The sequence below is a fragment of the Embiotoca jacksoni genome, unplaced genomic scaffold (assembly GCF_022577435.1).
Source record: "Embiotoca jacksoni isolate LCO1_2020_lvr unplaced genomic scaffold, fEmbJac1.0.p SCAF_14, whole genome shotgun sequence".
NCBI classification, from domain to species: Eukaryota; Metazoa; Chordata; class Actinopteri; family Embiotocidae; genus Embiotoca; species Embiotoca jacksoni.
This window is the reverse complement of record NW_027185274.1, coordinates 6,168,380-6,225,551: the sequence shown is the minus strand read 5'-3', so window position 1 is coordinate 6,225,551 and position 57,172 is coordinate 6,168,380. Positions and strand designations below refer to the sequence as shown.

At 40.5% G+C, this 57,172-nt stretch overlaps 1 protein-coding gene across 1 annotated transcript; it reads left to right on the top strand.

Moving 5' to 3' along the window:
* The first annotated feature begins 9,447 nt into the window (after positions 1 to 9,447).
* On the top strand, positions 9,448 to 48,361 carry pcp4b (Purkinje cell protein 4b). Its single transcript, XM_069147612.1, has 3 exons — positions 9,448 to 9,647; positions 34,625 to 34,676; positions 47,630 to 48,361. Exons 1-3 carry the CDS (start codon positions 9,639 to 9,641, stop codon positions 47,758 to 47,760), a joined length of 192 nt encoding a protein of 63 aa, XP_069003713.1. The 5' UTR covers positions 9,448 to 9,638; the 3' UTR covers positions 47,761 to 48,361.
* The last annotated feature ends 8,811 nt before the right edge of the window (positions 48,362 to 57,172 follow it).

The window sequence follows — 57,172 nt, the reverse complement described above, 5'->3', positions numbered from 1 at the left end:
TGATTTAATACATTTTGACTTGTTTATTTAATTCTGACAAAACTGACGTCATTGAGCCAACAAAATCACTTATGCTAAGCTAAGATAAGCCCCCCCTGCCTGTAGCTTCGTCTTTGACGGACAGATCTGTTTTTGATCTTCTCATCGATCCCTCTGAAAGAAAATAAATAGATGTAGTTCTCAAAAGAGAGTTTCTGCATTTTCTTGCTTTATTTTACATATTTCTTCACTCCCAGCACGTCTAGACTCTCCCTGCAATGTTGTCATGAGCCACAAAGCTCCCTGGGATCCTGATATCGACTTTGCGATCAAATGACTTCCTGAATTTTCTATTGATATACATAATGAGAGGGATTGGTTTAAGATGGATTCAGTGTCAAATGAGGTACTCCCTGATATGAATAAACAGCAGTATTGCCAATATTCCCACATCAATTCATCTGAGTGCAGGTGCTGACTGTGCACATTGGTCTGGCTCTGCTCCACTTGTAATACAATTGGTATCGATCCGCTGCACAGACAAGGCAAGACAAATTAGGTTCAGACCTCACCGGCAGGCAAAGAATGCTCAGGACGTCAAGCCGGTGGGTCCCACTTTATTCATCGCTGTCTCTCTCTGTCAGGCAGACGTTCAACTGGCGCCTGACATGTAGACAGACTATCATAACTTCCCTTTGACTGGCAACACTCCTCGTAATTAGCAGCTAATAACTGCAGTGAGCAGAGATGAGACATGAAATGAACTGTTGGTACTCTGCTGAAGATCCCCATTGGGCATGGCAGCTAGAGAGAACTGTTAGAAAGTAAGTGTGTGTGTGTGTATGTGTGTGTGTGTGTGTGTGTGTGTGTGTGTGTGTCTGTGTGTGTGTGTGTGTGTGTGTGTGTGTGTGTGTGTGTGTGTGTGTGTGTGTGTGTAAAGCAAGGAGATGGGAGGGAGACAGCGAGTGAGAGTGTGTGTGCATGTGCTGTATGAATGAATATTTATTGTTTCAGAGTCATGGCTCAGAATCAACATTGTACGGTCAAATAAGGCTTTTAAAATGAAGTGTTGGCCTTTTTCAAGAAGTAGTAAAGTGGCCAACCTTTAACTAAATAGCAACATATCAGGAACTCCTCGTCTTAAAATCTGGTACAAACGTTCACTTTGACTCAAGGATGAACTGAATAGATTTTGGTGATGAAAGGTCAAAGATCAAGGTCCTAATTAACAGCCATATACAGTAGAGTTGTTGCAGTTGCAGTTCTTAACACAGAAGTCTAGGAGGACATTTTTGCTCTCCAAGTGCCCCTCTAATTTTATACTGAACTCATGAAAATGACCGTATTATTGGAGTCCACCACCAGTACATCAATAGGTCACACTTGGCTCCTAACTTGAAACAAAATTAAACTGGTTGTGACATGCTGCATATCAGGACGTCCTTTGCTTCCTGTCATCTTCCAGCACTGAGCGAGCCTCGCTGTGTTTTCCTTCCCCTTTCACAAACAAACAGAATACAATAGGACCACATCTCATTAGCTATACCCTACTTTGTCTTCAGCGATCTGTGTGCTAATGAAAGCTGATTGTCTCTGTGGCTTTCAGTGCCCAGCAGCTTGCACTTATTATAAAAATGGCTCTGCACACTCCGATGAGGAGGAGCGTTTCCCCACTCGGGGACCTGGTCACAGCAGACGACAGCGACAGAGACATGGAGCACCCACGAGTGACGATGCATATGACGGCCGCCTCGCAGAGGAGGGGATTTTAAGAAAGGAACCTAAAGAAGAAGACAAAAGAAAAGTGTGGAAGGAGCGAGGGACAATAGCTGTAGATCATGAAGAAGAGGATTCCAGGCAGGCAGAGCTGTCAGGTTTTCCCTCTGTGAGATTTCATTATGCAGCTGTCTCTGGAAGCCATGGTAGCTGTGCTCGCAGGATTAGATTAAGTTGCCAACTGCAGTCATGAAAACAAGGGGGATGTCTACAGGCTCTTTTGACACAGTGTTTGTTTAGAGAGTGTGAAGAAGTGCACGCACACGCACACGCACACACACACACACACACACACACACACACACACACACACACACACACACACACACACACACACACACACACACACACACACACACACATCAGCGACGGTGGGCAACACATACGAGCTGCAGAATGTAGCAAAGGTTGCACGTAGAGAAGAGGCAGAAAAGGCTAAAGGGCTAAAGGTTAGCTCTACTTTATGCTGGCTTTATTCATTATAAAATACCAGCTTCTGTCACAAATTAGACTGCAACACAGAACAGTACCTTCTTCCCTCAATTACTGGAAAAAAAAACCTGCAGATTTTCCCAGAAGAAATGCCAATGTTGCATGCAGTTTCTGACCTTTCTTATAAATTAAAAAAGAATGAATGTTGGACGGGTTCCTTAGTGAAAGCAAAAACAACAAATTCTGTCTTGACTGCAGTGCACTTAAATTATATGCATGTCAGTTATGAGCCACAACAATTATGAGCTTGTTGCAAATCACTCTGTGGTATTCCAGCAGAAACAGCACAATTTAAACATTACATTGCACTCACTCACCCCTGTATGCCTGACCAGAATTATAAGAGCTGCAGCTTGTACTCTGCCAGTGTCGAGCGGCGTGTCGTTGTACTTTAATCAAACGTATGGAGACAAAAGATGTAGTGTTGGTACAATGTCCTGAGGCTTGGAAACAGAAAAACCTTATACGAGAGAAAAGAGGCCGCCTCTCTATACCTTCTAGCTTTGTAGTGGGAATTGGCCTGAATACAAACTAACACAAACTCTTGTTATATCAGTCCAGTCCAAAATTCACCAGCTCTGAATTACAATACTGATCAAAATGACTATACTGTGGAAACACCTGTAAAATCAAAGTTACCTGTTCCATTGTTACAGAATTTGATTAAATAAACTTTGTATGAAAAAAACAAAAACATTGTGAAACAAAGGTCAATGGACAGAACCTGGAAGTTGGATGGGATTATTACTCACATTTAGCCAGAATCTGAGAAGCAAGAGTCTTAAAGAAGGTGAAGTCTATCAGACCTGCCTATTAGCATGGCAGACAATAGCATTGATGTTGGAAGATTCTGGAAAACGCTAATTCAATAAAAATATCTGTTACATCTGGCATGACAGATAATGGTGAGAAATGAAGGCAAATAAAATATGGTCAAAATAAAAAATAACTAACACACTCAGGCAAGGTTAGGGACAGATTGCGGCTACAGTAAATACAAATGTGAACAATTATTTCAGATCTGTGACAGGAAGCACACCACGATCCACCTCCTGACCTAAAAAAACATTTCTATCAGCCTCAGGAAACGCTATCCCGAGACTGGCAATGAATGTTGGAACCGCACATCAATAGGGAAGCAGAGGATTGTCCGATATTTTCAAAAGGATACTAGGCTGGTGTTTGTGGGAAAGCATCAAGCAGGGGGTTTCTAAAATATGTATATTCTTAAAAAAAGACAAACATCTTCATTTGACTTTCTAATGCTTGTTCTGAAGTGATTGAATGTTTCCGTCTGAGTTATGAGCTGAGGCGGCATATCTGAAAGATCTGGAGTAGGATTTCCTCCATTTAACTCAGCCGTGCTTGCCTTTTCATCTTCCTTTTAGAGCTAGACCATGTCCAGTTTGTGCTTCTCTTTCCCCTCCTCCTCCGCAGGTCCTCATCCTCAGTCAGCTCTTTTCTGAAGCTCTTCTCCAGAGCATCACATTCATTTTTCCACTCCTACTTTCTCTAAATCAGCCCAGTCTTCCTGCTCAGTTTAAACAGGATCTGTGCATTCAGATGTTGTTAACGGCTCTCATTTATTTTGTTCAAGGCTCCTATTTTTCACAGCTTGGCTTTTCTGGTTCTTGCGTTCACTTTCTTCAGTCTCTTATTGTAGCTCAGTATCTTCATATTTCCCTCACCAGCTGTCCCAATTTACCTTTGCTTCTTTTCAACCCTCCTCAAAAGGCACCTTTGATCCTTTCGCTCCTCTCCTTCTAGGCAGGTCTGATCAGGTTTTTCTTCTTCTGAGCTCAGAGAGAAACCTGACGGGAGGTGATTTCCTTTACTTTTATTTTTCAGCCCATCTTCCACCTTCTACTGCATTCAGTGTCAACCTGTATGCATCATATGCTCTTTACTCTTTTCTTTCCTGCTCCCTATGGTTTCATACACAGGTGAGCTCATTCTCATTTCACAGTACTGATCCAAAACTCAGCTGGTTTTGGACATCTTTTGCAGATTTGTTTTTATTTTTTATTATTTTGATTAAACTCTTGTTACAAGATGAAAATGGACTGGTCTCTCACCCCTCAAGCTCTAATCCCAGCAGCAACGTTTATTGGAAAAAGAACTGGATAGAGCATCCATTTTGAATGAACTGATGGCTAGTGTGGAAAGAAATTGTTGCAGGTCAAAAGCAGTCTTATCTGTGTGTACAGTCATGTTCTTCTTCATGGTGCGAGTGATACACATCGGGGATCAGGTTAACCGCAGGCAGCAGTCCACTGAAAGTATATTTCAGCTTCCCTCTTCGGAGTGTGAAATCACATAATGATAAAGATAAATCACTTCCCTCTGCAGATACAATCACATTGTATGGCACATTGCGTGAGAGCACATGGTGCTATATACTGCAGCAGGACTGATTTGTACTGTCTGCTCAACTGTGTATCATATATCTGGCAATGTCCCCCGCAGTGCAGAGTGACTGTGAATTATACTTTACACTTAGCTCCTGTAGTTTGCACTGTGTGTGCTGTGAAACTCTGAGTTGTCACTGAGCCGACACCAGTGTCACCAACACTAATCTATGCACATCTATTCTGCGATTCAAGCGACCGTAAATCCTACTCAATGAGAATAATACAGAACGGGTTTTAAAAGATCCATGCATTTTTTGGAAATGTAGTTTTTGAATTGCTACTATTAATTTTTAAATTGCTATTAAGTATTACAATATAAAAAAACCTCTACTTATCCACAAATTGATGGCTCTTTAGGGTTTATTTCTTCACAAAAGTGTTTTTTTTCCTCATTACCTTGCAGCACGCCTTCTTAACTCAGCATTTTACATGTACTGTAGTTTCACCTTACTTGACTGTGCTTTAAATTGCAGATAGCCTATGGGACTGAATCCTATTGGAGTTGGAAAAGGCGTTCACTGTACTTCACTGATGGTGCACAATAAGTGCCAAAGCAATGATCTGCAGCTCTCTGTACATTCTTTACATAGACAAACCTACAGTACATTATGAGATAAATTACAGTCTAAATATGTCCTTGTTAACTGAACATCTCTCTCAGTCTGACTTCTATATTTTTTGTCAGCAAATCCAAGATTGGTGTCACCATTCCAGCACTGTGACATCAGTAAGTGCAAATGAACAGTTAGTGTTAAATTTGAAGAAATTCTTGAGACATTGTGTTAAAAAGCCTGGGAAAGAGTTACAACCCAAAAACACAATACTGAAGCTGGTACAGAGGCATACAAATCATTGAACACCTGGGCACTGCAGTTGTACCATACATTAATCAAATAGGCATAACTTTTGCATTTGTGCATTAATTAGGGACTATTTTCAGCTGTGGATTAATACATATTTGGTATTCTCTGGAGTATTTATCCATGCTCATTGTAATGACAGATATTGCATGCCAAACACAATTTTCACCTTTTAAGAAAAGACACTGTCCATGTGAGAAACTGCATGTGTTGTTACAGTGAGTACTGAACAAGGCTACTGAGCAGATTTGACAACTAAATGACACACTCACCGACAGTACACTTAACAAAGACATTGCCAACTTTATAAACTGTAAAACTATAATCAATTAGCTTGTTCATTTATGGTAACGATAAAAGCTAAATTATTTCACTGTAATTTTTGCTATTTATATCACATACAGTTTCTGGCAGGTCTGTGAAGGTGTTTATTTTTATCTACAGCATCACCCTGCAGCAAGAAGGGTACTGAGGTCACTTCCTTTGTTCCCGAACCAACCTGGTGGGCCGAGATTGGCTTCTTCAGACAGAGACAGATGAAAGAGAAAAACAGTCTGTGGTCGAAATGCTTCTCTGTGTCTCCATTAATAAAGATGAGATTGATTCTGTGTGCGAGTGAAAGCCGGTACATGCTTTATGGAGGAGATATGGAAGAGGAGCATGGTCGAACACACAGAAGTTTGGTTAACTGTCATGTGTTTGGTCGAAGATAAAAGGCTCTCTGGATCTGCCTTATTGATACACCAAACTGGAAAGCAGGACAGTTGAAACCCTGATTTAATAGCAGCTCAAATATGGCTGGTTTTTATTTAAAGAAATAAGATCACATCCTAAATATAGATCATAGAAAGACTAAAACCAGAATTTTAATGATCAAGCAGCTCTTTTGTTCACAAAGTCTCGGACCCCTCTTTTGAAATGGAGATGGTAGATTAAATAAAAATAAAAAAAGAAACAGTTTTTGACTTCAGGCCAGATGACAGACAGCGTGGGCTTACTGGGTGTATTTAGGTCTTCCAAACAAAACAGGCAAAATCATTTTAATCTTGCACAAATCTATGCAAAGGTCTACAAAAGGCTTAGTTAACATATATTTACATATATGTGCACACTGCATTATCCACAACACATACACAATGGACAGCATAAAAATAGGTTCTGTGCAACTCTCTGAGGGAAGAGAATCTGCAACAAAACAAAGCAGAATAAAGGTGTTTCATCAGTCAAAACCCTGATGGAAAGGCAGCAAAAACACTTTATAATGTGATTAAAAGAGGAAAAGACTTCATATAAAGTTTTAAGGATCAGTGGATGGTAATGGAAAACAACAACTTCTGTGTTAGAAACTATGTGTGTTTTAAAAGCAGTTTGGTTGTAGTTTGCTGGACATTTATTTTACAAACTTTCTGAAAACTGTAACAGCAGAAAGTAAAGAGTATTTTTCATATTTGCTTGAGTTAAAGCGAGACTGCTTGTACGGACGGAAGGATCCAGATTAGATCCTCCATGTTAACCCTGATCCACCCTGCAGTGTTCTGTAATACATCCCTGAACTGCTTCCACCTCTACCGTCCCGTAGATGATGTCTGACCTCAGACTGCTCGCGTTGGTGCTTCAAAGAATAAATCCACTGAAACTATGTCCATAAAAGTAAATCTTGCCAGAATTTTCACAATATTGTCAGTTTTATCTGCACAAACGGGCTCAACATTTTCGACTGATGGCGGTGTAACAATCCCACGTGCCCTTACAACTCAACTCAGGTCTCACCTAACTATCATACTGCAGAGATATGGTTACCAATCCTGGGTGGAGAGCACTGCTGGTTTACATTACAGACAATTAATAAGGGACTGTTTAATTCAGGCAGCTTAATCAGGTGGAAAGACTAAACACACACACACACACACACACACACACACACACACACACACACACACACACACACACACACACACACACACACTGTCTGAACAGATTTCCTTTGTAGTACACATTGTACATAATATGCTGTATGTTGTTTCTCTGACTTAAACATCTTTTCCTGCCTCAAGGTGATGTTCTCGCTCTCCTCTGGGAGTACCAGCTGTTTCCCAAAATATTCCTCCAATGTCTCTTCGCCACCAGCCGACCGACAATATGTCCCTGCTCGTAAAGGTTTCTCCGCTGTCTTCCCTGTGGACAAAATCTGTCATGCTCTTCCTTTTCCTTTTGTCTTCCCTGCCTCAACTCTGATCATTTGCCTTTTAATTGCTGCAGTTAGATACTTCGGCATTTGTTTATGTTGTTAGACGTACTCAAGACAGGCTGGATTTACATCCTGAATATATACGTGAATGTGAAGGAGTTGAAATGCACAGAAGAATGAGTCTAATTACTTCATTGAGTCGAATTACTTTCCTCAGGCAGTGTACACGCCACCTTCCAAATCTCACAACATGTGACACAAACCTGCGAATGAAGAAAGCTGCTTGTAAACAGAGAATCAACGCAACTAAAAGATATCATGCAAATGTCTCGTCTACCCCCCCCATGCATGTTTGTTTACTGCAGCTCAGTCATAAGTCAAGTCATCGGCTCACACGTGTGTCGGTCAGCTTCCCTTTCTGCAGGTGACTGTACTGCATGTGTCCTGTGTGTACACTGAAGAGGACGACATTAGTTCTGCTGCAATGCTACAATGCAGACATCACAGATTGTGCTGTGTCTTGCTAACTTCATAAGCTTCCACAAAACCCTCAACACCATCTGCTGCACTTGGCAAAGGAAAACGACTTCTTAAGGAGAGGAATGTGAGGACTGTTTTGAGAACAAAAAAAAACCCAGAGCCATTTTCAGCGCAAATCTGCTCTAGCCTCCCGTGTGCTTTGACAGTTTCCCAGAGACTTGCGGGTCAGGGCAGAGCACAGAGACGTTAGGCTTCATTTGAGATTGGTTTCCTCCTCCATCCATCAATAGTGCGCTGGGATTTCATGGCTTTCCAGTGATAGTCCAGGAAAAAGCAGAACAACCTACAAATTGCATCCGCATCAGAGCCTTGTGAATACTCTTCCTGGTTGTTGCCGTCGGACAGAATTTCCGTTTAGATGTGCAGATCAAGGCCATCTTCTGGTTTCTGGACTGAAGTTGCTGCTCAAGGCGTTAATGCTCGATTTGACAAACATAGCCCGTATTGAATTTTACAAATGGATCTATGGATTGAGGACAAATGATAATTAGCTAGCACAATTTGATGAAAGGAGTGGAAAGGATAGGGTTGCATGCAGTTAGACTGAGGCAAAAGGATTACACAAAACCTACTAGAAATAGTCATTCTGAAAAAAATCACCAGCGCTTTTAACAAAAAAAAAAAATGTATAAACTTAAAACACAAAGCTCAGTCTCTCTGATGCAATAAATTCAACATGCTGCTGTTTTGCAATTCACCAGAGAAAATCTAATTCGCTTATTATGGCGCAGTAAACCTTTACTAGACATACTTATTCCTATAATAAGTGTGAAAAGCCTGTCAGGCAAACATCACAGCAAACTTCATGAAATCAAATAACCATGTCATGTAAAGAAATCCTATAAACATTATAGTGGAGCCACCATGAATTAAACAAAGTCCATTAAATTAAATAAAGTAAAACAAACTGTGAAACATTTTTTTTTAAAGGGAAGATTAAAATAATTTGACTTTAGCACTTTTGTTATGAAGCTCACACCGACTCACTAGTGCACACACTCAGGTGGAGATGACAATGGTGCACGTTGTTGTAAAATAATTTCTATCCATGGCATGAGGACTGGTGCATGAAATGCCTCCCAACACTCACATTTGTGAGTGGGTGTTCATCAACAGGAGAGAACTGCTCCGTTTGGCTGATCATGTTGAAAAAGGCTTACACAGCGTATGCATGCTTGAAGAAGTTGGGTGGTGACTTGGGAGACACATTTGCCCACGGCATTCCTATTGGTTTATTAGTGACGTGATGACACGGAGGAGTTGGGCTCAACACTTTATAAAGCTTCCCAGTCCGCGGCGAACCACTCTTTAAAAGACCACTGTGGCTGAAACTTCTCATTCCGCATCTCACGTACTGGAAGCAGGAGAGACACCTCTACATTACTGTCCATCATGAGCGAGGTAGGACAATTTTAATGTTTTTAAACAAAAGAAGTGCCGGTATTAACCCGATTACGCACGTTCCTCGCGCTACCGCGCAGAGGGAAACAACATTAATGAGGGATTTAACAGCCAGGCGAGCTGCTGTTGCGACGGATTTCTCTTAACTGATGAGATTTCTTCACATTTACTGTTGCAGCGCGGATATGATTCACTACTGAGTGTCAGGTGCTCCACAGACAGCTGCGCTGTCAAAGCGCGCCGGGCGGCAGCAGTGGAGGGAACACCAGGGCGCATCGATGTGCTGTGGGCTACTCCCCCTGAAGTGACAGCGGTTGAACGATTCACAACTGTATTTATTTTATACTGCAGCGGTTCAGACGTATAGTTTAAGTGAGTGAAGTTAAAACAATTACAAGGAACAAAACGTGGCGCAAGTGGAGCGCTGGTTCAAAAGCATGATGGAAGTGAACAGATTTTACTCTTTGATTGTGAGTGAAATCTCTTAGAGGGATATAGTGAGGGGGCTGAAATATTTTGCAGATGATTTATTTTAGTGTGTGTGGTTGGTAGTGCAGGTGGACACACACTTGGGTGACTAACTGTGGTGTAGGTTTGTCTCCAGCAGTAGTCAGCAGTCCTCGGTATAGAAAGCTCTATCACAGGGGGTTCAGCTTGCAATGGAAAACTGCTGTTAGGTTTTCCCACAGCACGAGCGCTTTCTCCTCATCCCCTACAGTCACAGATGTTTCAGCTCAATTCATTTGAAAGTGGAAGGAGGAGGATATATATAGCTCTTCTTAATGGAGAGCTTTTAATTTGGATTTATTATTTCCCAAAATGATCATAACAGTACTGACAGCTGACAATGCCTTAAAAAGAGCTGATGAATTGACAACTATCCTTTTGTTTTTGCTTGTCAGCTGAGTGACACTGTTGTAAGACTACTGTGACACCTTCGGTTGTTGTCAGAGTTTGAAATGTCCTTACCCGGTCATCAGCAGATTGTGGGACATCAACAAAAATTTCAGCTAACACCTCAGTTCTGTGCAGCAGTGACGGAGACAGCTCCAGTTCAGTCACTCAGTAAAAGTCCTGCAGTTATTTTAAACAATAAATAAAAATAATACATTTTTAAATTAAAAACAAATTAATATGTATTTTAATAGAAATCTTGTTGACTTGCTTTTTGTTGTGAGGGGAGCGAGTTACTGTAATGTTTCTGTTCTTAATTTCTGGAGCAGTGTGATTTTTGATTCTGCTACAAATTATAGGACCATGAGACTAACTGAATTTAACTGAATCACTTAAAAGGAATATTTAGGTGCACTTGGGCATGTGGGGATATTCTTGTTTGTGCTGCTTTATGTATATTTTCTTTCCAGAAGCCTATATATCAATTTGTGTTTGTTTTTCACTGTGCATATATTAAAGTTGGGAAAAGACAAATGCTTGCACAAAGGGTAAGTCTGAGATGTTAAGAGTGTGTAACTTCATGAAGACAGTAGCTCTATCAGAGTTCAATCCTGCAGTCTAATGGGGATGTAGTTTGTCAGTCCCTGAAATGGCTCGGCGGCAGACTTCACCTTTACTTCCCTGCAAGCGGTTTATAACAAGTCTCTCACTGGCTGCTTCAGTAAAGGATGAAATCAGGCTGCACACACAATACAAGCTATCACAGCTTTTGAATAATTGAATCCCTTGCTGGCAGTGAAATCACCCGAGCCTTTTGTTTGGTAATAATGTGCAAAGTAAAGAGACGCTGCCCTGTTGATTAAAGGAGGTGCAAGTTTTAGAGGAACACGGTGAGGAAGAGGAGGAGGAGAAGGAGTAGGAGGAGGAGAGGGCAGTGGTGGACAGATGTGAAATGATTTTAGTCTACGTATTTTGTCAGGTTCTCTGCCGAGTGAAATTATTTTCAATCAAAGTCATGAAGATATTCAGTCTCCAAAGTTGACTTGGAGCCAGTACCCGAAGCAGAGCAGCTCAGCATGTTCTGGATGGATGAGTCTCGCAGTGGTCAGCACTGCAGTGCTCCCTCCCCGCCCTTGTTCCTCCCCACCTCCCTCTTCCTCCCTTCATCCACACCCATTCAGAAGTATAATACTTAAATATTACTCCAGTTTTCTAACTACATCTGCCCCTTCTCTTTTTGTCTCTTGGTGAATGAAACAAATCAACAACCTAAAAAACAACACCTTTTTAAACCCAGAGGAACAAGCTCCTGAAAAGTCCCCAAAGCTTCTTCTGTCAGTGTGTTCATGTCAAGGAGGAGAGAACGAGCTGACGAGAGAGACTGAAAACTGTCAGGTGCCCCAGATGGAGGAAAATGGCTGACTCAGAGGCTTTAATACTTTTCTGTTAGATACAGAGTTGGATTTAAGCTACTGACACAGCTGCTAACCATCATGACAGTTTGTCTTCCGGCTTCTGATGTCTTAAGCTGCAGTTTGTTGTGTGTTCTCGCTCCCTGTCTGAGTGGTTTTGTGTTTCCCGGTTTGACGTGGTTTCGACTCTCCTTGATTACACAGCAGCCGCGTTCTGATTAAAATGAGAAATGTGAAGCGGACTCAGTGAGATGAAGCTAAACTTCGCAAACCCTCTCAGAATAGGCCGTATCCATACAGTTCATTTGTCCTAACAGTAGAGGCACACTCGTTACTAATACCCCTAATGACTGCACTGTCTGAGTAATGCTGCCATGAATTTCCTACGTATACTCCTTTTAAATTTGCTAAATCAACTTGATGATAACTGCCAGCTACGGTGGAATCACAACTATTTTATCCATCATTTGTTGTCACTTCCTGTAGTTTATATTACCAAGATGGCGATATTGTCGTTGATTTTTTAGGTATTTCTGACTTGGAACTTAAAGACTAACGTGAAACATTTTTCTAAATCAGTTGCTCAAAGCTACGACTTTCAATTATATGACATTAATGCTGCATAAGTCTGAGCGGTGAGTCAGCCCTACTAATGTCACACCTGAATGTGTGGTAATGCAGTCATAATTAAGCCTTAAATGCACAGGCCGTTTTTCAACCATTATTACATACCCCTTAATGTATATAAAGTAGATTAAGGCATTAAAAATTAAACATTAAAATCATGTGCTTATAATCTTTTTAGGGCACAGTATTAACAATAACATTAAAATTAGTTTTTGCCATTTATGAAATATTTACATTTACTTATATACCTCAGGTTTTTAAAACAAATGACTAGTATTTTTCAGTGTAGATATTTCATGTGTACTGTCTTAAGCAAACAGTAATCGCTAATCACAATAACATGCTCGTGGTTATTACAGTGCAGTTACATGAATACACAGATGAGGCATCTCGGATGTCTTTGTAGGCCTTTTTCTCTGTAATCGGTTCTTCAGAGCATTAATCACTTTTTAGAAATAGTGGGACCTGTTTTCCATTTCTGCAGCTGTGGCCACAGCAGCTGAAGGCAAACATTTTCTTATTTTTTTGATAGCTCTCTGAATGGTGTTTTCATTTTCAGGAACATCGTCCTTTGCAAAGCGCTTGTTATCAAAATCCAACAACATTAAAAAAAAAAGGTAAATATAATTACCACCTTGTATGTATATGAATAACCTAGTTTTCATAGGTAACATAGTCTCCTCCTGACTATCTCCAACCAGTGCCATCCCAGTAGAGACCGAGTCATCCTGAACTGTTCCCATGGGGACAGCTTCTGAACACTTGTTCCACCAGCTCATCGCTGAGGGGTGAATCAGACTTTATTTGTGTAGCACTTTTCATACAAAGGCCTTGCAGCACAAAATGCTTTACAAAACAAAGAAGGTCAGTGTGGTGTCTTCTGCAATAATGCTGAGCTTCTGTCCAGAGCATTGGGTGTTGGGATATAGACAGGTTTTGCATACAAACAGCATGCGCTTGTAATAATGATCAGTGTGAAGACGATCGTCTCCATCCTGGTTCAGGTTTGTCATGGGAGGACTGGGACTGGGATTTTGTTTTCTTCAGCTGGGACTGAGCTGGTGACAGAGGCAACGTTTGCATACATATAAACAAGACTTAAGATGACTTCAACAAAGTCAAATAATGTCCTTACAATACATTTTTATCAAGTTAGATAATCAAATGTATTCTCGAGACCATGCTATTTTGGAAGACAAACCAAATATGAACCCAAAAACAGTGGATGATTTAATTACACTGTAACCTATTTTGTGTTCATTCCTAACTGACAGCATGTTTTATACTTGTTTATTCTCTGAAAAGTTGTTAATTCATGTTTTACTTTAACATTCAGGAAGATAAATCAAAAGGAATAACATTAATTGCGTGTAATACAAATTTGTGATCTTGTTCCGAAGGTTAGAAATGATAGATAATGTCTAAATTATATATACTATTTATTTCTACATACAATGAAACATAGATACAGTAGCTATAAGTAGATTGCACTGCAGTCTTAACATATTGAAAAAGAAAAGGAAAAATGATTGATTATACTTCGTCACTCAGAAAAGTAGAATTACCGCCTCGGTTGCATGTCTCCGCTAACCACTCAAGTTGTAGTTTACATGCATACCTGTCCAAACACATACATGTTGCTCCAAAGAAGCTTCCAGGTCTTAAACCTGGATGATTCACACTCAACTTCAATCCTGACAGCACAGAAGATCGATACAATCACCTCAATTTCTAGATGGATACCCAAGAGTAATGTCACCAATTTAGTATGTCATAAATATGGAATATAATCTCCTTCCGCCCCTCAGTTCTTGTTTTGAGTAATATAAAGAAAAGCATAATAATTTGTGTCAAGTTTTTCACAATTAACATTGATTATTGAGTTGTGGCCGTTTGTGGTCCCTCAAGGCATTCCTGTTTTGTGTTCACAAGAATGGGAAAGACACGAGGTCACAGTGCTACGAATGTGCTGTCTGATCCTTGACCACCAAAATCTAATGAGTTCATTGCTGAGGCAAAGTGAACATTTGTGACAAATTTGAAAAATTGCCTTAAAATTGTACTCTAGATATTGCGTTCCTAGAAAGGGACGGACAGATGAGGGCCGTTACGTCACAGTGACCTTTAAGTCTGACCATTAAACTCGAATCAACTCATCCTTGAGGCCAAGTGAAAGATTGTGCCACTTTTGAAGAAATTCCATCCAGGTGTTGCTGAGATCATATTCATGAGAACTGGTTGAATTGGGGTCACAGTTACCTTCATCTGTGACCTTTGACACGCAAAAACTAATCAGTTCATTCCTGGTACCAAAATGAATCTTTCTACAAAGTTTGAAGTTCCCTCGAGGCGTTCTTGAGATGTCGCATTCAAAAGAACAGGACGGATGGATGGCTGGACAGACAGGCTGAAAACACAAGTTCGCGGCTATCACTGCGGGACGAATAGAGGATTATCTTATCGCCAGTGGGGACGCATAAAAACCACGTTGTGCCAACGGTGCAAGGAGCGCTCATTAGTATTTGAACAGTGTGTATACATAATCTAAAACAACAAAGTCTCAAACTGACAAGTATTTCAGCTATTCTACTGTCATCAGACATAGACGACACCTCAGATGATATTTCTAGTTTCCTCTCCTCATGTCTTGAGTGTGAGGAACTAAGATGCAAGGAAAAGATGCAAATAAGGAAAATGTGGATGCATTTAACTAAAAAAGGATGTACCCTTTGATTACACATCTCTCTACTATGTCCTAATGTTCTGCTGCTAAAAAAGACATAATTGCACTAAATGCAAAATTTAAAGGAAGCCCATAAAGCAAACAATACAAAAATCGTTTACAATGAAGCAATGCCGTCTGTTGTTAAAAACACTAAAGATGAACGTGGGATTATAAATTCCAGTGAACATGGAAACACCGACAAATCACTGAATGTTTTCACAGATTTCTCTGGAATGGTCCCAGTTCATTTCTGCAGGTTTGCACAGTAAAAAGCAACTGTAAAGAGTTCAGCACATTTCCAAGAGTGCTTGAACTCACGTTGACTCATAGGTATTTTCGAACTACAATTTGGCACTCTGCTGTTGTATTTCTGCAGTCACTGACTCATAACTCAGCCATCTTCAAGCCGAAGCAACTCATACAGCAGCAAACAATCTCTAGTTTCTACAGCTGCCTAGTTCAATGTATTTTACTGTCACTGTCACACACAGCTCCATCAGTGCTGGTGAGGGCAGATGGAGCAGCGCTTTGAAGATGGTGTCTAAATTTATCTCAAAATATATTCTTAGATGTTATTGATCTAACTTTGGCCCCTCCCATCCATGTTCTGCTGTGCTAATTAACATCAAAGACATGTTGTTACACACTGCTTTAACTTTAAGCAGCAACACCGATGTGGTGGGTGTGTTCAGAAGAAAGAATGAGGAAAGTTGTATGTATGTGTGTGCGCATTTGAGGGTAGATATGAGTTTTTTTTTTTTTTTTCACCTTCAATTTTTGCGACGGCCAGCATTTTTGAACAAGTTGGCTCAGCAGGGAATGGACAGACATGCTAATTAGCTTGATTAGAAATGGCCTTAAACGTACCCTTGATTGGCTGTCAGATCATTACCACAAGTACCAGCTTCTTTGGAGATTTTGAGTTTTTAATGATAAGAAAAGTCCTCACTTAAGTGGATGACTGTAGTGAGAAATCGTAGGCAGTATTCAGGCCGCTCATAGTTAACCCTGCCTTACTTTGCACTTGGCTGAATTCAACAGCCCACAAACAGGAAGCATAAATATGACAGAAAAAGCTGTTTAATCCACTTTAAGCAGAGATTGCAATTTCTCTAAGTACTTAGACCAAAATAACCCCAACCAGGGACCAGTGATGGTGTCATCACTAATAGCTGGCACAAATCAGGCATCTCTCCATAGCTTCACAGACTTAAGGCTTGCTTACTGAACCACTCATCAACACTAGATTTCCCTTTAGTTTTGCTGCTTTTGATCAAATTATTTCCAAACACTTAGTAAAGTTTTCTCCATGGATGGCCTCTGCAGCTATATCCAACAACCAGACAATATGGGTTTTGAGGCGGCAACTCTGCATCCTCTCTATTTGTCTTCTGTAATGCCGGACTGACACTCTCACACATCACCACCCTCTCACTCCTCAGATTGGATTGTTTTATGTCACTCAAGAGGCCCAACACCGAGCTTTGGGTCTGAACTATAACAAGACTTGCAATAAATCTACTGTCTTAAGGTCTCCAGACAAAATTAAATGCATTATCCGCTACAGCTTGATGCATCATGTTTATTAAAGTAGTGGCAGTAATGGCATCCACTTTCATTTTTGTCATTATCCCGGGTCGATGTGAGGAATTACTCCCCCCCCCTCTCTTTTGTCACTCTCTACATTTTTCCTCTTTGGGTTTAAGCATTGGTTCTCCCTCCCCTTTGAGGGCACTTGAGATGTCAAAACCTTGAAATTCACACTGTATCTGAGGGTAGAAATCTGCTTTCATGCTAAGAAAAACGGAAAATAAGTCTGTCCTGGTCTCTCCAGATTGGTAAACCAACAGGAATGGGTCTGCCCCTGTGTACAGATATTAAGCAGCTTTAGAGCATGTACTGCTGGATTAGGGGACTTTTGGGGATTGTGTAGATCTGCTGTGCGGCGGCCTGCATGGCCAAATTTTCAAACGCCGTCCAACAAGGCAGATGGACACTTGGAAAGATTGTTTTTCATTCTAATGGTACAGATGGTTAAATTGGCTCGGCTTTGTAAATGGAGTAAAATGCTAACTTTGGAAAATAAATACTAACTGCTGTCAGTCTGCTACTGTTTTAATGGACTATCAACACCAAAAATGAAAACATTTTAACTGTATGTCTACAGATGTTTGTTCAGTAGATGTGGTTTTAATGCCGTAGACCGTTACAGCTGTTCTGTCTGGCTGCCGGTCAGTCGATCCATTCAGAACGAAAGCTGTCAGCTGCTGTCGGATGGATTGCCGTGACATTTTGCACAGACATTCATGTTGCCCAAAGGATGAATCTGTCTGATTTTGGTAATCCCTGAATTTTCTTCAGGCATCTTCATTAGGTTGTCGTTTGTGGTTTTGAGTGAAATGTCTTGTGTTGTTTGTGTGTATTTGTATGTGATTACAGTTAGACTCATTGTTCAAGTTAAAATCATTTATATAAAGATAAGAGAATGTACTAAAAATGTCTTCATTAATGTCAGTCCCTTCTCTTTTTCTTGTATTTATTGAAACACAGTTTAAACATACAATCATAAGGTTCTTTAATAATTTTGCTGAAGTAAGTGCCTTGAGATAACTTGTGATGTGATTTGGTGTTATATTAATTAAATTTAACTGAACTAACTTATTATTATTTGTCCCAATTGAAAAGAAAATCATTTAACCTAACCAGAGCTTGTAAATTGTTAAATTTATTTATAAATTAAAAGCTTGAAAATAATCTTTAGTCAATTTAATTCTATTATTTCTATTGTAAAACAGTCACACCACCGAGTTAAGCCTATTTATTATCTGTATGTTGATTCCTATCCGGTTTAGTTTCCCTCGTGAGTCTAATCAACAAACACTCCATCAACCAGCACGATCTTTATCAACAGCAGAGAAGATTTGAACGGCAATTTACTCAACCACAACATCATAAATCACTTGGATTGGTGCCGAATGCACAGTAAAACTGTTACACACTGGGTGGTTAAGAGAGAGGGATGAAAACAGTTTTTGTAATGCATGTGTGGCTGTTGTCTGATTAGTATGCAGCCATAAATTTACCAGCTGTGTACTCAAGGTTGACGGGCTGCGGCTCCTCAGTTTGTGCATCTTACACAGCCAATACACAATGTAAAGTGAATCAATAAAATGAATTGACATCTTTATTAACCCTGTTGGTTTGGAAGGTGTTTACAGAGGTTGTTTCATCCTGTGGCTGATGGATGAGTTGCTGTCAGATTAAACTGTGCATGCAAAAAACAACAACATCCTCTTACACGTTTGCTTTGACATGACATGACAGAAAATTTATGGTAAATTTAAAATAGTAAAAACCTTAAAAATGTTCAGACCTATATGTTGTTGGAGGACATTAACATACTAGCTGTCAATAGTCAAATTGTAACACAACAGATGGGAATGTGAAAGGACAGTTTGATAGCCATAAAATGTGTCAGGGTTCGATAATAGGTGCCGTTGCTGTGGAGTAAAAGCCACCATCTTCTTTGCTCCCTTCATGCACCACAGTCATGTAAAGCACACATTTCAGCAGAATCAGCAACAGCAGTGCTTGCATGCTGGTGTCTATATTTCAGTCATTCACCTTACGAGTTGAGTGGGTGGGGAACAGCTGAATTAGCAGAGCGACATTACTGCTGCAAGCTGCAAATTTTCCTCCCACAAAATCATTATGGCTTCACACTCCACAGATCCCAGACCGAGAGAAACTGCAGGGGTCGGCAGGCCAATCTATTAAGTACAGAAGTAACAGAAATAGGTTTGTGACTGCGGGGCCCTCAGTTTAGATATCCGGACAAATGCTGGCTAGAGGATCATAAATACGAGAGCTGTTTTATTCCCTCAGTCATCACCACTCGCAATGTGCTCTTGAGCAAAGCAGTGAAACTTCAAATGCTGGATTTCCTTTTCTCTCCACTGCCTCAGGCTTAAGTGTGTTCCAACTCCACTCCAACTCAAAGCTTAAACTTTCACTTCGTGGTCCCCAAGGAGAAACCTGTCATGCAGGTAAAAGACAAAGAGAAGTACCTAAATCATGCAGTAAGCACTAAAAAACCTCTAATTTCTTATTTGAATGGATGATTTTTACAGTGGTATACATGGTATTAGATGTTGCCACAGCAGTTCTCAGCTGTGTCTCGTAAAATGGAAATACCAGAGGTACACTCTGGTATTTCCATTTTACGCTCTTCAATTTTGGGATGCACTGACAACCGCAACCAGACACCTGTGTTGGGGAGCAGATGGTGAGATTTCTGAACCAGGCTGGTGAGCATTGGAGCAGTTTGATTTCCAGATTGAACCTGTCATTCAGGACATTCATTGCCTAAAGTAAGGTCATGTCTACTTTGTTGTGATGGCATGTTTTTTTTTTTTTTTTTTTTTTTCCCATGAGGGGTAAAGCGTGTCTACCAGAGGTTATACTAGGTCTTGAGGTGTAAAATCAGCAAACTTTGACTCCACGGACCATTTTGAACTTTCCTCTCAGCAGCTTTAGTTGTTTGATGGCCCGTGTTTTTATTCTTGCTGATTATTATGAGCTGCGGAGCAAAGAAGTGCAAATAGCTACAACAGAAAGAAGATATGTTTTGATTCTGTGTGGAATCACATTTGCCTTTTCATTAAATCTTTTTTTTTTTTTTTTTTACCAGCATGTCTTATCGTCCTTTAAGATGGATGACAGAGAGTGGGTGTCTGTCGGGATGTGACAACTCTGATTCTATAATTAAAACACATATAAATGGTTCATTAAAGTTGTTTAAGTGACATTTGTGCTCATTATAACCTGACTGCAAATACTTAAATCTACTGAACTGCAGAAGTGATTTTAATCTAAGTTTCCTTCAGGCTGTATCTCTAATGACCTCACAGAGAGGGCAGAGGCAGCTGCTGGTCTGAAGCTTATTGATGGGATTCTCTTTTTTTCCCCCATTATGGACTAAATGGAGCCTAACGTGTGCTTATTTCTAAAGGAGCTCAAGGAAAGAGAAAACCTGCTGCTCTAAGTTTACATTGTGTCTCTTTAGATTCAGTCCAAAGATGAGACGAACTGGTAGTGCGAGAGGAGATTTGTAGCAGTTGGCGCGGAGATGAAACATGGATTTGCTTGACAAGCAGAGATAAATCACGAGCTGACAGTGAAAGTCTGTCATCCAGCATCTCGACACTTAATTAATTTGGGATTGACCTGCGCCCTGAATGCTCAGAAGATCCATATGCTACTGTTTATGCTCCTGGATATCGATGCCAAAATATGAAAACAGGTTCTGGGTCTATTCCTGATAAACATAAGACATAAACTGAAATAAACAACACACTGGACAGATTGCCAGTGCTTAATAAACTTTAGCTCGTGGGCCAAATTTAAAGACATTATCATTGTGGGTAGGTTTCAGATGGAGGCAGTGAAATCCTGTTTATCCCGTGTCCCACGAGTCTTTTCTATCAGCGTCTCTGCTCAAAGCAATTCTGTCCAAAACCTCCCTTGTCCGAGCAGACACAAGCCAACACATTCCCTTTGCAGCTTTAGAGAAACTGTTTTATTAGTCCAAAAAATTAAGAAATTTGGACGCATCCTTCAGCTTTTAGTTGCTTCTGTTGTTCCCTCTTCAGAGAAATCTCTTGGACTGAACCCTTTTTAAAATGCTCATGATCCTGGGCTGGTGGTTTCTACAGACCGACGAGTCATCTGTCTCTGCCCTAAAGTTGAAGAAGTGAAAGAAGAAGAGGCGGTTTGGCCTCATGTTCTTTCTGCTCGAACTGTCTGTGGCCTACTTTTGCCATTTTAAATTCTTAATAGCCAGTGAGTGTGGCAGGGAAGTCTTGGACAGAACAAGCTGCCAAGTCTTAAAATAACCTCAGAAGCAAATGAACAGTGTCATTTCATTATTCTCCCTATTCCTCACCCTTCGTTTATATGCACTACTCTGCCGTCATTGTAATTATCAAGCACTACACTTCAAAATGTTTGGTGTTTTGGAGTTCACTGAGCGTCTCTTCATATTGTCTAAACTATGAATGTATTCCTCACATTATTATCACTTCAAACACCGTCACTTCCCCGGGAAGTTGTTCTGCTGGATGTTTCTATCCGACAGCGTCTGTTGGGATGGCACAAACAGAGGACAGATTCATCATTCCACATAATTAGAGTCTTAATTTGAACACCTTGCTCCTCTCAGTTCATTTGCAAAGCTACTCTCCTGCTGCCTGGCCCACAAAGGCAGGCTGGAGCGCTATCTGGGTCGCCTGGTTACATAGCGAGTGGTCCTATGTCACGTGGATACCCCCCTCCCCCCACCTTCAAACCCACCCACAGCTGATGGACCCTTGCCTCAGATCGGAACAACAAGAGTAGTCGCCAGCCAACAGGTTGGCCCGCCTCGAAGTGAGCCCGTTTGAGCTCTTCAGCCCAAAATGGTCAGTGTTGCTGAGCCAGTAGCCGAAGCCAAAGCATCAATCATCGCATTATGCCTGCCACGCTTATGAATCAGCTATTAGAGATTAACAAACTAAGAAGCTTCCATGCACAATATCATCTCAGAGATGCTTCAATGTTCCACACAAAAGAGTTAATCTGATAAACTACAGGAGACTGCCATGTGACAACAACATCAGCTTGTTAAAATATAATTTGGCACGAGTGACAACGTGCAACAAAGGTCAGATTCGGGCAACATTTAAATTGAGAAAACCAAAATGTGATGCATCACTCAATTGTCATATAGAAGTTATTCTCAGCACCTTAAGGACTCCTCTACGACACTCCACTCTTGACATTGGAAGTTACCGTTGACCAAGCTGCTTCAAGTTAGATGTTGGTTGAAAGCTTGAACACAAATAACCTTGAGGTCAGATTGTTGTGTCAACTTCTGTTTCTGTGGTCAAGAACGAACTGCGAAGCTCAAAATGATTACCATTATTATCTTGTTTTCCTCTATGATCAAGATCCATAGACTGATATGGGACGGGCAACGCAGCTCTTTCATCATTTTTGAAATGGACTTTTACTCAGTTAGCAGCAGAAGCCATGAAGGAGCAGATTGTTCCCTTAAAGTAAAATTCTACGTTAGTAAAGCTAAAAGGATGTTTGCCTTCTAATCAAGGAACAGTTCAATACACTTTTACACTTATGTGTTCGTCTAATCCAAACACTGTATATAAAAGTGGATGTGGCTTTCGGGTCTGAAAATTGAGGCCGATGCAGAAGAGACTCAAGCTGCAACACCACCGAGTGCTGTTAGAGGCTGGCTCCAAAAAGCCTCCAGCGCCATAGACTCCCATTCAACTTCTCTATTGAAATTTGCAGCCAATAAATTTTTTCCACTAGTTATTTTGGTTTTGCGAGCTGAAGTCCTTCTTATTAGTTTTCTGGCAGTTCATCTGAAAATAATTCAGCCTTTAATTAGAAAATAAGCCACAAAAAGCTGTGTTTTTGGGGGTGTGTCTGTTTGATTGACAGGCCTGTGGTGCAGTCAGGTTAAGGATATCGGTGGGCGGGGCGTAGTATTGTCAGGGTTTCATCAGATCAAGTCAGATCCACCACTAGCCCTTTAACCAGCTCGTCCCAATACAGTCACTTTTAACTAGCAAGATGGCGACGGCCAAAATCCAAAGTCAAGGCTTCATAACGCTCATTCACAAACCACCATCCACTGTTGGCTTCTGCTTGGTGTAAACAGTGTCAGCTATACATATAACATGGTCATTTGGTTGCGCTTTAGAGGTGTTGATAAGAAGATCATTTTTTTTAAACTTTTGGACAGCTGCTTCCTTTTTATGTCGAGCGAACCAGCTGCTGGCAGCAGTTTAATATTCAGTGTACAGTCTTCAGCATAATTGCCAAAATGTCAAACTGCCTCTTTAAATGAAGTAAAATCTTCTGAAATCTGCCTCCTTTAAGTCCTTCAACCAAGCAACATTGGTGGGAAAACAATCACTGGCAGACAGCTTTTCTTGTGATTTAAATAGAAAACAGATTTTCATTCTCTCGCTGCACAGCTTTGGTAAATCAGCTGGCTGATTGAACCAAACCTCCAGCTGATCACAGGGAACTCCCTCATTTATTTACTGGCCTGCTGGTTAGTTTGTTGCTCCTTTCATCACTGCAATGTGCTCTGTGGCAGCGGGCTGTACAATCCCAAAGTGAGGAAACCAATTCCGTGAGACTGGCGACACCCACACTAATAAAAGAAACACAGAAAAATCTAATCTTGCCAATTTCAAGCCTCATTAAGTTGTGTAACAGACGGGAGTTTGAAAAAATAATTTGAAGCGGAGTTGTAATGTATTTTCCCCTCTTTTCCTTCATCTCTTCTCAGTGGAAACTGCTGTGAATCAAAAGTATTTTTCACCACAGCACCAGCTGTATTAGGAAGAAAACAAATTATTATTTTTTTTATTCTAAAAGTTATTTGTAGTTTTGTGGTTTCAGAATTTGTATCTGGGCCACAAAGGCATTAGCACTTCTGGGCTTGGTGTCGACTGCATTATGTGAGAGCTGAGAGTTTCACTGCTGCAAAGCAAAAATCCCCCAAAATAATGTAGGATTTAAAAAAATAAGTTTGTGAGTCAGTGTGAGAGGTTTGATCAGAGCTTTTCCGGGAACGGCTCCTTGGTTTCATGACAGCTGGCCTGCTTTTTGCATCGACTCCTAATTTTACCTAAAGCCCCCCCCCCCCCCCCCCCCCCCCCTCTGCCTGAACCTCAGATGAATACAATGGAAGGAAAACAACCGCATGCGTGTCTCACACACCGACGGGCATGTGCACCATGCTGAGGTGGCTCGGCAACGGCAGCAGTTGTGAGCACGATAGGAGAGCAGTTCATTTGTTAGTTAATAGACTAGGGGGGGGGGGGGGGGGGGTCATCTTAACATCATCACCTCCACTAATGAAATGGGACGCGTGCAGCTGAGATTCTCTGCCGTGTGGTGCGCCAGGCTGACCGCGCAAATGTCTGAGCATTGCCAGTCAGCGTAAAACAGCTAATGTCTATGACAAGCAAATCAGCACAGCCTCAGTACACTTTCACACCTGTAAGTCCAGACTGACGTCCAAATCAAAGTGCATGTTTTTTGTTCCATTGTAAATATTTGACCTGGTTCAGTTTGGTTTTACGTTGCAATTTTGCAAGCACACTAAAGAACTTTGCATGACATACCTACGTTCATATACTTGATATTGCGTCTGACGTTCAGCCTTTCTCTTTTGAATGAAGAAAAAAGAAAGAACAGATCCATTTTGTTGGCACTATATTATTATCATATTCATGGTGTTATGACTGGCACTTATTTTCCTTATAAATTTCAGCATTTTATGTATTTTTTTAAGCCGAGGTTTGATTTCGTGTTCGGACCAAATTACAGTTGAATAGTTTTCTCTTGTCCTCATGTGCTACCACGGCTCATTTTTACATCTTTTACGGTTCTTTTACTTCTTCCATTACTTAATGAGTGATGATGCAATGCCTCAATTTCCTGTTATGGGGCCAAAAATAAAACCACCAAACTGTAGTTTAGTTTCATCAAGACCACCTCTTTTGGTCAGAACACGTTTCGGTCCCCCGGTCCGCGCCGTGGTCCGAGGCACCTTTCACACCTCGTAGTTTGACTCAGACCAAACTGGGAAGTCCAAAGGTTTGGACCAAACAAGACAGGTGTGAGAGCTCCCTCGGTCGACCTGTCTGCGCTGAGGAACTTCATTGAAAGTAAAAGATACTAACCTGCTCATTACCACACCCAGGATCAGCATGAGGACTAACAGAAACCACTTTCCTAAAAACCCACTGGAGGTATATTCCCTGAATCAATTGTGGAAAAAGCACGAGAGCATTTCAGCATAACAAATGTTATTAAACAGTTTACTGAGAAAAACTTAAAAACTTAATGAGGGGTGTCATCATTAAATAGTGTGCTGCCATTTTGTTGGTGCCAGAGGTGCAGAGGATGCCATGCAGGTACATATCTGGACTGGCAGCTTATATACATATCAACCTTATACATGCTTCTTTGTGGCTATCAAATGCCTCTATTTATGTTCTAACTACTGTAGTCGACCTACGGTCTGTCTTTTCAGAGAAATAAGGTCCCAGGGAAACTCAGTCATTATGTTTCATGGTAATTACTGACCTACGTGCTGCAGTGCAAGAGTAGAAATCCACCCACTTCCTCCTTACCGTCAACCAGACGTGTACTGGCTGCCCAGCAAAGGAAAGAAAATCCAAAAAAATCTGCAGTGGGGAGTTATTGACCCAGCACTGATTTGGCAATGCTTCAGTATGCCCTGTAGCCCTTATGACAGTATGGTTTATGTAACTGCCAATGGAGCTCATACAGATGAGTGGTCTGTAACGCACAACCCTGCATGTGCGCGCGCACACACACACACACACACACACACACACACACACACACACACACACACACACACACACACACCACCAGTTGTAAAGAGTGCACACAGTCACCCACTGCCTGCACAGTGAAGATGAGCAGGCTGATTTGTGAAGAGCTGAAGAGGCAGGAGGAGAGTGAGGTTAGAGTATCAAGAGGGAAACAGCGTTCTGCCGTGCTTTCAGCAGAGAAGCAGCATCCACACACCGAACGTCGCCTTAAAGGGAGCAGAAGCAGAGTTCTGTGCCTTCGAGGAGGACATGAACATGTCATTGTCATGGAAACAAGGCATCTCCACATGCATCTCTCCGGGAGAGTGTTGATATGTTTCTATGCACCAGTGAATTTGTAATGTTATAAAGCAACACTGAACCAACGTGTCAGACGGGACTACGTCCTCTCTCACAGAGAGTCGGATTAACGCGAGAGTTGAAGATTGACACCATTATAATGTTTGGAAGTTAAAGCTATGACACGTGTAAATGAACCTCTGTCACATTAAGGCCTCAGTGACACAATGCTGACGAAACCTCGCCATGTAAATCTTTCTGTATTTCACAGAATACAGAGGTTTGAAATTTATGTCTGGTGAGACATTTCCACTTTGGCTGGATGAATGCAAACTGCGTATGCTCCGCGGGCAGAGCGTTCGCACCAGAAACCTCAACCAGCTATTTTCTAGATTAGCCCTATGTTCAATTTAAGGAGGATCAAATTTAAACGTGCGGCTCTGTTAGATTCTCTAAAAGTCATTGGACTGAAAGGATCACATCTTGATAGAGTCATCTCACTGACGCTGGGAATAATTTATCCACCGTTTTACAGCAGCACGTGTCGACAGTGCAGACGTGGAGACAAACGCTTCACACTGAAGGTTTAAATTTGAAGCTACGGGCACTTTACAGTTGGCTAGCATAAAGACAGTAGCAGCGTTTCTAAAGCTAACAGTTATATATTGTTTACGTAATTTGAATGTTATGCAAACTAGGTGTAAAAGTGACTTTTCACAGTTAGCCAGTAGAACTACATGAAGTCACTGTGACTACCCAACTTCTCATTTTTGATCCTGTAAAACATCAACCTTTTACACTTGAAGATGCCACCAGGAAGCAATGAGCTTAGCATGGCATCGGGGCTCTCTGGAGTCTCGGCTCAACAAGGCTGCAAGGCTTTTGTCGTCAGGCAGATTTTTTTTTTACATTTGAACTAAGCCAGGCTTGCTTCTTCTCGCTGTTCCGAGTCTGCAAGGCCAAGCTAATTATATCATAAGCTAGAGTTTATATATATATATATATATATATATTATATATTATATATATATATATATATACGTGTGTGTGTACGTGTGATATCAGTCTGCTGTTGTAACTCTCCCCCAAAAAAACACAAGCGTATTCTCCAAAATGTTGAACTATTCATGTTCTTTGTAGAAACACAAGTATAAACTGTGGAAACTGTGTAAATGCACTACTTTCAGGCTCCATGTCGACGTGGATCTGTTTTATTAAGATGTAACCGCAGGAGGATTAAATCAGACTGCAGGCTTGATTTTTGGACATAAATTAATATTAATTTGGACATCCCCTGAAAAAGAAATGGTTTGAAAACTGAACTGAACTGCTTTCATTTTCACTCACATTCAGCACACATGGACTAAAAACGAGATCGCACAAAAGTCGGGTTCAAAGTAGCAGCTCGTCTCTGCATCCTATTCTGCAGGGCAGATAACAGAGTGAGGAAAATAAAGGTTCGCTCTCAGCAGAATGAAAGGAGGAGGATGTTTTTAAAATAAAACCTCCTCGCTCTCTTCCCTCTCCGTTCCCCCGATGAATGCCCAATCAGAGATAAAACATATTTACATTTCTCTGATGTGCAATGTGCTTACACTATATGCTTCTGGATCTTCTGTTATTCTGCTTGACTCACCCCATGTTTAGGAATGTGTGCGTGCATGTATTATTGTCTGTACTGTATGTGTGTGTGTGTGTGTGTGTGTTTATGTTTTCTCCTTATAGTGTCCTAATTGAAAGCCTTGAGGCACAAATTCTGATGCAGCCACTGTGGAGTTTGCAGAGTGTACGCCACAGATTGTGTGTGTATTTCACTTAATGGCACACAAAAACACACACACACACACACACACACACACACACACACACACACACACACGCACACACACACACACACATACACACACACACACACACACACACACACACACACATCAAAACATTGTTTGCTGACCTTGTGTTCCTCAGAGTCCGTTAATGATTAATGAGACGCACAATATGTATCTCTCTTCTTTCCATCTCCCTCGTCAGCATCATGTAATTACTATTTTTTTCTGCTTGATTGGTTTCTCATCTACTTGTTTCCATTTCTCACAGTGCTGGAAGCTGTGTGTCTGTGTGTACGCATGTGTCCCGGTGTGTCTACAGGTGTACTGTTATGTACACCGGTGTGAGCGTGTGCAGGTTTATGTGCACAGTGAGGATAGCCCAGTTCCCCCGTAGTAATCTCACTCATCGGGCTGCTGTTATTGCAATTTACACTTGGCTCGGCTCCAGAGCTGCTCAGCTGTAATGGATCCGCCTCTCTCTGCTGCCTGTGGGACTGTTATAGTTTCTCATCACCTCTGTGCTGAGCTGAGCACTCTCGCCATAAGCACAATGACCCCACGTCGCGTCTTGAATTTGAGCCAAGTCGTAACCTGTTCAACCTTGCAGAGCCTGTTGTGAGTATAACATGATTATCGTGACTGAGCAGCACTTACATCTACAGTGATTTTGTCTCACAGGAGAGATTCATAAAGCATCAACTTCACTGTAATTTCGTAGGTCAGTGACTTTACTATGGGTGACTCAAACAAGCAAAAGTTTGAACAGTTTTATGAAAACATATAAAATATGCTTTAGAGCCATTAAGTGCATGAAGAATTGATTCCACCACTCACTCGTCCCCAGCTGGTCCAAATATGGTCACTTCTGGCTCCACAATACAAGGTGGCGACGGCTAAAATCCAAACTTAAGGTTTCACAATGGCAGTTCAGAAATTAATGGGTGACGCCATTTTTGATTGCCGCTTTGTTGGCAGTCACTATTTTATAGTGAAAATAATGATGGAAATATGACATTTCAATTAGTTTCTAGCTGTTTTTATAGAGATAAATGGAAACGATTCTAAAATAATTGAGGTGAGCTCAAATAATCGTAATTAGACGATTATGTAATAATTGTGGCCGGCCTCATATTGAAATATTAGTGTTAATGACTGAATAAATGACTTTGTGCATGTGACCCTTTCTCACTGATGACTGAAAGTGCAATCGAGTTGAAGCATTCTAACAGATTGCAAAACCCACAGAAAAACAAGGTGATGTGATGGATTTCTTGCAGACTGCTGGTTCCTGCTTTATTAAATTTATAAACCGTTTGAAGCTGAAAAACACTCCTCAAAAGATATGAAAATAATTTGCTACTATTTTGATAATCAAGTATTTGCCATCCTTCAAGTAAAACTGAATGAAGCTACACCCTCTAAATTGCGAAGATTTGCTGCGTTTTCTTTGTCTTGTATAAAATACACTGATTATCATTTGGGCAAACAAAACACACATTTTCTGCCATTTTAATTTCATAGACTAAAGAATTAATTGATTTAATGAAAACAAATGTAAAAACTGAACAGGAAAACAGGAGGAAGGAGCTCCACCTATGATTGCCAACTCATCAGTTTGAAATGTGATGCTACTGGTTTGCTTTACAAAACAAAAACAACAACAACACTGTCAATAACAGTGTTGATGAATCTTCCACTGAACTGATAAGAAGGTGATGAATAAACCATGATTATTTTTAAATTGCAGTATTTGCAATTGGTCTTGTCATAACTATGCTGCAATGTTGCATCAACTTCAAAGCTCCAAAAGAAAACATGGAGAATTCGACCGAATGAGCTTGAGGGCAGTTTTGTTTGTAGAGGGTGCTGATGCAGTGCAGTGCGATCGGACCGGCCTCCTGTCTTTCAGTAAGCTGGTGCTACAGCAGTTTTTGGGAGACATACATTGTATTGTGATAGAGCAGTTACAGTAGCTCCAACGCAGGAAGCAGCTAATTTCATGGCCATTACAAAAACGCTGCTGGAGAGACTGGGTTACTCTCTTTGAACTCGGATTAGTAACAGGGAAGAACAAATCTAAGCTCTTATCTGGTTCTGATATTTGTTTGGAGCTGCAGGGGGGCTGGAGGACAGCTCAGCTGTGTACTACTGTAACGTGAAACACAACGAAGCAATTTGACAGGTCGTTTCACGTCAGGTTTTTCCTGACAGACGAATGAAAAGCGAGAACAGGTATCACTGATATGCATGACAGGTAAGCACGCAGTGTTATGCGCACGTACAGTATCTCCCACTTCAAGTAATGAGTTTTTAAAATTCAGAATTGCATCAAAGAACAGCCTCAAATTAGACGTTTCTCCCCAAAAGGCGCGAATGTGTTGTTCTCTGAGCAACCGAGGATGCTTCGTACTCTCACCACCCGTGCCTCTCGCCAGCATCAAAGCGCAGCACACGCTGTTTGAAATTCATTGAAACGCATTGGATTAATAATGCAGAGAGAGAAGCTCAGAAAAGAGGACACATAACATGATGCCTTCTTGACTCCTCAGCTATTACAGCATGGAAACCTTTCTGACATGACCAATTGGAAAGCTTTGAACGAGCAGGGGAATAGCTGTGAAAAGGTTGCGGTGAATGTAGCTGGAGCTAAAATCCCCCAGGAGGCAGCCAGATACATTCTGCCTAAATTAAACCATTACCTTTGTCTGCTTTGTTACTGTGCAGTCTCCTCGGTGCTTTCCTTATACATTTTTTCAAAGTGGACGAAGAAAAAAAAATCAATATCAAATGGTTGAAATTCAATAAAATACCAATAAATCTTACTTATTTGAATAGTATGTTCAGCTCACAGATTTTCAAAATGCTGAGGAAAGTACACCAAGGTTACATCAAGCCCCGATGATAATAACAATAGGATGTATTACTACACAGATGAAGGCCCTTATTTATCTTCTGTAAGCCACTTGATTTGAACGTTATCAGTCTACTGAAAAGGCGGGTATAATCACAAATCTGTCCCAAACATATGGACTATAGCAGGGGCCGATGAAACCTACTAGCAGGTTCAGGAAGCTGTTGTGATCCAATTATTTTAATCCAATGTTCAAACTGGGCAAAATGTACCTCTACTGATTGTAGTAATTATGACAGGAACAAAAGAGGAAGTCAGGAGATGTTGTATAAAGAATGAGAAACTGTTCGCTCCAATATCCATACTACCATAATATTTATTATCAAGAAAAAGATTGTCCAAAAGATGTCCCAATACATAGTATGTTTGATGGCGTTAACGCTCCGCCCAGTTTCAACCCGTAAATGGAAGAAGGAAAAGAAGGAGAAGAAGAAGAAGAAGAAGAGGAAATATAATTGGAGCATAATCATTCCAAATCACATCCTTTATTTTTTTACTGGTTTCTTGTTACGACCACCAGGTTCCAGAAATATATTTCACTGCAAAGACTGAAAGTCTGACTTTCCCTCTGTACTCCATTTTCTTTCTTTTCCCTCTCAAACAGAGGAGGCCATCAGAGACTTGATTCTGGTCATTTATCTTCCCAGTGCCAATGTTTGCATAGTACATCTTAACTGCAGAGGGAGGTATTGATCCCGCTTTCCTCTCTCCATCCCCTCCTCCTCACTGTAGGAAGGAAAAATCATCACAGCTCCCACCCCGGCAATGCATATGACAACCCAAACTGTGAAATGGTCTGCCAGCTGGTAATAAACTGTGAAGAGCTGATGATAAGGTGACATTGTAATTTGTGCAGTAATTTCATATGAGAGATATTTTCTTTCCAGCACAAACATGGCCAAGCTCAAATTGACTCACTGATTGCATGGGGACTCTCCATCTTCTACCAATCTGTGTGGTTTCAGATGGAAATCACACAGTAAAAAGTGTTATAAGCAACATCAATTCTCACTCAATATAATGTTTGGACAATTTTTGTGAGTTTCCATGGGGGAAACATTTCCTCTAAGGTGTTGACTTTGTAAAAATGTATGTACATACTGAATGTTTTTTTGTTTTTTTTGTGGCAGAGACGAATTGTTGGATTTTAGAGTTTTTGCACGCTTTCTCTCCTGCGAATACTTTGGTCATGACTGTGAAGATAAATGGTCGTCCAAGGCGGTCCCTAAAACAGGCCCAGGGACAGGGATAGCCAATACTGAATTAATTTAGCATGGGCTGATTATGGAGGAGCTGCAAACAAGAGGATCATTTGATGCTATCAGGCTTTTAGCTGCAATCCCTCTGAACAGTGGTGAGCTCTCTGCATATCAGTAATTGATTGCTAAAAATTGTGAAAACTAAAGAAATAAAGTCTTTCAATGCAGTAAGATCATTTTAACCTGTCCAAAAGAAAATATGTGAGCTTCATAGGAGTGCATATTAGTCGAGAGTATATAGCGCAGGAGGTGGATTTTTTTCCCCCCCTCATTTTCGTCCCCTTGGAAGCGTACCAGAGTCGTATCCAACTCACCCCTAACCCGGACTCTTACCCAATTCAACGCTAACCACAGTGGCTCATGTCATATTAAGCAAATACAAAGCTGGGGAACATCTTTTCCAGGTTCCCATTATGTGTTATATGAGCTGGGGGAAAAAAAAGGAAAGACTTCCTTTTGCCCATTTGCAGTCTTTGTGCTATGTTTAGCTAACCTGCTGCTGGTTGTAGCTTTACTGTAATGGAAGTGTATGAGAGTGGTATTGGCGTTTTGCCAAACTCGTGATGACGACGGAGGCTGAATAACACTGGGTTCATCTCGTATTACCAACCACGAGTTGGGACAGTTCCTTAAAACCACGTTTCGTGTTGCCATGACAACAAAGATGGCAAATCTATTGAAAGTAGTAACTTTAATGCACAACACGGTTCAAGTGATCAGTTTAACCCAAATCACTGTCTTTCCCTCACCACGTGGTTTTTGTAGGTGTTTTTTTTTTTTTCTTTTTTCTTTAAACGGAGTGATGAATAAGAAGATTGTGATGTAACTCCTCACCACAGCCATTCCTCCTCACTTCCTCTCCTCAGTCCACCTTTGATCCTTTTCTTCTCCATCCTTCCTCAGCTTTCTTTATCATTGATACTGTGATATCTCCTCTCTTTCTGGCTCTGCCGCATATTAAAAGCAGGACTATAAAATGGTTCTAAGAATAGCTTTGCCTAATCTGCTCACTGTGATGGAGCGTCACTCCTGTACTCTTCTCCAATACAATATCTGCTTTGTCGTTGTCACGCCTCAAACACTGTCGCTACCTGTCTGATCCCAAAAGACCGCAAAGTATAAATCAGTCAGATTCACACAGTGAACGCCTCATTATAAAGGTGAAACTTTCCACGTTCCCTTGTGTTTACTCTCATTTTAAATACACACACAAAAAAAAATTGGAATACATACATTAACACAGCCAGTCTGGGTGTTAAATCTCTGGAGATCAGCTTCCTATTTGTAGTTTAATAAGAGAAAAGCGAATTTGTTTGGAATACAGAGGTAATATGGTGCGGCAAATAAATGGCTGTCGGATAATGAAAGGTGACATTTAGACAAATGTTCCCGTTTTAGTATGCAAGAGTGTAATCATTGTGTTATAGCAGCTAAGTGTGGCTATGTACCGTTACGCAACATCACATCTAAAGTCATTTGTTGAGCAAGAGAGCACCTGACAGTCCTTCAGGCTGTGGAGAAAAGACGTTTGGTTCTTCTATACACTCACTGGTTTTCTTGTTTACATCCATCAGTCTGTGTACTTTAGCACCTCTGTCTGTTGTGACGTGGAGTGAATTTTAATGAGAACGTGTGTGTAATTATTGTCAAAACCAACGTTGTACAATCAAGATAAATTCCCACACACACACACACACACACCATTCATGGATGCATGTCTTCGTATTAAAAGAATATATGAAAATGATATGCATGTGTAATATATACTTTTAGTGGTATGAATTGTTTTGATAGCGTATGTAATATGAAAGTTGTCACAAATTTTTAAAAATGTAAAATGATAGGACCTTATTCACTAAAATAGACTTGCACTATATGACCTTAGAATTTTAATTTATCATTTCTCCCCGACTTCTTCCTGTGAACTCTCACTGTTGAAGTTTAAGCGCTTATTCAAAGCTGAGTATTCAAGTATTCATGCAGCAGTATGAATGATATAAGGAGCTTGTATATCTTCTTTTAAATTGGTGGTCAGGCTTTAATGGAATTAAAGCAAATAAATCCTCAAGATGAAAAAAAAAAGATGATAAGGCAGTTTATATAACTCTCTGGTTTTGGACCTTTTCCACTTCCTTCACTTGGAGAAATGAGTCCAATAAAACACAGCCCTGTGGGACCTGTTGGTCATTTGTTTTGGCTCGTGTCCGTACTTTCGTGACCTCTGCAGTGGATTAGTGCAAAGTCACAGTAAAGAGGGACACCTCGGGTACTGTGTAATGTGAATAGGCCTGTTCACTGTCACGGGACCCTCAGCCTGCAGGGTCTCCTCTGCCCAGGTCAGAATAAGGACCCTGCTGGCTGAAGGACTCCAGAAGAGGCTTTATGTGAGCTCAGCCTCCAGGAGATGTCAGAACAATCACGAGGACGAGGCTTAATCACTAAAGGGCACACAGCGGTGGAACGTAGTCAACTCATTTGGATGTGTAGACAAGATTGATGGAAATCATCTGTTGTTGTACTAAAGTTGATTTGATTTGATTTGATTTGGAAGAAAATGTACATTGCTAAGTCGTCTATTTTGTTGTTGTTTGCATTGCAGAGACAAGGATCTGGTGCAGCTGCTGGCAATAACAAGACCTCTGGAGCACAAGGTAAAAAAAACCAACAACAACAACTCTTTAGTTACATTATGACATGTATTTTTAAAGATGTGATTTCCTTTTGCAACATGATGTTTTGGGGGCTTTGTTTTTTTGCATCATTTTTCAAAATAAAACCAGCATCACGACAGCTTATGTTGGTGGAGACAGTGACGGAATGATTGAAGTGAAGAGAGGATGAGACAGAGGGAGGGGAAGTGGGCCACAGTTTACAGTACATGATGTATCTACGATGAGCTTTAAAAGGCACATATTACATGATTGACAGTAACAGGGGCTGAAGGACACGCGCACACAAACACACAGATGACCCTCGGGGCTTTCCGTCAGATCCAGTCATGCTCTTACAAGAGTTCAGAGTGGCATGTCATCGTTTACATGACATGGAGAGTATTTAATAAAGCATTTGAATGAGTTAATTTGTCATTTCTTATCAAATTCTCTGCATATGCGGCACCCTCGTGTCATGAGCATGTGACTGTAGGATCTTGAGAAGTGTGTCATTTATGTTGGACGTTATTAGTTATCGGTAATAACTCACCGTCCAGAACAAACACACTGCACAGTGCAGTGTAAACATTTTTAGCACATGTCCTGCTTGACTGCAAATCAACTTGCAACTTGTTAATATGGTTTAGTGCGTCTCACTGGGGCCATACACTGTATGGCTATACAATTTCTCATAAATCACTTGGCAAAGCTTCAGCTCGCGCTCAACTTTAATGTGCTGACTCAGCTGGGTAAAACAACACAGACAGCAGGAGGCAAAAAGTGAGATGACCATCAGCTTCTGGAAATGCATCTCTCCGATGATTGCCTCCTTGAGCAGAGATAGACTGCTTGTATCAGTTGGGTCCTAGGGGAAATAAAGATCAGCTCCATGCACCAAGTGTGTTACAAATCATGTTTATTGTTGAGCTTTCTGTCATTAAACCCATCACTGCAAAGCAAATAAAGGCTTCAACGATAAAACTAATATCCTCCCTGCTTTCACCTCCTCTAAATCGTGGCAGTGATTTGATGTGTCGCCCTGACTCAGCAGCACATCTCTCCGAGTTGGACGCAAATAGAAGGAATTATTTTGATATTATGAAACTGTGACTTCTGTACTTTCTTGAGAGGATAGTTGTTGTTTGGAAATAACTGACAGCTCTACAATTTTACAAAGTTTTGCGTGAATGTGTTTGACATGTAAAGATTAATTTGGTATTAATGTAAAACGACCTGTTTTGGCACACGGTGTTGACTGCTGCTGTTTGTGGTGCCAAACTGTAAAGTTTGTAAATTATACACACAAGCAGCCTTATTTTTGCTGTTACAGCAGCTACACTATACAATATTATTTGTGCACAACATTTAGGACTCAAAATCCAAAATACACCAAATTAATTAGTTTTCAATGAGCTGTCAAACATCTTACAGATTTTTAAAGCTGCTATTTCAGTTCATTGTTGGGCCACCAGTGAGCATCTGTAACTGAACACACCCCAACTTTCTACAGTGTATCCAGCACATCTGCATGTTGGAGGCAGTCAGAGAAAGACCTATTTGACCAACTGTTCAGCCCAGTTATTGCATATGTTTTGTCTTCTTCTTGAGTAAAAGACTCTGGGATAAAAACGTCAACACAAAGCCAGAGCAGCTGCACCTTTTTCTACTTTTCAAACACGAGAACTACTTTTTAATCAAATTCACATTTGGGAGGTTGACTAGCTTTGTGTTCATGTTTCTACAATGTTTTTTAGATTAGAAACACATACCGTCGTATGTTTCGCCTTTGATTTTGTAATTATCAAAGGCAGGAAGTGTGACTCAGTTTTGGCTTTTTATATTTAGGCTTACAGCTAATGAAGTACTGTATATATTAAAACAGTTACATTTCAAGTTTTATAAAGTGTGCTACCTTGAAGACATGGGTGAACGACTCGCATGGTATAATTGCTTTCTGGACTTGTTGTTTACCCCTTTTAGCCCTCAGATTCCCGGGGGATCAGCGACAGCACTGCGACTTTAGAAACACAGATTCTCAATCTGAGGAAATCAAAAACAGGAGCAATGACCCTCCCTGCCGTGTTATTGTGTCTACGTATGTGACAGGCAGGCTGCTGTGACATTTGAAATATTAGACTACAAAGATGTAAAAAAGAAAAGCATGCGGTTATAGTTATACAAAACAATTAAAGCAATCTCAAATATTCTGTCTCTTAATTTCTTTAGTCCATGTCAGAGTGGAATAAATGATCTTCTATGTTTCTGCAGTCTGGCTGAGATGTAGATGTGTCTTTAACAGCCAGTAACCTGCCTGGAAACAGTGTTAGAAAATAAATCCGGCATTATTTTCCATTGAACGACGCCATAAACCACACTCATGCAGCAACTGACCCTGTTTGAAAAAAATAAATCGCCCTATTAAACAGAGTCACAGTTCAGCTACGTTATTCACCAGCAGCAATTAAAGGGATCCAGATTATCTCGAGCAGTTGAAACATGGTGATGCAGGAGACTCATTTTTCACTGCCTGTAAAACTCAGGTTTACCTTTCTGCTCACTTAATATAAAGAGAACGTGAAGGAAAAAAACTTCGCCTGCAGTACACACACACACAAACACAAAGTGCTCCTTTGTTGTCTGACCTTGAAAATTAATTCGAAGTCTGTAAAAACTGCTTTCCCAGCGCGTCTGAAGTGTGTCTCTTAATACAGAGACATGGAGAGAGAGGGAGAGCTCTTAGAGTGGGCGAGCAGGGAGTAACACTCCTATTGACTCTCGCCCACTCTACATCCCCCAGCACACAGCAGAGCACAGTCTTTAGAGAAAACCTCTCACAGACTCAAGGACAGTCACAAACAGACATATTCATATTCACTGGAGCCCATTTTGAACTGGGTATAAGTCCATGCAGCTGGGATGCATCTCAGTGATGCAGCAAACCTGCTATCAGCAGTAACAGGGAGGCTGGAAGTGTTCACTGTAAAGATAACAGCACAAGTTTGAATGCTTATCAAGAGGATACAATTGAATTCATTTTTTTTTTCAATTTGCTGCTTAGTTTAGTCTTGATGAAAAAAAGACAGCATGAGGGTAAAAATGTATTTAAAAAAAAACAAAAAAACAAAACAGGTTTCTTGAGTTGACCATAAATACCAAAACCAAACTGCTAAAATACTCCTGCATTAAAAGTGTTACATAAGTAACAGTATGATTCACCTAAATGATCCAAAACAAAAGTACAGAGTTTCCTCTTTCTCAGTGCTATTTTGTTTGATGTATTATGTTGCTGGATTATCAATATTTTCATGTTACAGCTGGGTGATATGGAGCAAATTTTACCACTGCAGAGGGAATTTCCAAATAGTGGCCAGCGCTTTTGTTTATCTAAATCACAGAGGCAACAGGGCCGTTATCTGTAACAGGCTTATGCAAGAGACAGGGTTTTATTTTTGGTGTTTCTAAGGCATATTTAATCATATCATAGTTAAAGGTCCTCTCATTTTCTGATCTGCTCTTACTTCAATTTGTTGTTTAATGCAACCGTCCCCTGTATTCACCAGGATTGTATTAATGTTTTTATTTATTTTAAAAATAAATTCATAATAATGCACATTTCCACTAATTCCCTCTTAATTCCATTTTACTCATGTGTGACGACACAGCTACACGGGGGACCAGAGTGCACGACACAGTGGGCAACAGACTCAGGCGATCGCAGACTTTACATAAAATATCAGGACAAAAACACAGTGAGTTGAGTGCTGTTACACGAACAGGCAACAAAAAACAGAGCAGATAAAAGAGGCAAAAACTCAAGAAGTGATAGACGAGGAGTAACAAACTGGAAAGCAATGAACTCACAAGGATGAACAAAGACTCCTTGACAATTGAAAAGGGGGAGAGGCAGAACTAAATACAAAGACTACTGATGAGCTAATGAGACAGGTGAGCACAAGACCTTGCTGGAAAAAAAGAGAATGGCAGGAAGTAAAAGGAACAGAGGCAAGACGGCAGTGATTTCAAAGGAAAACAGGAAACGTAACAAACTAAAAATACAGAGCCATGACAGCAGTGACTTCCTCATTCCTGACAACAATACGGTTTTACTCACTAATTTCTCACCACTTCCATTTAGTTTTTTTAGATTGATAAACTGACATCACCTGTTGTCAACTGTTACACTGACATTATTTGAATACTGGCTTTTAAAAGTGGATCATATGTCACAAGATGATTCTGTGATCAGAATTTACGAGCTGCTATAGCTATCAAATAAAGTAGAACATTTGTAAAGGAATAAAAGTAGAAAATGGCCTGAAATGAATGTACTCAAGAAATGTACAGATGTGTACTTGAGTCAGAGAACAGTGTCAGTTTCCACGACTCGAAAGAACCTCTTAACGTTGCTCAGTGACATTGGTCAACATGGTTGGAGTCCAGATGTTGTGTACTTGTGCCATATGTTCTTATTTCTTTCCTGACCTTATGAGTCCAAGTGCAACACAGACTGTCCCTGTCACGGCAGCAGCTGTTCCTCCAGCGTTACATGTTACCGTACGAACAAACCACGCTGACGGCAACATTAAGGCGTAGTACACGGTAATCCTCGGCTAAAATGCTGTCATACAGGAAGTACTGTCATCATCCACGTATTCATGTGGGACATTACAGATGAAAACCACCTGATTTCGGAATGTAATTGTTACGCTGGCAAAGCGGGACAATGTGGAAAGTGCTCCACCAACAGCACCTCCCCTTTCGTTTCAAACAGGCACAGACGTAATTTAAAATGGGCTCACCTTAGAGATCAAAGTCATCCTTTCATAATTAGCTTGCGACAAACTCTTAAAGTGAAGATGACCCATTTTCTGGGTACTTTTTAATTAGCTTTACTGTACTAAATTATAGGCATAATGAATTAATCTTATTCTGTCAGATATTGTGAGTAAAGGCTCGCTGTATCGCTGTTTCAGAAGCATTCGATGCTGGAAAGAGCTGAAATCACATATTTCCTCTGCGGACCTTTGAACATCCCACGTTTTCGGGTTTCTTTGTTCAAATCTGCCACCGGGTCCAAGTAGGTTACACAGACGCTTCCTCGCCCAAACAAAGTAAAAGTTGACACACGGTGGAAAAACCAAACACACAGTATCAATCAATACTGAACCATTCCTTCATGTGTATTAGTTTATTGATCGCCGAGGTCTCTCACGCTTTGCTGCCCCTCTGGTGTTTCAAGGCCTCGGGGGGTGGTGGATATTTCCTTGACTTTCACACATTGACTTTCAACTACAGACACACAAATGCTGGCAATCGCACTATGCACACACACAAACATACATTTCCTGAGCACAGAAATATGCATTCTGCTTGCGCACAAGTTTGCAAACGAGTCGATCAAACACTTATATGTCTTTTAAAACATGCAAAATACCTTTTAAGTCCGCATCTTTTAGCCGGTGGATGTTATGAGCACAGACCAACAGCAAACATTACAAAATTACAGGGAATTAAAGTAAAAAAAAAAAAATAAAAAAAAAAAATTAGTTTGCGTTTTTGGGTACAATTTAGAGGTGTAGAAATTGGTAACAAAAAAGTCCCAAAAAGTGCTTGCTCTTAAATTCATTGCGTGAATATTTAGGTCTGGCTATGCTCCATCGGAGATTGTTTCCAGTTGTTGCATCCTAATGGACGTAAACCTCAGGTTAATCTTGAAACTACTGAAGCAGCCTTTCACCAATCAGCATTGACCACCATATATGATATATGTGATGCGCAGAAACCAACCAAAAGAAACGCTCCTCCAAAGTGAGCAGAGTGCAACACCACGTTGGTAAATTAGCATGCCAGACGTTGATTTAAGGATGCAACAATCATTGGTCTGTCTCTGGCTTCAACTCCTCAACATTTGCCAGTGTTGCTACAACTTTTTGAATCTCTTCATCGAGATGTACCACCGCCTTCGTCGTTGCAACTACATTTCGAAACAAACACTTCAACATCATCGCACCTCACCACCCTCACTAGTTGTTGATTGGTCCAGTCTACAGAGTGGCTGAGTACACCTTCATGTGAACCGTTTTTCCAGACAATAATCACAACGACCACTGAAGCAGTGAGCAGGAGGCAGGTGGAGCCAGACTATACTCCAAACTCCATTCAATGAATTCATACACTTTGTTGGAGTTGGCTTTCCCATATAATGAAAAATAATGACTACTTTGATTTACTTTTTTCTCACTTGTATCATAGTGACTTTTTTTTTTCAAAAAGTATTTCTTTACTTTTCTTTTCTTTTTTCTCACATCTATTTGTTTTTATGTATCATTTTTAAAGCAGCCATAAATACAGTGCTGAATATCGGTCTCCAGAGTTACAAAAGTAAATTTGCATATTAATATGAAAATTTGCGGCACAGTGAATTATAGTTACAAATAAAGTACATCACATACTGCTGTATTTTCAGACCAAACAGATGTCCGCATACTGTGTAAAACACTTGAACATCGAGTTTCATTTTACTTTTCACAATCTGTTTCTCTTGTCTGAAGGTCTAAAAGCCTTCTTTTATGTGCCTCATTCCTCGCTCACACAAATCCCTCTCATGGCTCAACTGGTTTTAAGCAGTGAAATCAATAAGACGTCCCAGCTTTCACTGAGCCTCAGAGCGGCTTTTTAAAAGACACTTTGAAAGACAGTCTACAAAGGATGGTCTTATCATGTCACTTATGAATCCATTCGGTTTAAACTATCGATAAAGTTAACAACATGCAGTAAAATCATATCATGAAAAAAGTAAATCTCCTGAGCCGCAGACCCCGGAGCACGAGAGTTTCGATTTCAGCAGCTACCACACAGACGCACCATAAATACATTTTTCAAGATGATCCAGGAAGACACTCTGACAGCAGATATTACACACCCATTAGGCGGAGACAGGGGCACTGAAAGTGCTGCCAAAGGTAATAGGCTTGGTAATCTGTTGTGTGTGTGTGTGTGTGTGTGTGTGTGTGTGTGTGTGTGTGTTGAGGAGGGGATGAATCCTCAAACTGAGGAAAATGATCCATCATTGTCACATTCAACCACATGCCTCCTGTCTTATAGAAATGGATGAAAATCTGCCCTCAGGACTCAAAGCCTTCATCAATATGATATGATTATTTTAGATTGATGCATGTGATTTGTCAGAAATATTAAACTGGACTTAGTTTCTTTGTAGTGGGCACAAACCACCAACTAAACCATGGTTGACAATTATATAGTTATATAACAAAGTAAGTGGTTAATATAACTGATGTTGGAGAGAGTAATAATGATCGAGCTAATTTGTACTGGAGTGGCAGATTAAAAATCAGAAACAGTGTAAAAAAAATTAAAAATGGAGCATTTTAAAAATAATGTAAGGAGCAGAAGATGGAGGTCTAAAATGCCGCCTGACGATCAGTTCAGTGCCTTTAAGAGTAAGAACAAAGATTGAGGCTTTCAGGCATCCAGCCCGGTACAGGTAGCAGCTGGAGCCCAATGAAACAAGACAACATCGACAAACTGTCAGGAGACAGGTGAATATACAGGCAGAGCTGATGTGGAAATTGGAACAGGTGTGCAAGTGGACGGAGACGCTGGATGAGGGAGTCACCTGACTCACTTGGTAAAAGGTAACAAAGATAGAGCGCATGTAGTGGACAGATGAGGAACGTCAATGACTTCAACTGCTCATGTAGAAGCAGGGGCCAAAAAAACAGGACATGTGGCTGAGAGCAGGGTCAGAAAGCCTGACATAATGCATGTAAAAAACAGACTTGATGAAAGAAGTGCAGAAAATTCATCATTGCATTTTCCGCCCTCAAGACAGAAACAACTGTAGCACAACATTAGTTCAGGCAGTTCACTGAAACTTACTGATTGGCATCCACTGTTTCATTCATGCTTCACAATCACTGACTCATTCACAGCTGTGTGGCTATCAGCTGACCGCAAACATCCAATCAGATTCATGCAGGTATACAGCCACATTGACCTGATACTTCAACTATTAATGTGTGGATACATTATGTTTCAGATATACTCAGCACTCAAAATAAATATTAATCAACGCGAGATGAGAAACACAAGAAAAGTAGCCATTTTCAAACAGGCGTAAACCTTCGTTTACTCTGCCGATCCTCAAATGCAAAAGCTCCCGCAACTTTCCTCACTGTTGCAACCTCCTACTAATGTTGTATATTTTTGTTAGAGGTGACAAAGACAAAAATATTTCAGTGTTGTTGACCAGCACTCTGATTGAAGCATAAATCTATAAACATAAAATGGTCAATCCCTTCAAATATCTGTCCCTGACTGAAATAACAAAAAACTTTACTATTTTCATTACTTTGCTGAGCTTGATATGTTCCCAGTAACAACTGCAAAACTCCCTCCAGCACTTGAAGGCAGCACCACATCACATCCGTCCTCTGCTTTTACGCCTCACTCTGCCAATGTAGACATCTTAAAAAAACAACAACTAATAATTTTATATATATGTGTGTGTATATATATGTATATATGTGTGTGTATATATATATGTATATATGTGTATATATCACCCGCTTGTAGCGCAAAGATTAGGAACATGTCTGGAGCTGACACGGCAGAAGGCTCGGCTCGATAGCTAATGCTGCAGGGATGAACACAGCAGGCATTAGAGCGTTGGAAAATTCAATATCAATTAATGCAGGATTCAAAGCTCGGCTTGACACGGCAGTTAGTGTTTCCTTCTTGAACAGCAAGAGAGTGGTACCCAAGCTCGGCCCCAAGGGAACCAGAGGATTAGCTACACAGTCGATACACGAGTCGTCTCTCTGCTTTCCTGCTTGTCTGTCGTGTGTTTCTCTATACCAAGCTGTACTGACCAAACTCAAGCAGATCAGTCCTTTGCTGGACTATTGTAAGGCAGAGAAACTGAATACACCCCTAGGTTGAACACTGATTAATAAAAAGGTTAAAACAACAACAACAACTGATGATTGGGTATAATTTTTGTAAATACAGACCAATAACACAATAACATGATCCTGTATATTGCCGAAGCGGTGCTTGGATGAACCTCTGCAGGGGGAAAAAATAAATGACATTTATTCTTGACAGTTATTCTTGGTGGCATAAGCCGTTGCTGACAGACATTAAAGCCACAGTGAAACCTGCTCTGGGTAAATGTTAGCTTGTCACAGCCTCACAAAGTCCTAAAAATCCCTGCTTCAACACAGCCTACAGCTCCTGATGCTCACCTCTTAGGAGCACGTTCCCTGGCAACAGAGAACAAATAATAGCAGATGAAACGTTTTTACGTCAGTAAAACCCTCATCGTTTTTCAGGGGATCCAAAGACACTTCACGAGTTAAAATGATATAGACAGAGCAACATACTAAAAACATATAAAATATATTGATATGTGATTTGAACACTGACAGATTGCTGCGTGATGTGTTTAGAGAGTCTCAGAGGGAGGGGCCAGCTATGGAGAAGGCTCTGTGGCCCCAGGGCCAGTGCCTGGTCCTGACAGGTGGAGTCAGGAGGGCGGCATCAGAGGAGTGGAGGCTGCGGGAAGGAGTGTGATGACAGAGCAGGTTTGTGAGGTAGGAGGGGGACCTGTGAATGAAGAGAAGGACTTTGTGAGCCAGAGGAGCTTCTGGAGGACAGAGGTGATGTGGTCCCAGGAGTTGGAGTGGATGAGCTGGCATGCAGCAGAGTTCTAGATGTACTAGAGTTTATCTGGGACTTTAGATGATGTGCCATAAAGAATTCTCTTGCTGTAGTCAATTGTGAGAGATGAACACATTTTTTTTTTTTTTAAGTAGAAAAAAGCAGTTCTGGTGATTTGACTAACGTGGTGTTCAAAGAAGAGGTTGCAGATTAATATATACAGTCTGACTCACCAAAGTTTATTATAAGGAAGTTGGCTTGTATCCATGGTTTGATTTCAGTAAGGGAGTCGTCAGACTTTAGTAGGGTTGAGATGGATTTAGTGGAGATGTAGAGCTGGACATCATCAGTGTCGCAGAGGAAGTGGAGAATATGAATTGGATGTTGTTGCCAAGTGGGAGCATGAAATCTGGGGGACGCCTTGGGACAGAGCAGCGGTGCAGGAGGTGCAGTTGTTGATGAGCTGTCGTCTGTTTGTGAGATACGACTTTACCGGTGATAAGGAGGGAGAGAAGAATGGTGAGAGGATGGTGTCAAAAAAGTCAGAGAGGTCGAGGAGAATGAGAATGAGATGAGTCTGAGAAGATGAGAAGGTTGCTGGTAAATTTGCGGAGGGCTGTTGCTGCTGCTGAGCGGTAGTGCGAGTCGGAACATATAGGCTGTGGGTATAAGCTGACTATTTCGGTCATTATTCTCCTGCCCTTCCACTATCTGTATGTTACCGTTTTCAAATTCCCCACCGCAACAGGAAACAACAACAACAACAACAACAACAGCAAATTTTGGATCATGCGACACGGCAGGTCTGCTTGGTTCTTTATAGTTTTTTGCAGGGATTTAGCCACTATTACGCCATGGAGAGTTTTTTTTTTTTTTTTTTTTTTTTTTTTTTACCCCTAAAGCAGAATGATATTTTATCTGGCAATGCAAGACTAAATCAGCGGAGCTTGGATTGAAATGGTTAAAACAGGTTGTTGGGCTTTTAAATTAGGAGGCAACATGTTCCAGTATTTTTCACAGTGAGGGAGACTGGAGATGGGCTGGAAATCGCTGATGATATCAGGGTTGAGTCCAGTTTTTTTTGAGGATGGCAGCAACCAGGTTGGACAGATTGGGCGACTGAACCACAGCTGTAGGAGCAGTCAGTGATTTCTGTGATGAGTGAGGAGATAGCTGGGAGACGGTCCTTAACAAGACAGGACGGGATGGGATCCAGAACTCAAGTGAAGCATCTCATTCCAACCATAAAGTAGGACAGCTCCACTGGGGACAGAGGGGAGGGCTGACAGTCTGATCCTTTACTCCTGATATTGCTATTTTTTCATGTTTCTAACCATTTGATGAGTAACAAAAATCAAAATAACAAAACTACACTGAGATATGTGGCAGCTGTACCAATGAATGTTATCTCTAATGAAGAAACATGATTGAAGAAAATGTATTAAAAGCTATCATGTTCATACAAGCCTCATAATACATTACATATTATCTCACCAACAAGCATCTACAGTTTTTTCATGAAGATGAATAGTTACTGGGGGTGCATGTTACTTCATTGACCAGCAGATAAAAATACAGTTTTTTTCCTAATGCGTGCTAAAACCAGCTTGAATCAGTTTTCATTGGAATTACAGTCGTGTCCTCTTTGTCAGTGTTGGCTGAGCTCCAGAGAGGATTACGAACTGGATCAATTTATGCTTTGCCCTTTAACCTGAGAAACAACTGTCCAGACTCCCCCATAGCAACTCTGCTCCACTGTTACGAGGAGCGATGAGGTTTATAAGGAACACGGTGGAACATTTTATAGTCGAACATTACATTTTATTACTGTCTTCCCCACTCATAAATTCTGTTTGTTTATTCTAACTGCTGATACTGAGGTACAAATCTGAAAGTACCAGTAAATGAGTGGTTGTGAAATGTAATAAATGAAGTTTAATACAGAACAGAATTACAGTACTGCAGTACTATGACAAGTGTGAATAACAAATTATCCTGTCTCATATATTTTTAAAAGTATACTTTCCTCCAGCAATGCATACTTGATGAAATACTTGATTATTGCCCACTAAGCGTTAAAAGACAGCATACCTTCAAGCAACCGACCGTTTGCTACAACAGTCAAACTTTCTGTTTCTGTTAAATGAAACGTTAAACATTTATGAGTCATATTGTGTCTCCGGCTGACTTCTCAATATTTCATGCTGACTTATTTTAATCTCATAAAATGGTCTCCTATATATAAATTTTTCTGGCTGGTTAGACACATTATGCCATGCTAAATACCTTCCCCAGAGTTAGAAAGTTAGGATCCGCACCTCATAAAAGACACGGAAATAAAGAAACTGTGCAGTTCTTGTCTCGTAGTGCAGAGATAGTCATACAAGTCATTGTAAACACCTCTAATAAAGAGCAGGACAGAACCTTTATCACTGCTGGCATCCAGGACCGCCTTACATATTGTAGGGAACTCCTATAAAGTGGACGTGCTGGTCTCAAAAGGATCTTTTAACCTGGAGCAACGCAAAATAATATAAACAATACAAAACAACGTGGACAGTGATGTGCTTCTTAGCCTTACAAGTAACACGCGAATAGTGCTGTACATGGTCATATTGCTTTGAATAATATTGGTGTAATTTTAAAATATCATGATAATGGCAATACTCCAACTTGTTGACGTAATGACCTCACACCGCTGTGCAGTGTGACAGTATGACATTTGTTACATGTGCAACTTTCCTAAAGTAACAAGCAGCCTGGCTGAAAGCAGCTCAGCAGTGTTGGAGTGAGTTCGAAACAGAGGAGCGATTTCAATAGTGTGGAAATGGTTTGATTTCAAAAGATACAACAAATCCCAGAATTACTATTATTTTTATTTTATTAATATTTGAAGGCAAACTAGCAAAGTTTACGCCGATATATAAAACACTTATTTTGTTGCAATTGTGGGTTCTTTAAATTGATAGTAAAATATTTGTTTATATTGTCAAGAATATTATTATCGCAGAAATACCATTAAACATAGGGATATTATTTCAGACCATTATATATATAAATAAACACACTACTGCTCTTGTTTCTCAATTTGGAAGGGTAAAAAAAAAAAAAAAAAATACACCACCTTTTTAAATTTTCATATGCTTAGTATTGCTCCAACAACAGCATAATGCACACAGTGCAACATGAGGAGAAATCACCTTGAGATTGGACAATCACTGTGCAGAGGAGTTTCGTCAATGTCAAACTTACCTTTTTCTCTTTCCTTCCAGATGCGTCCAAGACGGACGTCCCGGAGGACTTTGACATCGACATGGACAACCCGGAGACTGAAAAGGCAGCGGTTGCCATCCAGTCCCAGTTCAGGAAGTTCCAGAAGAAGAAGCGCGTTGAGAAGTCCTAGTGAGCACCATCTTGCTCTGCCACTGTGTGAAGGAGCGGCAGGTGGAGGCAGCGGCACAGTGACGATGGTGTGACATTTGCATGTAAACAAATTCATACCGGTTGGAACTCCAGGGGTTGTGATGGGGCTGGGGGGGGAGAGAATGCAATAGCCTGTTACTCATATGACATGTCTGTGAATTTTCATTATCCTATTATTATAATTACTCATATTTATTATTTGACTACTGTATCAATAACTAAGTAACAGAAAGAGTTATAAAGATCTGGTTTCTGTCCTGCCCTACATGTCCCATAGATCATGAAGTATAGGTGGTGTTGTGTTAGAATATGTTTTTGTACTTATCCTCATAGTTACACCTGCACCATCCCTTTCTGTACCGCTTCGGCCTATGTTTCCCTAAAAAACACCTGTACTTTTGTGAGTAGATGGAGTTAAAGTTGATGTTAGACTGAAGGTTGTTTTCAGGAAACTTAGCCTTAGCTTTTCATCCTGAACAGAATATTTCACCCAGAGGCATTTTTTTTCTGACCTGCATGGTACTATCAAACTGTGTATCGATATACATTGAATAAATAAAAAGCTCTGTGTGGAAACGGTGTACAGAGCATGCAAATACCTGTCAAACACCTCAAGCTGCATGTGGCTGCCGAATCGCTGCAGTATGTATGCAGAGGGATTTATATTCTGATGACAAACTATAAATAGAAACTCCTCTGAATGAGCCTGGCTGAACCTATTCCCTTCTCAGCTTGATGACCTTCTCCATGTGGAGCCGGGCTAACATAGCGACAGATTCCCACTGGGTTGTTCTGTAAATTTTAATTCAGGATTATAGGTTGATATCTTTTCATGAAATGCAGAATCATTTTTTTTTTTTTTAAATCTAGAAAAAGTTTTCAATAGAAGTTTGTATAAAATAATTCTGGCTCCTGTCTTTTAGCTGTGTGAATAAACAACAGGGCGGCCAAGATTTCAGCTGCAAGCAGCTGTTACAAACAAGTCTTCCTCCTTTTAAAGTCGATCACAGTACGTCCATCATTATACAGCACACAGCTCAGGCACATCGTGTGGTCTCCCTCATTAGTCTGCACCAAGAAACATGTAAGCCAACACTGGCAAAAATAATGTGTGTTTTAAAGCCTAAAGTCCTGTTTCAAAATAATGACATTGTAGCAAACTAAATCCCACAAAACACATAATTATAGCTAGCAGGTTGTTTTATACAGCAGAGTTCATATTTCATCATGCTGTGTGGACAGCGTAGTCGGTTGGTTGGTTGGTTGGTCAATCAAAACTCAAAATTAAAAATTTCAATATGTACCTCTAGTAATTTTCAAATATTAGCATCCATGCAAGACCAAGATCAAGATTCAAGGGTGCTGGTACATAAGGAAACAAATTCAGTTCTCAGGTCCTGAGAAGATGGTGAACATGGTTGCTCTGTTCCAAATAACACTCATTATTCTAAGTGCATAAGCATGTTCACATTGTCAAGTACAGAAACATCTTGGCTACGTAGCGAAAAGGGAGGAACCACAGACGTAAAGAATTTTAAAGTGTTTGAGGAAGCGGCAGGTTTTGCCGAACATGGACAAAAGTGTTAATTTTTTACTAAGTACTAGTATATTGCTGTTGTACAGAAGCCATCAGTGTGTCTATTGTGTGTATTAAACAAAGGGCACGAAAAACACGTATATTTCTGGGTAACATAATCAAATTGCAGATATGTTGGTGGGTGATGGATTCACATACGTTTTCCAGAACATCAGTGTGCGATTTGAAACAACACAAAATTACCACACAAGTAAGAGTCCTAACATATAAGAGCACATATTGTTAGTGTGTTAAGGGAAGCACATTATTTGGAGCACAGCCAGTAAATACACCATTGATCCAACAGGATCTATTTTAAGGTAGCAGAGATACCAAAGCTTTAATCTAAAAGAAACATCAATGACAAGAGGCAGCATTGTCAAAGTTAAACTGTGGTCTGACTCTTTCTAATAATGAGTACAGGTTTGTACACTTCATCACTCTTTCTGCTCTAATGAATACTCTGTACCAGCTGTTAAACCACACATAACTGACTATAACCTAATGTTTAAAAATCCCTCTTACACTTTATGAGATGCTCAAGAGAATAAGCCTGCTGAAGCTTAAAAGGAAGCTGCACAGATTTCCTTACAATCATGTTCATGACACTGCACAACGGTGGGTCACTGAACTGTATTATATCAAGGTCAGTGAAGACCTTTGCACCCCGGGGAATTGATCCTCACTGCAGATCAGCTTTGTAAGCTTGGGAGGATTAAACTGCTGAGACGAGTGCTCCCAATTTCTTGATATCCACAGCCAGATGGTTTGCAGTGCAAAAACAAATACTTAAAAGAAACTGCTTCCACAACACGTTTTAAATCCAGCGTTCAATAAAAGAACTGTCAGATGTCTCAGTGACATTATTGTGCCATGCATATGGCTTATTTTCCTGCTGATAAATCAATACAAAGCAGGTTTTATGACATAGTCTTTCTCCCTTAAAAGCGACAGTGCAGTGACCTTTGGGTTTTCACTGAAGGTCACTGGAAATAAAAAAGACTCACTGCAGTTCCTTGTTTGTTTGCTTGCTTGTTTGTTTTATTTTCCACCCCGATGACGGCTAAAAAGGATCCTGCCAAGTCCGAAGGCCCACAGAGAATAGCAGTTCTCCCAAGGCTCTGCCAGACTCCATTTTTTGTGTTTGTGTGGGTCTGTTCTAATAGAATTTGAATTATAACATTAGCATATGGAGATTTTGCTCTGATCTTGCATTACGATAAGGAACTTCCTCTCCTCTCTCCTCCTCTTTCCTCCTCTCTCCTCCTCTCTCAGCTGATGAGGACAGGCAGAACAGGAGGTTGACAGTGAATTGTGTCATCACTTCTGGGTGCTCACTTTGTCCCTGGAGCGTGGCTGGAAGGTGCACTTCTCTCACCTAGAAATGAGAGATAGATTACAGCGCTGCGGGTCGCCAGACAGAGTTGTGCTATTTCAAAGTTAAATGTTTGGAGAGGGAGGTTTTAAAGTCAACAGAAGCACCTTCTTTTTCACTTTAAACATTGCAGAGAGTAAACAGGGATATTCTGTGGACCATTTTTGGGACTTCGTAGCGATAATGATATGGTGATACATGCACTGAAACTGCATTATGGTGAAAATTTCCACATGCACTGAGAATGGGACTGTGAAATTCACTGCGTGCCGTCTGTTCTGCCTATAAAGACGAATATCGCTGCTGCAGACAGCAGAATAAATCTTTAATATGTGGAGGACTGGAGCATTTTCTTTATCCTGCAGAGACCTTAAAAGCAACATATAATGTAGATGCACCGGTAGATATAGTGTACTGTACAATCCATCAAATTATCTTTGCTCAATTTCACTACTGTTTAGAAGGAAGAGATGAATTCAGAGTTTAGAGCGCATTACTGTTGTCTTTGCTTATGTCCCGACAACGACAGAAATCCTTTTCACTCTATGCGGCTGCTGATAATAATTAATCATCCATGTTGCTATGAAAAGTGACATTTTTATGATTGGTTCATTCACTGCTGCGCGCGCACACACACACACACACACACACACACACACACACACACACACACACACACACACACACACACACACACACACACACACAAATATATTTATTTGACAATAAAAAAAACTAATCTGCTCGTATTGCTTTTTTCCCCCCTAAATATAAGTGTATATAAAGGGTTTTAAAGCGCTATGGAGATCTAGCATCTCACACTTTCTTCCTGTGTGATGCGATTTGCTGTTTAGAGACACGACTATTTCCTGTGCTGGAGTCTCATGGTTTCTGTAGATGTGGAGATGGATGATTCAACTAGGTTTGATTCATTACAATTACATTAGTCATTAGTGGCCTGTCACACTAACAGTAACATGAATTTGATCTAATCATGGAGTGTGTATGTGGCCGCGAGCATGGTGTGAGGAATTTCACTGTCAAAAATAACAGCCTACTGTGTGTACAAATGACTGCAGCCTCCACTGGAATTAATATAAGCATAACTTTCACTTCTTACACTACACTAATTGGAGTTTATCTGCAAATCTCTCCCCCTTCTGTCAGCTACATGCAGGATTTTCCAGCTAACATTGTTTCTTGTGCACAACAATGTTTCTTCGCTGATTAATCTCCTGCAGTTTGCAGGCAGGAGATTGATGGATTAAATCAAAAGTGACTTCTCAATGTGTAGAAGAAAGGGAAAAAAAAATCCTGCCATGACTCTAAAAGCTCATTAAAACTTTACATTTGTGTCCTTGTTGTCAGAAACACAGGCAGGTGCCTGAGGAGATGGATTAAATGTTTTCACATGAAACCCACCTCTGTGCTCTTCTTCCTGTCTCCATCAGTCCAACTTTTGGTGTTAAAATAACTCACAAAGCATTAGAAGTTCTGTGTAGTACCTGTCAGTTTTAATTATGTTTTCATGTACAGAACAACAACAACACAAAAGTTCTAATTTAAATGTATTTAAAGTATAAATCAGTACATGACGTTGCTCTCACATTGTCCTGAGTGTATAGTATATCGTGGGGTGATCAGACTGAAATTTTCCTTTTACTTCCTATCAACTGTCTAATATGTTCTATCTCCACATAATTAGGGTTCACTTTGTGTCAGGCAATATGTAGATATACGGTACTAAATGCTAGATATGCCATTCTGAAAACCAGAGTTTGGCATTTTGTCCATCACCGTCTTGATATTTTGGAGCCAGAGGTGACCATTGTTTACATTGTCTGTTCTTCCTGTGTACAACCACATGGTGTTTCTAGAACTAAAGGTAGCACAGTTACAGTCGCAGTATAGCTTTACTGGTTAACTCATCACAGGCTGAATCATCTACTTCTGTTCATCACTTTCACCAGTGACAAGACAAAACTAACCAAATGTTTCAGACTGGAAGAAGTAGATTTATTTGGATCAACAGCACAGATATTGTTTGTGCCATGTTGGTGTATTTGAGGCCTCATCATGCATCCAAACATGAACAAGGAATTATCTCGAGCAAACACGTTTTAATAAACACAACGCAGTTCATTTTTCAATTACATTAACGGTCAGTGATTAAACCTGAGTAAGAAGGATTACCGGCATAAATAATCTAGGTGAATATGAATTGAGCTCAGCAGCAACTGACTGTTTTCTACGTTGTCTCAGCCAGCTAGTGAGCTATAACAACCCTGCAAATGGCTCATGGCATTTTCATCAGAAAGATTATCTTAAGGTTAAGGGCAAAGGTAACATTCAGAAGCAGCTGATGACCAATGAGGCGTGGCTTTAAGCGTAGATAGTGCACACAGGGGACAGTTGCTGCAGCTGTATACCACTCCAGCAGGCAATGAGCGAGCAGTGCAAGGTTCATGAGCTGAGCAAGACTGGCAGATGATGCAGAGACAGGGAGGCAAAGATCTCTGGCACTGAGATCACAATACATTAATGTTAGCAGTCAGACGCTTGCATGTTTAAGGAAGACGTTGCAATGAAAATGTTAATTGTAAAAGTAAAAGATCAGTGCTGTCTAAAATGATCCCTCCGACGGTGTCTCCTTCTTTGTGTCATATCTCTCTCTCTCTCTCTCTCTCTCCCTCTCCAGCAGAGTGGAATATATTTTATCGTCTTAATATTCGAACATTGTCCTAGAAACCTTATCCCCCAGCAGCACTGCTGCTCCACTGACCTTGTGATAGAGAATCAACCCCAGAAACCAGCTGCTATTTATACCTGGTTTTCTCTCTCTCTAATGAAACTCACCTTTGCAGCTGCAAATCCCTCTTCAAGGGAGTATTTGGTAAATGGTGTATTTACTACATACTATATTTTATTCTGCATATCTTATTGAGCAGCTTTGAATGTACAGTAGCCTATTACAGCGATGATGTGATGTGATGAATCCATTTGTGGACCTGGAAAAGGACACTGACCCATTAATTTAAAACAGTGGTTCACAACTGGTCGAGCCTCCGGACTCGGAGTCACAAATCATATTTTTAAATGTTTTGAGGCGTTCAAATTTATTTCAAAGAAAAAGAGTGCAGTAAAACGCAATGCCTTCATGCATTGTTAAAAACATGATAAATGGATAACTTACTTTGACCTACTGGTATAAAATCTATTTAAACGAATTTAAACTGTCGATGCTCGTCAAGTTTCAAGAATCTACATTGAACTGTATGAAATATGAATTAAAAAGGCAATCTTGTCATGACAACGCAGACAGCATTTGGCTACTGCATGGATGTAGTGTAATCAACATCAGAGATTCTATAGAATTCAAAATAAAACTTTTTTTTTCAAAACACACATCTGCAAACAACTCAAAATGGCCCCGTGACCTATTTCTGGGTCACGACCCACCAGTTGGGAAGTACTGATTTAAAGACAGGAAATACCCTGAGGACTTGTAGCAGGCTTGTATCAAAGCCATATGCATGTACAGTACTGATGCATATACGCTAGTTTGTTCAGATTTTGTCAGGTCTACTCACATCTTACATTTACAAGAGCCATGGAAATATCTTCAGAGAATCTCGTACGAGGCAAAAAACACATGCAGTCAGTGAATATTGTATAAAAAACCATGACAAAAGGTCAGATGTTTTCAAGCCTGCAGACAGAACATTAACAGCTCAGCATGATGTTTCTGACTGCACAAACATACCTCAAACCAAATAGATTAAAGCAGCAGTTTAGCTGCTCATTCTGCCGGCTGACAAAAAGACGATGAAGAAGCGAGAGGCAATACATCCCAAAACCATGGAGAAACATTTTCCAGTCAAACTTCACACTCTGTGCTGACCTGCCTTACAGTTCGATTCCATCGATCTGTCCTGACCAATGTTAAACTAGCTGCACAGGTTGATGGTGAGGTGGAATATTTCGAGTACAGTTGTACACATCAGACTCCTCCAGACCAAGAGAAAATCATTTGAATATCACGGTGAGCCTAGGCATCTTTTCATGGCCCCAATCTGGCCTTTTTCCCAGCGGATGTGGATACACCATGTCTTCATCTGAGGACGTCTCCAGGAGCACGTGACCGCAGACTAAAACATGGCAGGAACTGAGAGAAGCTTTGAGTCACAGCGTACCAAAATCCCAAAGGAGTTCATCCACCATATTCCTGAATATGATGTCAAAGAATACAAAACTGGTTCCTACAGTGTACTTTACTGTATCCTGCAACTGTATCACAATATAATCTTTAAATAATGTCCCAATGTTCCTTTATACTTGGTCACAAACTATGATACACAGTTTCAGTGAAGCTCAAAAGCTCTGAACAGTTTATATTAAATAAAATAATCTGGAAATTGCACGGCAATCTCCTTTAAAGATTGAAAAACCTAGTTATTTTTGGAGTGGTAATAAAAATTGAAATTTGACATTATACCTGTAACATATTACTGTTGTTGCTGTTTTTTGTGTATGCAAGTAGTACATCTGTTGCATTTTCATCAGTTGTGCAAAAACTTTTCCCTTGAAGTAAATTTGTATCTTACTCTCTGATCATAGGGGATGAGGAAACTGTTTATACACAATTCATGAGACACAGTGAGTGCGGTGACGATTTGTCCTTAAACTCAATAATAAAACTAACTCTAATTTAAACGGCCACTGTGGCACCAAGGAATAAATCATAAGCAGAGAAAATAAGTCCGTAGTCCAGACAAGCATCATGCATCTTATTTGATCATTTAAACAAGCAAACAAACAAAGAACAATGGCACCTCCTGCCTTTCCTGCCCTTCTAAAAAACCACGAACCCTATGCTATACCTGCCGAGCCATGCATGTAGATTCACCTCATGTGCCGAGGCTGCCCAGCACCTTCAAAATAAAAGTATCTACAATTACTCAGCTGACATGGTAGTCAAACAAATTAAGCCATAATCTTCAGACAGAACAGCAACAAGATAGATCAGGGTTTAATTATCAAACAACACAAAAACAACAAATAGCTCCGACAGTGACCGCACATGCAGATCACCGAGCAGACAACGGACCTCTATTGCATTTAGGCATTGCTGAATGATTTAATATGATGCAATTATCTAAAAGAGATATACTGTACTCTGGTTATAGTCTTGATGAAGTAAAAAAAAATGAACGGCAGTGAAGTGACTGTTGCTTTGAGATACCAACTCAGCGGCTACTCCCTCATTAAGCCGATGTTGACAGCTGCAGTTCAAACTATATGAGTGAAACATAAATTACGGCAGTTAGTGGAGGGTTATCTGAAGCACGTTACAACACCAGAGGTAAATATGGCAGCTTCAACAAGCATAAGACCCCTGACAATGGTTGTGCTTTAATAAGGTAACTTCTTATTACGTAGCACGTGACAACAGGTTATCAATCTGTGATGTAATGAATTCAACAGACTTCTGGTCTGTGTATTTCTATGAGCAATTACAAGTATAATCAAGAGCCCCTCTGACATTGACCTTTCTTAATAAGTCTATCCGTCATTTAGCTGTATAGCACATAACATGGGGGCATTTATCCTACAGGCAGATCAATATTGTCCAAGCACAATGTCTGTATTAAGGAGTAAGGAGATTATGTCAATTCAGAAATTTTAAATTCAACTTCAAATAATAACTAAGATGTTTAAAAGGGTTGTAGCTATCACACCAAGTGAAATACTGTCCTGTCCTTATTTCCTTGGTCATTACCGCCAAATTTGTGACTATTTTGACATATGTGTACAAACTGTTAAATATCCACAGATAACCACAGCCATGAGAAAATTGGATGTGTTAGAGTTGTTGTGGCCTGTCAGCTGCTGTGAGCATGTCACTTTGCCCACTCTGACAAAGGAAACTCATGGGATACAATTTTCTCGGCAGAAACATCCTGTGCTCTTCAAGTCCTTCACAGAGGACAAGGACGGACAAGCTGCCGGATCAATAGAGGGAGAGAAGAGAGATGGAGGTCAGAACTGAAAGGGGAAAATAATGGGTCTGAAAGGAAGATAAACATAGCGAGGACAACGTCAAGGAAACGGAAGGAGAATAGTTGTAGTGAGGCCGCAGAGAGAAGTGAGGGTGTGACTGATGAGGGGAGTGTTGTGTGAACTCAGGGGGAAAGTCCTTCCGTTTCATGCTCGCTAAATTGCCCCCCTGTCTCCTGCCAAGTCTTCTGGCACCTCATTAGTAACCCCAGTTGGGAGGGCACTGGTCTGTTCCTAACCCGCTTCTGCTCACTGACATTGCACATCACGCTATGGTATCCTCACCGGACAGTTAAAAGAAAAATCCTAATAAAAACCTCCACTGCAGCACACGAGGGTTTCTTCCTAATATTATCAATCATACTACCTCGACGAGCACAGACT

What these genes read in the sequence shown, in the direction of transcription:
- pcp4b (XM_069147612.1), top strand. An exon ending in CAAGACCTCTGGAGCACAAG is followed by an intron (nt 34,677 to 47,629) that starts GTAAAAAAAACC and finishes CTTTCCTTCCAG; the next exon opens with ATGCGTCCAAGACGGACGTC.